Consider the following 72,089-nt stretch of genomic DNA (forward strand, 5'->3'; position numbering starts at 1 on the left):
AAACAAAGTGATGGGGGGGCATTGAAACGAGACACCCCCTTTTTGGGAAATTGAAATTTTGAAGGTGCCAATCGATTGTGCATCGTTAGTGCAGAAATGTGCACCCGGTCCCGACGTTCGTACACAAAAACACCCAGCGCTATCCAAAAAACAAAGTGGGGAAACGAGAGTCCTCCTTTTTTGAAATCTTAAGTATTTGTCATATTAATAAATATCGTTTAGGAACTAATAGGTTTAATACAATTTTACTATTACCATGTAAACGTCTAGAAATAGTAGGGCAGTAGGTTCATAATAATTTAGTATACAATTTTACAATATACAATTTTTCAAATTTCTAAAATTGAACTAACCCATTTTAGATTATGAGCGAAGCGACGAATGTATTGATTTTATAATGATGTGTGTTTTTTTATTTTTTTATTTTTGTGTCTGTCATCACCTTTTAGGATAGTAAAAATTCTTGGATTAACGGGAATTTTTACGCAAAATCTGCTTTCGAGAAAATCGATTTTGGTTTTTGGTGCAACTCTAAAACAAATTACCGTAGATACATGAAATTTTGACTGAATGTTTATATTAGCATTTTCTATACGCCGTAACATATTCCAAATATTTTGAGTTGTTTACGGACATTTTCAGTTTCCATTTTTTTTATTTTTTTTTTTATAAATATCAATAAAATTTTATTTGTTGGTTAAAAAAGCTTGAAAATTTAATAGAAGGCTCCTATAGGTTATGGTTTCAAAGGCAGATAATTTTGTGTTAGAAGTTCTTAAAAATTTTTCTTTTTAAATCTAAGATTTGAAAATGTAATACAAGATTATCCATAGGTTTGTCTACCTTTATCAAAAAAAAAATGTCTACTAGAAAGTCAAATTCAATTTTTATGAGCGTTTGAAATTCATATTTTTACAAAATTTGATATTTTTCGATCATTTTGATTTCTCATGTAATGGTAATTAAAAAACGTTTGACTGTAGATACTTGAAAATTTCACTGAATGTTTATATTAGCATTTTCTATACACGATACAATTTTAAAAATAATTTGACTCTTTTGGAGCTGTTTACGGACATTGTCAGTTTTCAATTTTTTTAGTTTTTTTTTCTATAAATATCAATAAAATTTCATTTGTTGGGCGAAAAAGCGTGAAAATTTAATGCAAGGCTCCTGATAATGTTACATTATCAGTTGAAAAATATTAAAAATCCTTAGTCACAGTTTTTATTTATAAGCATTTTCATAAAATGTTTCCTTGTTAAATCTTAGATTTGAAAATGTAATACAAGATTATCCATAAGTTTGTCTACCTTTATCAGCAAAAAAATTTCTACTGAAAAGTCAAATTAAATTTTTATGATCGTTAAAGTTCATATTTTTACAACATTTGATATTCACACGATTTCTCATGTAACGGTTTTCTTATTTTGTTGTAATTAAAAAAACGTATGACTGTAGATACCTATAGATAGTTTTTTCAAAAATTAAAATATACACCAACTTTGCATATAGCAGTTATAGCTTAACAGAAAGGTGAATATTATTGAAAAAATGCATTGGCCCTTCTGAATTTTCAAAGATGAATGCCCTTGGCCTTATACTGACTAATCATTAAACTTTCTTGCAGGGTCCAGAACAGGAACCGAAAAGAACCTTAAAAATTTAGGAACCGTTACCGTTACCGGAATCTTTATTTCCAAAAATGAAAAACAGTTACCGTACCTATAAAAGGGTTATTTCGTTTAGACTAGACTAGTTATTTAGACTAATAAAACTATAGTAATTTTGTTTGTCTGTTTCTAGGTTCAGAAAAATAAAAGTCAAATCTTTTAATGTTTTTATTATTTTGTGTTATATTTTGTCGCCGTAGAAACAGAGGGACGTATCAACCAGTTATTATTTAATATACATAAACCTCTAGTCGGTGAAAATATATAGTTATAAATAATAATACGGACATATTGTTCAACATTATAAAACTAAAAATAGTAATAAGATCCATTTTATATGACATTGTCGACATGTGTTTTACAAGATTACTCATAAGTTCGTCTACCTTTATCAAAGAAAAATGTCTAAAGTAAAACTTTTTTGAACGTTTGAAGTTTATATTCTTACAATATTGTATATTCGCTCGATTTCTCATGTAGCGATTTTGATATTTTGTTGTTACTCAAAAAGGAATAACTGTTGATACATGAAAATTTTACTGAATATATTTATTTTTATTTTCTATACACTATCAAATTTTGAAAATATTTTGACTCTTTGTGAGCTGTTTACGCACATTGTCAGTTTTCAATTTTTTAGTTTTTTTTTCTAATAATATCAATAAAATTTTTTTTGTTGGGTAAAAAAGCGTGAAAATTTAATATAAGGCTCCTGATATACCGTTATAATAGCAGTTGAAAAATTTTAAAAATACATAGCACAATTTTTTTTTATAAGCATTTAAACTTCAAATTTGACAACATTTATCAAATTTATAATTTATTAATTATTTTGTAGTTAAAAATGTACAAAATGTTTAACTTTTATGGCTAAGGATTGAAAATTTAAAACAAGGCTCCACGTAAATAGGTTATATATAAATTACTGTTTTCGCTCAGAATCGTTTTTCTTATACAATTATATCATATCATTAAATTCAAATTTAACACCATCCATTACAGTCACCCACTTGTTACCTACTATACAGCAGAGCGACATCCACTTATCCACCTTTTTTTTAATACGCATTTAGCATGGAGACAGGAATTATTTTTTTTATTATTAATCATTATAAGAAATTATATTTTTGTTGCTAATGATTAATAATTAAAAGAAAAGAAAAATTATAAAAAGAAATCAATTAATAAAATGTTCAACTTTTTATTAATTATATTTATAATTTATTTATTTATAATCTATTTAGAATAGATTATTTATTCAATTAGACTTTTTATTTCAGTTAAGATGTTTTTATTCTATTTTAATTTTACTATTCAATATCTTTTTTTTCATTGAATTTAAAATTTGTTTATTCAATGACTTTTTTTTTATTAAATTTAGTTTTTTTTGAAACTAAAATTTTTGAAACTTTCTAAACCCTTTTTTTTAAATATAATTTGTTTATTCAAGTTTGATTTAAAATCAAAAACAGGACATACAAATTGATATTTAATAAAAAAATAGGAAATTAATAAAGAAAAACCCAGGAAATCAATTGAATAAGAAAAGGATATTTATTAAAAAATAAAATATTAATGAAAAGAGCTTAGTTATATTTAAAAAAATATCTTTATTGGATAAAAAATCGAAAAAGGAAAAACGCAGCTAAATTAAAAATGTATATTTAATAAAAAAACTAATTTTTAATAAAAAAAAGGTTAGTTCAATTATAAAACCATTTTAAAAAAATGTGGATAAGTGGATGTTGCTCTGCTGTACAGTAGGTTACAAGTGGGTCACTGTTATGGATGGTGTTAAATTTGAATTCAATGATATAATAACATTGTATAAGAAAAACGATTCTGAGCGAAAACGGTCAGTCAGCCTATGATTTTACCAAGTATATTTGATGATATTATTGTGAATAAAGTAATTTATAATATATAACCTATTTACGTGGAGCCTTGTTTTAAATTTTCAATCCTTAGCCATAAAAGTTAAAAATTTATAAATTTGATAAATGTTGTCAAAATTTGAACTTTAAAAGCTTATAAAAAAAAATTGTACCAATGTATTTTTAATATTTTTCAACTGCTATTAGAACAATATATCAGGAGCCTTATATTAAATTTTCACGCTTTTTTACCCAACAAATAAAAATTTATTGATATTTATAGAAAAAAAAAATAAAAAAATTGAAAACTGACAGTGTCCGTAAACAGCTCAAAAAGAGTCAAAATATTTTCAACATTTTATGGTGTATAGAAAATGCTAATATAAACATTCCGTGAAATTTTCAAGTATCTACAGTCATTCGTTTTTTAATTACAATAAAATAAGAAAATTGTTACATGAGAAATCGAGTAAATATCAAATGTAGTAAAAATATAAATTTCAGACGCTCATAAAAATTTAATTTAAGTTTCTTCTAGACATTTTTTTTTTTGGTAAAGGTAGACAAACTTATGAGTAATCTTATATTACATTTTCAAATCTTAGATTTAAAAAGAAAAATTTTTATGAATTCTGAACTCAAAATAATTTGCTATTTTTCGTGATTTTTCCGTATTTTGTCAAAATTTGAACTTTAAATGCTTATAAATAAAAACTGTAACTAAAGATTTTTAATTTTTTTCATCTGCCTTTGAAACAATAACCTAGGAGCCTTCTATTAAATTTTCAAGCTTTTTTACTCAACAGATAAAATTTTATTGATATTTATAGAAAAATAAACTAAAAAAATTGAAAACTGACAATGGCCGTAAACAGCTCAAAAAGAGTCAAAATATTTTGTTAATTTTATGGTGTATAGAAAATGCTAATATAAACATTCAGTCAAATTTTCATGTCCCTACGGTAATTTGTTTTAGAGTTACACCAAAAACCAAAATCGATTTTCTCGAAAACAGATTTTTCGTAAAAATTCCCTTTTTTCCTTAATTTTTCTTTTGTTTTTCACGTCGCTTGTGTGTTTTTTTTTACTTTTGACCCCCCAAAGTACCAACTAGATTCACTTTCCTATCAGAAAAGTTACTTTTGAAGAAAATCCAAGCACTTTTACTGTCCCAAAAGGTGATGACAGACACAAAAATAAAAATAAAACACACATCATTGTAAAATCAATACATTCATCGCTTCGCTCAGAATCTAAAATAATAATCCAAAAGAACCTAAATAGGATATAAACATCAGTCGAATAAAAATTGTAAAATTGATAAAAATCAAATATTAATAAAAAAAATCAGTTTAATGAAAAATAATATTTTATAAAAAAATCTAAATTCAATTAAAAATGCATATTTAACTAAACACCTTTTATTAATATTAGATTTTTTATTCAGCTGCTTTTTTCTTTTTTAGATTTTTTATGCAATTAAGATATTTTTTTTTAAATTTAACCAGGCTCCTTTTATTAATATTTGATTTTTTATTAAATATCATTTTTTTATTCAAATGATTTCCTGGGGTTTTCTTTCTTAATTTTTAATTTTTATAAATTTCAATTTTTATGTATTGTTATCGATTTTTTACTAATATTTATTAGAATCTAGAAAAAGATATAAAAATCAGTCAAATAAAAAATTGTTAATTGATAAAAATAGAATATCAATAAAAAAAATCTTAATTGAAATAAAAAGTCTAGTTGAATAAATAATCTATTTATAAATATAATTAGTAAAAAGTTGAACATTTTACTAATTGTTTTCTTTTTATAATTTTTATTAATTTTAATTATTAATCATTAGCAACTAAAAAATAATTTCCTTTAATGATTAATAAAAATAATAAAAAATTATTCTTGTCGTAATGGATGGCACGTGAACGAGGTTGCACAGAAATCGTGTGGATTTCGGCGATAGTAGTGCAAATCCATGCTTAATGCGTGCTAAATGATGGAGTAGTTCAAATTTAGAAATTTGAAAAATTTTACTCTACTGGCGTTTCATTATCTCGCCACCACCGCCCGTTGATTTTTGTGATTCCGGGGACACTGATATCGTGTAAATTACAATATTAGTCATTCATGCTAATTGCATTTTTTTTTGTACGTGCTAATTATTAATGAAATAAAAATTTAAAAATTTCCAATGGTCGGTGCTGGCGCAACTCACGTAATAATATAATAATATTATGTTTTAAATATTCCATGGTAAACCTAACTGAGAATTTATCTCAGTGGTATTCTGCAGAAGGATCAGTTTTTATTTTTCAAAATTGGTGATTTTGAAGTTTTTTTGAATTATACAATAATATTTGAATAGGTACGGAAATAAAAATTTTTCGTTGAATACATAAATTAGTTTTTATATTGGTATCGCCATTCGTATAATTAGTAGAGAATATTGGTACAATAGTTGGGTTTTCTGGTTTTTTAATCCATGACAGTTTCAAAAATGTGTTCATAATTTGAATTATTCAAAAATAAATTTGGCGGGAAATTTTCTTTTGTCAATCTTTAAGATCGATACGCGATACTTTTTTAAGAACATAAATTTGATCTCGTAGATTGGCTCCGTTGTAGCTTGAAGACTTCAAGTCGATACGACTAATATTGAAGAATTTAAGATTTTTTTTTAGAAGTGTTATTTAAAAAAAACTATAAATCTAAAGTTCAATTTTTGGAACTCAGATCAGCTATGATAAAATCTCATAAAGTACCTACTTGAGCAAAAGTATTCAAATACTTTTTAATTACTTAAATACGCGTATTTTATATACTTTTCAAAACAGGTATCTGTATTTGAATACTCTTAAAAAGTATTTTTTCTAGTTAGTATTCTATTGATTGTTAAACTATCAACTTAATCTTTTAATAAATCAAGAAATAAAACAACTATACAACTCTAAAATTTATCAAATGTGTAATAGTATAATAATTGAGGTAACAGTAATTCTCGGATAATATTTTTTTTTCAATTTAATTAATTTAAATAATACAAAAGATGGATTATTTAGGACACACGTATCCTTCTCAATCACATTCTAAAATCCATTCCTACACCACAGACTCAATATTACTTGAGAGGATTGGGAACAACGCTAGACATACAACAATCGACTGCCTCATATGAAACAATTGGTTATTATCATGCTCACACATTTAGGAACCCCATTAATTCGTGCCAAATATATGATAGAGTGAAAGAAAAAGTTCACTTAGTCAATGAAAATACCAAAGTAAATTTACAAATTATATTGTACTCTAAGTAATTTTTTATATGATTTTTCTTTGTGGCATAGGCATAGAATTGTATCATGTTCTTATATTTAAATTAAATTTATTTATATTTGAACGGTATCAAAGGTTTCATGAATTATTTATGATAATAAATTTATCTTAGCTTTTATGATAGCTATATTAATAATATTGTATTATATATAGTATAGGTAGTAGTGTACTTATAAATAATATTTACAAGTAAAGTTTTTTATAAGTTAATTTTAATTTTCTAGAAATTTAATAGAAGGCTCCTAGTCTATTGTTTTAAAGTCAGATAAAAAAAATTAAAAATCCAGTCACAATTTTTTTTTTATAAGCATCTAAAGTTCAAATAATATTGACAAAATACATAAAAATGACGAAAATCCGCAAATTATTTTGAGTAAGAAAATCATGAAAAATACAAGACTCCTCATAAGTTTGTCTACCTTTATCAAAAAAAAAAAAAATGTCTACAAGAACATCAAATTAAATTTTTATGAGCGTTTGAAATTCATATTTTTCATTAACTTGACACTCACTCGATTTCTTATGTAACGATTTTCTTATATTGTTGTAATTAAAAAACGAATGACTGTATACTTGAAAATTTCACTGAATGTTTATATTATCATTTTCTATACACGACAAAAGTTTGAAAACAAAATGACTCTTTTTTAACGTTTTAAATGTCAATTAAATGTTATTTGTTGGGTAAACAAGCTTGAAAATTTAATACAAGGCTCCAGCTATATTGTTACAATGAAATTTGTAAAATATTAAAAATTCTTAGTCACAGTTTTTTTGATAAGCATTTAAAGTTAAAATACTGAAAAATCATAAATCTTTCAAGTTAAATATTCATAAAAAATTTTCTTTTTAAATTTAAGATTTGAAAATGTACTACAAGATTACTCATATGTTTGTCTACCTTTATCAAAGAAAAATGTCTATAAGCAAATAAAATAAAATTTTTTAGTACGTTTGAAGTTCATATTTTTACAACATTGGATATTCACTCGATTTCTCATGTAGCGATTTTGATATTTTGTTGTTATTCAAAAACGAATAACTGTTGATACATGAATATTTTACTGAATATTTTTATTTTTATTTTCTATACACCATCAAATTTTAAAAATATTTTGACACAGCTGTTTACGCTTATTGTCCGTTTCAATTTTTTTTAGTTTTTTTTTTTATTAATATCAATAAAATTTTATTTGTTGGATAAAAAAGCGTGAATATTTAATACAAGGCTGATGATGTATTATTACAATAGTAGCTGAAAAGTATTAAAAATACATAGAATATAATTTTTTAGTTATAAGTATTTAAAGTTCAAATTTTACAAAATTTATCAAATTTAAAATGTAATAATTATTTTGTATTTAAAAATGTATAAAATGTTCAACTTTTATAGCAAAGGATTGAAAATTTAAAACTATTTTCCACGTAAATAGGTTATTTATAAAATACTTTATTGACAATAATATCATCAAAATATATACTTGGTAAAATCATAGGCTGACTGACCGTTTTCGCTCAGAATCGTTTTTCTTATACAATGATATTATATTATTGAATTCAGATTTAACATCATCCATTACATTGGAATCACTTGTACCCACTTGTAACCAACTGTACAGTAGAGCGACATCCACTTACCCACTTTTTTTATATTAAAACTTAATTAACAGTCGGGTATCATCCTAACCTAACCTACCGTGTATTTATTATAAAAATATACAATATTGTACAAATTATATATTCAAACGCCCATAAAAAAATATTGTTACTTAACACTAAATTTAATAGTATTGTTATAAGTAGAACATTTTACTAAAATTTCTTCTCTTAGCTTTCAAAGGAAAAACTTTTATGAATTTCTAACTGAAGAATAGCTTAAAAATTTGAAAAAATTTAAAAGCTCAAAAAGCGTCAAAATAGTTTGAAAATTTAACCATAAAAGGAAAATCCGATATAAATATATGGTAAACATTTAATGAATCTACAGTTATTTGTTTTGAAAATATAAAAATCAATCAATAATTTACAGCTGAATATCAAATGTAGTAAAAATTATAAATTCAAATGCTCATAACAAATTACGTTCTGTTTAAGTACACTTTTTATTGTTTGTGAAAGGTAGGAAAACATATGCAAAATCTTCTATTAACATTATTCATTTTAGGTATGAAAAGAAAAACTTTTATGAATTTATAACTTAATAATAATTTATAACATTTAAAGAATTTCCCATGGCTATTAATAGCTGAAAAAGTTTCAAAATTCTTTGAATATATTACCATTTATGGACAATGGCCGATTTAAGATTTGGTAAAAATTTCAAGTATCTAGATTCATTTGTTATTAAGTTACAACAATATATCAGAAATTGATTGATGAAAATTCTTTAATGTCCTATGAAAATCCAATATCGAAAAAAATTACATTGATAATAAATAAGAATTATGTACTTGTTAAGTTTGTATAATACAATTATTCATCATTATAGTTTTATAACACCTGTATAGAGCTGTATTACATCAAATCCTGACTTAAAAATGATAAACATAAAGTTGATTAATTTATTATTAGTTGTACCACATTGACTACCATGGGACCCCTGGAAGTCATTATCGGTACGCTAAGCATATTTTTCCATGTCAATCCAAATTTGTATATACTATTGTATTTGAAAAACCAATGGTAAACAACAAAAAAATTTCAATGTCCACTGTGTATCTCAAAATCTCTGTGTAACCACCACTTTAAAAAGTGAATATCGAAAAATCCTTCCTTATTCTTTCTGCACATCTAAAGCATTAGAAAAACCATTATTCCAAATTTTATTTTGTTTTGTAGTTTTTGAGAAGTAGTGAGTGAGTGAGTGAGTGGTATTAAGATTTTATATACATTGATTATTATAGCGCCATGGAATAGTGAATAATATAAAAACACATTAATTTATGGTCACCGGAGATTATGTGAAGTGGTAGTAATGATCCACTATGGGTGACAATTGTCGCAAAATAATTCAATTTGAGAATTACAGATGACAGCTGGCAGTCATATGGTAGTTAATGTGTTAATAGGCTTTCAACAGTAGGCTAATGAAAAATGTAAATTATAATATTTAATAAAAGAGTGATGATACTATTTTATAGTATTTGAATTATGTTATCCCTTATAAATTACATATCAAGTTGTTGTTCAACAATATCATCAAATGAAATATCAGAGTATGTAGTGAGTTCATCTTTTTCATTTTCTCCAATGCTTTCTTGACTTATTTTACAATTTTCAATAATTTCTTGCAAATCAAACTCCATTGAATTGTTCATCATTTAACTAGCTATTGAAAATAGGAAAGTTATTATTAAAATTTAAGAATAATAAACTCATGGTTTCAGCCTAATAATTTCATGAAATGTACAAAATAGATGTATCTAAAATGCAAATCACTATATAGTGATGAAACAAATAATTTAATTTGTGAAACCTATCTAGTATGTTATATTAAATAAAATATGTATAAAGCAAAAACTTTGATGTTTAAAAAGTGTAAGCAGGTGTTTATTATTTTTTATTTATAAATACAGTGAAATCTCTATTAACAGCGAATACACTAATGAAAACATTAAAGAAAAAAATTGTGATATATTTACTCAAAATTTTAGAAATATTATATAGGTGGTATTTTAAGTTAAATATTGGAATTAGTATATAATATAGTGTATTTTAGTAATAATAAACAAATGAAAAACAATAAATAATAATATTGAAAGTCCATATTATATCTGAATATTTTTTTGGGTGTTTCTGGGTTTCAGTTTCCTAGCAGATATTATGTTTTGGCATACTCTAACACAAAATGATCAGTCATCACTGTCTGTAATATAATGAATATTAGTTCAGTAATGACCAGAGCTTGTAACTTCATTCACTAAAAAATGCCTAAATAAGCATGTATTCATGCTCAAAAAATTATCAAAATATGCATTAAAACATGCACTTAAAAGTTCAAAAAAATATGCATTTATATGCCCTAACATTTTTAAATTATGCACTCAAAATATGCATAGTGTAAAAAAATCATGAGCAAAATTTAAAATAATAAGAATAAATTCATGAATTTATAAAATTACTAATTTCGCCACAAAATTTTGCAAACGGCCCACAACTGTTTGTTTTTCTTTCGGCATTGTTTAAATTAATAAAATATCAATAATACTGTCTACGGTACATATGCCTCACACGAAAACACTAAAACGAAATTGATCGAACGAACTCATAGTATTTCTGATATGAGTAAACTCATCGGCGAGTGCAAGAAAACTATACTGTACCAATGTGCAAAATTATAAATGTGGGTTGGTGAGAAGCTGCACGCGTGTACAGGTTCGTTTTGACGACAAACTTTGTACGGTGGAGGATGATAGTGGTAGTGATTACATTGTTTCCGCGGTACTACGTAAAACGCATAAAATCTAAATAGGTATGTACTAGGACACTAGGTAGTCACACACACACTGAAAAAAAATGAATCAAAACACTATAATTTTGCTAACGGGAAAATAAATAAAAACAAGAAACTTTTCAACTATTTGTCTAAAAAATATTTATATTAAATAATATGCACTAACGACTGTACAAAATCAACTATATGCCAAATATGCCTTAACACCCAAAACATGCAAAAACATGCACTATCAAACTTCATATTATTATTACTATTGTTATGAAACGGATTTGTATCTCAGTTAGCATGTTTTCCTGTGTAGCAAAAAAAACATGCAGATGCATGAACTTACGAGCCCTGGTAATGACCTATAAAACTGATTTTTTTGGTAGATACAATATTATGATATTATGTACAATCCTTAGAATATTTGTATTATTTAATTCTTAAGTTATTTGTTATTCTTGATTAAAATGTCATTTTGTTTACATATTATTCAGGCCAGAGACGGGTAACTTGCAATAATTACCTATCATTTAAGTGTTCAATTAAATAAAATAATGAATGTGAAATTATTTTATGGATAGAAATTTTTAGTTGAATTTTATCAATTAGATCATGATTTATAAAGAAGAAATGGTGATATTAACTTGTAGATCAGATAAAAAAATAAACTTAATTTTCCATTGAATAAGATCAGATAGTTCCGAGTTATATTTTTATTTTGATGATACACGTTTAGCGCATATTACTGACACTAGCAATAACACAATGGCCAAATTTCTCAAGCTCCTTATCGCCTGAGAGTGAGCTAGTCGTTGCCAACTGCTGAACATTTGATGATAGTAACTGGACGGGCAAAAGTGGTGAGAGATGAGCATTATCGACAAAACGAAAACTTGTATCTCCTGTCCTAGAACGGATTATATAAAATTGTTGCTATTTGAAAACAGACAAATTTAGAAATTTAAATAAACAAATTATCATGATAAATGTTATGAGTTGATTCATTTAACTCACGGAACCAAATATATAATGTTACTGGACAGATGAATTTACACTTTATAAATAAAATAGATAAGAACATTTTTTTTAGATATATAACAGGCATTTATTAAGATGCTATTTTAAAATTGTTAATAAAGATGTATGTCAGGGAATACAAATGTTATTATAATAATATATATTGTTATTAAATGCATGAACAATTTTGCAAATTACCTTATTCATATCATTTTTATATGTGGTATATAACTATGTTACATGCACGTTTAGCTCCGTTACTTCATATATTCGAGTGATTCAACCTGTTTTAAAATGTAAAAGTAAGATTATTATCTAGGGCAACCGTAGGCTTTTTATTATATTTTAATTTTAAAGCTAATTATGAGAATTTTATGACGTACAAGTTTTAAAATACTTAGAACTCGCTTTTAAATTAAAATATAATAAAATATATATATTATAATTTAATAAATTTATATAACATAAAAACCCTATGTAGGTGTCCTAGATAAAATCTAACAAATTTTATAAGAGGTAAATACACTCTAATTTTTATATAAACAGGGCTAAACAGGATCTGCTAAGTGTAACATTTTCATGTAAGACATATACAATAAATGTCCATATAATTTCCTCTTAAATAAAATTAATTAGAAAGGATTATCTTCGGATTGTAATTTTCTAGACGCCTCCAACATTTCTGCAGCTGTTGTTTTAGTGTCCTTACGCATATTTCCTCCAGAATACTAGACATAAAAACATTAAAAATGTTAATTTGTAATAATTAAGTATAAATAATATTGCACTGACTGCTCTAGTGTACAAAAAGCAGGTCTATTAGTATGACCATTGATTATAAATACCTACATTATAATTAATGGTATTACCTTAGATCATATAGAATGGTTAGAGCTACATGTGTGTTGATCATATACCGAGCTGGTTCCGACATAACCATTCACCCCCCGATAAATTTCTGGGAGCAACGCATTATTGCGCCAACAAATGCTAAAAAAATAACTAATAAGTAAGGGATTATGTTAGACACAGAAATTATTAAAGGCGCTAATTCCATTGCATATTATGATCTAAGGGTTTTACAAATGTATACTATCATCCTACAAATTAATAACTGATATCCTAATAAAAACACTCATTAAGATTGTGTTAGAAATCGTTAGGTTAAATACAAAACACTTTTTTCCAGTAAACTAAATTATGTGATGTAAAAGAAATTGTAACTTAGTTATTGATAAAATAGTCTAGTAGCAAATTACTAATGAATAAGATTGAAAAACGTATAGAATACACAATTAATAAAGGAATGTTTAAGTATATACTATTGAACTATTACCAAATCATTTTTAAGCCTGTAGTTTGTTTGTAAGAAAGTTGAACGATCCTGAGGAACTCGCAGTCCACTAGCAGGCCTTACTGGAGGTAATGGGATTTTGTTTACTTCACGACTTGCTGTCATTAGCATCTAAAAAATAAAACAGTAGGTATAAACTCTTAGTTCTTATCTTTAGTTGTAATTATTTGGTACTAAAAAATGTATAACATTGAGTAAAGTTACACATTCATTTTTGAAAACCATGGTCAGTTTTTTTGTCATCATTCAACATTTTTGTTTCACGATGTTAAAATCTAATATACCTACATAATAAAATTGAAAAATTGATTATGGCAATTGGTAGTGCAATTGATTTTAGCCAAAATAATCTTACATCGCGTGGAGGAGGTCGACAAAATATTCCATCTTGTGCCAATTGTATTGCTACTTTCACATCGTCGGCATCAACACTCTTCTTTTTCGCAAAGTTTGAAAATGTCTTAGCATCGTCCAACAGTAGCGTTGTGTATCCTTACAAATAAAACAAACACTTTTTATAACAGTGAAAAGCAACACATTAGTTTCATTGCATTTATAATTACTGTGGTTTAACTCCAAGAGATGATTTAAAACTTGTGGTTCAAAATCAACAATACCTAAATCTTTCATAATCGACACAATAATTTGAGTGTCTTTGGGCATATGTTTTCCTTGTGAAGACGCCATTTTACCAAGACAGATTTCTATAAATTTTTATAAATTATAACAACAACAGAAAGCTAATCACGGATGTCTGATAAAAATATAAAAATGGCTAAAATCAATAATCACAAAAGAAATGGGCAGTTCCATATCATGGATCACGGTTACTTTCCCCATACGACACAAACACCATCTGGCAACGATGGCCACACGATCATAAATAATATTATATTATATATTATACTAGCTGATCCCACTGGTACTTCGTTGCTGGTACTTTGTTCAATTCGTTATTTAATATTCGGTGTATGGTGTATGGTGTTCAAAATTTATCTTAACTTTTCTGTTGCCCAGAATAAAAATTCACAGCAGTATATTATCAGGTAGGCAATCTACCTGCGGTAGATCGCAGACTCCTTGCTGTTTGTAGGTACCTAAGTGTATGATTTAACTCTTAAGTATCAAAATTGTACCAAGTTTGTCATTTTTACTTAATTCCCACCTACGGTGGATTAATATAATCAATTAATACAAAAGCCTCACGCAACCGTCCTAAAATCCGATGAATAAAAAGAAACAAATTTAACACTTTTTAAATTAGCCTATCTTCTTCCTACAATTCTAATCTACACACAAACGTCACAAACATTCATTTTTATCTATACTAATATATAAAATGATAGCGTTTGTTTGTATGTTCAGAATAAATTCCGAAACTACTGAACCGATTTCGAAAATTCTTTCACCAATACAAAGCCACATTCTTTGTGAGTGTCATAGGCTAATTTAAAAAGAGAAGTGATCACAATCAAAATTTTTGTTTTTATGGTTGATATGGGTTATATAATATATAGATAAAAATAATTGTATTTACGTTGTTGTTTTTGGCCATGTCGCTAGGTGTGCACTTAAGAGGCCATAACTCCGGAACCACTCATCCCACAGCGTACAAATTTCACAGAAACCATCTCCATATCAATTTTAATATGTCCTGAAATTTTTATCGAAATCGGTTTGGTGGATCTTAAGTTATAAAATGTATTCAAAATATACATTTATTTTTATATATATAGATTATATAATATATTATCTATGCACACGATTGGTAACTCAGAATTTACCAAATTTATGTATTGATTTTACAATAATATATTATAATTTATTACTACATATTTAATAATATCAGGTCAATCGTTACCGTTTTTCTTTATGACAATATAATATTTTGATTACCTATATCGTTTTCAGAATTTAACTAACAAATTATTAATGTTAATAGAGACACCAAATTTGTTTCCGATTTGAAATGAGTAGGTTATGACTTTGGAAACATCTCATTTAATAACAGACGCATTACGCATGAGCAGCACTGTTTTACACACAAACGTAAATATTTACATACCTACCAGCTCCTGCGTGCAAATTCATAAATTGTATTATATTTTGGGAATCTAATAAGTTGTGAGGTGACTTATATGTCAACAGTCGTCAGTCGTCAGTCGATAATATCGGATTCTATCGTTTCTAGAGCTGACTCTGTGATTTAATATTTTTTTAATTTTAAATTTTGAGCGGAGCGAGGAAGCTAGTGGTTTTACAATGGTGTTTATTTTTTTTTTATATACTGTATACAAAATTTTTAATAGAAGGAGTGCTTAGATTTCAACATATAGTACCCTATCTTTTAGCAAATTGGATCAAGATTGTACTTTAGAGAGATCATTTTCGATTTTATCAATAGTTATTTAATGCCACGGGAAAAACCACCGAAAAATTACGAAAAACCGCTAAAAATGGCATTTTAATTTCTAACGCTTTGTTTATTACCATAGAAACGAATTATAATAAATAATAACAATATAAAATATCCAAACTGACAAACGGTCTCCGCTCGGAATCATTTTTTTTATACAATGATAATATGATATTATATCATTGAATTCAAGTTTAATACAATCCATTATACAATGACCCTCTTGTCACCTACTGTACAGCAGAGCGACATCCACTTACCCACTTTTTTATTATTTATTATCGTCATAGAAAAGCAATTATTATTGTCGTCCATCAAGAATTCAACGAAAGACGCAACGCTCGTTAATCCGTAATAATATTTATTATTTATATATTTTTTTTAATTAATCCGATCCCCGCGTACCTGTTGCTTTCCACCACAGGTCTTATTAAGTGTCGACGATGCCGAACAACCAGTTCATGCACCCGAGAAATATTGGGCGGTTCCGGAGATACTGTTTTTCTTCACTGTTTATTTACCACCACAAAAAAACTTGGTTTCCAATTTCCTCCACATTATTTTCGACTAGACAATGTCAATTTTCCTCCAATATTTTAGTCAATGCTTTAGTATTACGTTCCATATCATAAAGATAGAGTAAGGCTAGGATCATATTTTTTGCTTATATCGATTGAGATTACATTCGGATTACTTCGGCTATCTATATCCTTGATTTAATAATGATACGCACATAATATAACATACAGACATATGCCTTATTTATACATAATATATACTTTTATATGTTATATTGTGTATCGGTTGTCACTGATTATTATGTTTACACACATTGAGTGAGCCAGGAATTTTGTATGGGGGGGAGGAGGTCTAAGTCTCACAAAAAAATACAATAAATACAAAAAATACAAATACAATATTGTATCTTTTATTTACACTTTTAATTTTTTATTACCCGAGGAGGTACGTCGACCAGTGTCTATAAAAGTGTTGGATGTGTTAATAGTTCATGTGTTTCTATCAAATTTTAATTTTTAACATGCCTGAAAAAGCGACGTTTATTGAATGGTCTCGCGGAAAACCTCGCAAAAAATTCGTGATGGTTACAAATATTTTTTTTCGCACGAGTCAAAATCTGGATTATCACATTGGTGATGTTGTTTGAATACTTGTCAAGCAGTTATAAACACAAATAAATTGAAGTAATAGTAGCCGATGAATTACACAAACATGTACATCCTAATAATTTTTCATCCTCCAAAAAAAGGGAATCGACAAAATATAGGGAATTATGCATGTAAGCAAAAAGCAATTGACGATTTATTCTCACGACCAAAAAAAGTAATACTTAAGGAATTAGGACAGAGTTCTGCCGACTGTTAAAATTTTGATGATACCGATATTCATAAAAGTCCGTCAATTTTCGCTGCCGAACCTGCCGAAAAATATTGAAGAGGTACATTTTGTTACTTTGAATGAAGTTACTTCTGAAGAACAATTTTTAGTTGTTAATGATGATGGTAAAAATGTGATAATATTTTAGGTATTATTAATTTATTTGTATCAACCATTATACCTTTTTTTTAGTGCATAGTTTATTTATATTAACTATATAATTATTTTATTTATTATTTTTTGGAGAAAAATGGACAGTGGAGGAAAAAGTTATCTCGTTTTTGGAGGTTACATCTGAAATATTTACCGTAAGCCACCTGCAATAAAGGAGCTGGCGGTAAAGTATCCAGAGTTCAATAAATACGCGTCAGTTGTAAAAAAAATCTAGGTTGTTGGTTTTTCAAAATTCTAATAATTAAAAATATTAAGAAGAAATTATGTTTTTTTCCCCCTGGTATTTGGTTTTTTTTGACGATTTGTTTTACCACAGGGTTTGAACGGCATGATCAAAGGAATCGATATAGGTATTGTTAAAAGTATAGTAAGCACTTCTGCGCATGCTAGGTGGTAAATATTTAAGTACGATTAAAACCGATAAGTGATACCTATAGGTATATGATTTTTTATTTGTTTTTTTGATTTAATTTTACATTATGGTAAATTTATTGTGGTCCTCGATTGTTTCATCAATTCGCATTATCCACATGGTAAGCATTTCGTAAATTAGGTTTTGTAGATCTATTAATACCTTAATATTTGTTTGTATTCATCAAAATAATCCGCAAAAACTGTCATCTCTACAAAACACTAATTTTTTGACAATATCAATTTTATTGTTTTATTATATAAATATTTTCGTATGGTCTAAAAGCTTGTAAATGTAACAAGGATTTTCATAAGTTCTTATAATAGTTTTTAAAAATATGAAATATCCATAAGTACAATTTTTTTTTTAATTGTTCAAAATGTTGACAAAATTCTTCGAAATATCAAAAATGGCAATCAATGTTCAAGATGTTACAAAATAATACACGTCTAAAGACACTCCTAGACTCAATACTGCCCCATGTTTTTGTACCAAATAACAATAAAACTCACAATAATGTAGGTATACCTAAATATTGCATTGGAATTATTGCTCATTATTTATGTTTTTTTAAAATAACATACATTTTTTTCGTTGCTAAAAAATATAGGTATGTTTCATAATGTTGTTATTTTTTTAATCATTTAAGCATTTTTATAATTTTATTTCATATATACCTATTATGAAGAAATACTAACAAGTGGATATTTTATTAGGTACCGATTTAAAAAATTCTTTCAAATGCAGTTGCCGCCAAAAAACCAGTCACCTGATTTACACGTAGTCTTTTTCCGCCAAAAACGTAAAAAAGGAACGATTACCGTTATCACCAAAATGTATTTTTACGAAAAGGTATATCCGCCAATTATTATTTTGGAACCATATACAAATGTAATATATTCATAGCATATGAAATTATTATTATCATTATATAATTGCGTACCTAATATCATATATTATCCATTAAATTTAAATATTTCAATATTTCAAATTATACTACATAAGTAATAATTATACAGTCTGAAAAATATAAATTTTAATGCAAGAAGTTAATAATAATACATTGGTCGAATTTAGACACAATTAAATTAGAATTTTGAAATATTATGTAATTACATATCACATATTATCCATTTAATTTAAATATTTCAAATTAGAATACATCTTATAAGTATAGGTCAATCAATAAAGTTTTAATAGAGTTTTAAAAAGATCACATAATTAAAAGAAACCATTTCGACAAAAGTGTACCTACTAATTTCATTTGAATTTTTTAGATTCTGAGCGAAGCGATGAATGTATTGATTTTACAATGATGTGTGTTTTTTTTGTGTCTGTCTTTACATTTTAGGTCAGTAAAAGTGCTTGGATTTTCTTCAACAGTAAATTTTCTGATAGGAAAGTGAATCTAGTTGGTACTTTGAAGGGTCAAAAGTAAAAATCAGTAGTTTTCAAACGCAACGTGAAAAACAAAAGAAAAATTAAGGGTAATTGGACATTTTTACGCAAAGTCTGTTTTTGAGAAAATCGATTTTGGTTTTTGGTGCAACTCTAAAACAAATGACCGTATTATTTTGAGTTGAGGATTCATAAAAAAATTTCTTTTTAAATCTAAGATTTGAAAATGTAATACAAGATTATCCATAAGTTTGTCAACCTTCATCAAAAAAAAAAATGTCTACAAGAAAGTCAAATTAAATTTTTATGAGCGTATAACTATGGAATATTATTGCATTTAATTGAATACTAAATTGTTCATATCTGGTTCCACACCGTATAATTATTGTAATAATTTGTGGAGTTCGTTTATTCGGCGCATACCTATTTCAAAAAAAATCGGACGCTGTATAGTACACTGTATAGTACACACCGTTACTGTACATCACGCAATCGGTACTTATTGTTTTTGGTTATACGAGTACGGTGTTATATTTACGAATTTACATTTACGATTATCTACGATGTTAAATATAATTATTGTTGTTAGATGAAAAACGGTGATCATTGCTCATACGTCACTGGTACACGTGAGTGGATGCCGAACTGAAGAAGAACCAAATGCAAATGAAAAATATTCATATGTCAAAATGTCCACGGTCGAAAAATGAATTAATTTTAACGTAAAATGTAAAACCGTAAAAAGAGTAGGTTTTGTGTGTTTGTGTCCCGGCGTCGTACGATGGCCGACAGGACAGGACCACCCGTGATAAAAATATATAATACCGTAATACTGCGTATTATGTCGTTATCAGTTTTCGGTAATTTAATTATTAAATATAATAATATAATAAATATATTACATTTTTGCTAACATAAACATTCAGTGAAAAAATTCATATATCTACGGTAATTTGTTTTAAAGTTATAGGTACGCCAAAAACCAAAATAATTTTTTTCGAAAACCGATTTTACGTAAAAATTACAGTTTTCCTTAATTTTTATTTGTTTTTCCCGGTGCTTTTGGAAACTACTAGGAATTTTAAGTTTTGGCCATCTCATTGCACTAACTAGATACACGTTCCCGTCGAACAAGATACTGAAGTTGAAAATCGAAGAAATATATCAACTACTTATTGTGTATACTAGGACAAATAAAAAAATAAAACTCACATCATTATTAAAATCAATACATTCATCGCTCCGCTTCGAATCTAAAATGTGGGTCGATCGATCCCTCGTAGTCGGGTTATACATATTAGGGTAATCCGAATATTTTTTCAGTGTGAAAATCGTGATAATTGTCAACACGTCTTATCGAATTGGAAATTGAAACAGTAGATTATGACAAAGAAAACGCGCTTTTCTGAGGTCCTTGAATTAACTTAACTACCTTCAACGTTTTCACTATGTTTCAACGTCATAATATAAGAGTGTAGGATTCGGGACTTTTTGCATTTTCTTGTTATTTTATGGTTGACGTTGATTATTCTAGATAAGTAAGTTAAACATTTGCTTAATGAAATGGTGAAAAAAAATACAAAGTTTGAATTTTTATATTTCGTATTATTTATATTTTTATGTACGTAAAATTTTCAGGAAAATTCATAATTAGAAAACATTCAAAAATATTTCTTAAAAAAAATTATATCTGTATATGGTTTGAGATATAGCCATTATTTCAACTACTTATCTTGTACACAGATACAAAAAATTTTAAAAACAAATCATTACGCAAATCGTAAATTTGCTAATAGATTCATTATAGGTCGTTTCACTATAATTAGTTTAATACTAACTATGTTAAATATGACCTGTTGATCGTAAATTTGCTATACAAGACGGAGACAATAAAATGCCCATGTTACGTTTCACGTCCGCTGAATTCGTGCTTATGGAGTCAGCGTTTACTAAGTTTCGGACTTCAGTAAAATTTAAATTCCCGCCACATCGGCCAGAAATACTGCATACACTAGATAACCGTTCTGACTTATCACTAAGATAGTAATAATTGTTACCAAATGAAGAACAACATAATATTATTTTATTGTTCGATGAATTTTGAATCATTCGATTATTAGGTGGGTATAGTAAAAAATTACGAGTGTGAAGTTGGGGGACCAAAGATAGGGGACTAATTCTCGGACAGTTATTGATAACTAGGGCTCGGAAGTTGATGACCTTAAAAACAATAAAAAATGACCATACAAATGACCATAAAAATAGCAAAAAATGTCCTAAAAAAATGACCTAAAAAAATTACATATATCAGTTTTATATTAATAAAAATACATTTTTTTAAATATTTTACTCTATTTTACTATAAAATGCTTACAAATTATTTAAAAATCAAAATCATTGCATTGTACAATTAGAGAGTATTTTATATTATCGAAAGTAAATGAACGACGATTATCTGTTAATAAATTTTTATATTTGGAAAAACTTCTCTCCACGTCTACTGAAGTGATTGGGGCAAATCTGAAATGGACCAAATCATCAGCACTGAAATCATCCGGAAAACAATCACTTGAAGCTTCTTCATCATTTAAAATTTTAGAAATTGTTGACATAGTTTGAAATCCAGTATTTTTGGCAAGTACCGCATTAAATTTGTTTTTTATTTCATTTCCAATTCTATTAACTGCTGCTGATTCGATTTTAATTAAAATATCTTGTACAATTTGTATTGAATCATAAAGCCTGAGTCCTGAAGTTTCTAACTTGGTAATAGAATCGGCCAGAGTTCCAAAGTTTGCGTTAATGTAAATTAAATTATGTTTTACATTATCATCGCTTATAAGATCCTGTGCTTTTTCAACTGACGTAGAATCATCTTTGTTTAGTCCCATAATAATAGTTTTCAAAATTTCAAAATGTTCACAAAAATAAGTAGCAGCTTTTAACCATGTACCCCATCTTGTCAATACCGGTTGTGGTGATAGAGGAATATTAGGTGCCATTTCCTTGAAATATTGAACACGTGATGGACATTTCAAAAATATTTTTTTGATGTTCGATATTAACTGATCTACTTTTGGGAAGTGTTTTCGAATCTCTTCCGCAACCCTATGTAATCCATGGGCCAAACAACTTACGTGTTCCATTTTAGAGTACAGGATTTTTAGACCTCTGCCAGCTTTCATCATATAGGGAGCGGCATCACTTAAGAACAACAAAATATTGTCATGCTTTATTCCTTGAGGCCATAAAATATGTAGAGATGTATCTAATAATTGGGCGATGGAGGTATGGTTAGCTCTTTCTAAAATTTCTGAATTGAGCAAAAATATTTTCCCCGGGCCTCCGACTTCCAATGTACCGACAATCACGTTAGCCACATACCGTCCTACTGAATCCGTGGTTTCGTCTATAGAAACCCATAGCTTTTGGTTTTCGCAATAACTTCTTATTTTGTTAATACAGTCTTCGTAACATTGAACAACATAGGTTTTCCTTAGCGTTGATTCGTCAGGAATACTTTTGTGCGTGTATTTTTCCAAAAATGCACGGAATAATTCATTTGATATTTTGTGTAGGGGAATATTGGCTGATAAAAGAGCTTGACATAAATCGTAATTAAAAGTAGATTTTTTTGACGACTTAGTAATAAAACTTTGACTTTCTTTTAAATGTTTGCGCTGTATACCATTTTTATGTTTTATACGGGAAATGTGTTGTTCAATAGTAAATTTTTTTTCTGAGGCCACCTTTACTTCACATACTTTACAATAAAGAACTGTGCCATCGGAAGAAAAAATATCGTCGCCGGATTCCGACACAAATGCACGCAGACGAGCACTAAATTTTCGGCATTTCGAAAATATTACGAAAAATAATAAAATGTAGGTATAATAGGTATTATTCACTTTTACACGACAACGACGCGACGACTGTAATCGGCGAGATAAAATCGGATACTAATCGAATATTAGGAAAAAATAATAAAATGTAGGTATAATATTATTCACTACAATACGACAACGACAAAATGTAATCGGCGAGATAAAATCGAATAGGTACTAATCTTAATCCGTGGTAATTCCAAGTTTTAAGTTATCGGCATAAACAAGAAACGATAAGAAGTGAATACTAGTGTGAAATCAGTAAAAATGACTAAAAATGTCGAAAAATGAGCTAAAATTGTCGAAAAATGACCTAAAAATGTCAAAAAATGACTTAAAAGTAAAGAAAGCCAAAAAATGCATAAAAATGCAAAATAAAATTTAGTTTTTCAGTTTCACATGCTAATAAAACACATTTGTAGCCAGGAGAGCATCGTCTAAAGAGTTCCAAAAAAAAATGCAAAATGCCTCAACTTCCGAGCCCTATTGATAACAGTCATTGTATGCGCGGTTGCGTTTTATTATATTCAAGGCACCCCACATTTGTATTACCGTCAACCACAAGATGGCGCCATAAAATTCATAATTCTCTATAACTGGCACCGTGTTAGTTCAAAAGTGTACACGGCTTTCGGGGACATAGTAATATGCGTCAGACCAGCCCAGGGGACCGTTTTTTTGTAGAGCCGCAGTACAGGCGGGCGTGCCGTTTATAATTTTTCCGACCGTGTTCCGGAAGGTGGCGACGCATTAAACCTACCTATATATTCGGAAAGCCAGGAAAATTCTCTATAAGACGTTCATAGTTCAAAAGTATACACGGCTTTCGGGGACATAGTAATATGCGTCAGACCAGCTCAGGGGACCGTGTTCCGGAAGGGGACCGTTTTTCGTATTTTTGGAAAATTTCCTATAAGACGTTAATTTACTTATCTTTATTATTATGAGCCACCATAAATTGGTGGCTTTCAAAAATTGATTATAGGCGAATTAAAATAGGAGTAAGTTCAATTAAGAAATTGATACTTGCTCTCATACTACCGTGAGTTGTATAAAACGTGGTCTGTTATATCTTTGAATGATTCACTTCTCGTTCGAGAGCAGTTTTTTTTTTATTATTTACATGACTCTTTAATGTTAATAGTATTGTTTTAATGATTTTAAAATATTTTATATGTATTTTGCTATTATATTATTTTTATTTTTTACACTACATTGAAAAAGTTCGTTTTAATATTATAGTATAATAACTCAGAATGTTCATCTAATGAGAGTTTCCTAATGTGAGCCATCTTGTGTTTTTAATTAGCAGTATATTTTTGGTTTTTAATAGGTAATGGTCTATAATAATAACTGAATAATCGACAGATGGCGTCCCATGGTTTCTTAATAGATTACACCATAATACTATAATATTTTCTTCAATAAATTGTATTCCTTAAAAAGGTTGGTAAGTGTATATCACTGTGCTGTACATTAGGTTACAAGTGTGTCACTGTAATGAATGGTGTGAAATTTTGAATTCAATGATATAATTAACAATAGGCAAATATACAATAGTGAATATGCAACGATAGGCTAGGCAACGTCACCAAAAGAAAATAAATTGTTATTCGAAAAAAAAAATGGAAAATATAACTTCTATAATAGATGGATAATATGAAATTGCCGTAGGTTCGTCGTCTATCCTAGTATCCTAGGTTTAAACCCGTGCCTTACCTATTACTTAAAGCGTTTTCCACCATTTCGCAGCCGCAAATTGTTTTTTCAATCGTGATTTCGTAAACAGCTTACGGACAGGGACGAACACGTGCATTTAACATACTAAACATTTTCCCTCCCCTTTTTTTTGAATTAAGTATTTCTCGGCTATGTTTCAACTTAGGGCAACTTCACCAAACGGGAGTTATTATTTTTCGTGTTTTTTGTACTTAAAAAATTACATAGTTATGTGGTTTTTGAATTTTTAGTTTTCATTTGATCTCTACAAAAGTCAAGATCCTGATATTTTGGCGTACGCCGATTCGAAAAGGATTTATGGTCAAAGTGCGTACGAACATTATTTTGCCCATAACCGGGGTAGCAATAAGTTAAAAACGCATTATGTGATTATTCGTGCATCAATATATTTCCTTATGGTATGATAAGTCCGTTTAACATTTTGAGTAATAATTATTTTGAACTTTTTTCGTCATACCTATTTACATATTTAACTTTTTACCCTTAGATCCGTGCTGTTTGTGTATTTGATTTCCAGCGTGGTAGTTTCTAATTTTAAATAAAATTAATTAATCATTGTTGGTATATAACATTTTCTAATAAAAAGTTGACCTAACCCAACCTAAAGCGTAATCGTTTGATTTGATTTATTATGTCTTTTTAGTTAAGTTTTTTGATTTTAATAATTTCTGTCATTGACATCTTTTTAAACGCATTTTATGAAATATTTTAATTTTATTTGTTTTCATAATTTTGGCCAGTTTTTATTAACGATGGAGTGCGTAAACGATTATAATAATATAATCTAAGCATGTACATTTTTGACAAACAACAGACATTTAAGATATATTTCAAATTTCAAATGACGAATAAAAACGTCAAATGGCTTATTAAACAATATCTAACAGCTCAGGTCCAACATCATTAATCATTGTAAATGTTTCTAAATGTATTTTTGTTCAATAATTCGTATATAATACGTATATGAACACTGCATTTGTGTTGGTTGACGTAATGACGTTGTGCCGTTGTAAATTATAATTAAAAATAAAAACATAAAGAAGTTATTGAAAATATATCAAATTGTTGTCCTTGTTTATTAAATTATTGTTATGAACACATTGGAGACGACAATTTTTTAAGGCATTGTTACGTTGATGACGAGTGCCGTGTCTAACATGGTCATAGTTCTGTGAGTCACAGAAGACAAGGGACTCCTCCGAAATGGCGACAAAAAAATTCAAAACCTAAACCACATTCATTTACTGGCAATCAGCACGTTACAAATGAAGTGAGCGAGAACTCCACTGAGCTAGAGTGTTTTCAATTATATTTTCCACAATTTATTGTTAAACTAAAAATTCCACCTACACCAAAGAAAGCTAACCCTTGTAGAACGTACAAAGTGTGCTCAAAAAAAAATTAAAACGGGAAAATTAGATCGTTGTAAAAAAGAAACGTCATACTATTGTCTAATTTGTGATGTGCCGCTTTGCATTGACAATTGTTTTGAAATTTACCACACGAAAAAACAATATTGGTAAAAATGTATAAATTATTATTATATTGTATCAACTTAAAAAGGTAATAAGTAATAACCTTTATTATATTATGTTTATTGTTTTTTAAATATTTTATTAGTTTTACGTATTTTTTTTTTGTAGATACCTACTGTTTGTATTTATTAAAAACTTGTTCACTTATTATTTGTCAATGTATAATTATTATGAAAGAAAAAATTTTAATTTTAAAAAGGGTGATCATTTATGTTTATTGATATTTTAATAATTAAAATTTTTGTATACGAAGAATGAAATGTGTATCTGTTATAAACATTACATACGTCGCGTGTTTACAGAAAAATAATATTACCAAAACGAAACAATGATACCATTATTTTAGTCCTTTTCTCCTACTATAAAAAAAAGTATTGTAGCTAGTATTATACTTAATACTCGTATTTATATTTATATAAAATATGACAAGATAAAATAAAATAATTATCTCGGTTAACTTTTTGTTTTGACCATTGGAACTGTCGTAATAAGTCGTATATTACAGATATCGTGTTTTAGATAATCATATTTATTTTTAGACCTATTTTTAGATCAACACTCAGAGAGTTCGATGAAAAAATAAGAACTTAATCGGATTATTCAATAGCGAGTAAAAAAATATAGAAAATATGAGAAAACAGCCCGTCCACACAACAAATAATTAGCGGGAAATGTTCGTCCGTATATATTTAACACACGTACCGCGTTAAACGCGGCATTCGTCTCCAACGTATTACCAATGTAAAAATTCTAGCGTCTATCGTATCTTAAAATCGTGGCCGTGTCCAACACGGTACTCGTCTCCAATGTGTTAAAAACCACAATATCTAAAACCTATAAGTAGTTAGTTTGATGGAAATATTATTTTAGTAATTTGGACGACGGTCGTCAATTTAGTGAAACTACCGACCGACAGTTTCAATCGCAACATCATGTATAGGCTGTATAGCTAATATAATGTATTAGCATATATGCAGAGACGAACCTAAGGTGGGTCATTGGAGGTGTTACACCCCCCCCCCCCTCCCCCACTCAGCAATATTTGATTTTTAGTCGGCAAAATGGAATTTATTTTCACCTGAATTAAACCAATTTTTTTAAGACGAGGAAAGGAAAATTAAATAAATTGTTTAAATGTTAATATTGTTTTAACTCAATATTTTCGTAAGGGGTTATGGAGCGGATTCGCAAAAGTACATCGAGGACTGAGACACGATTGAGCATAAAACACCTTTTTGCATTGCATTTTCAAGCTTAATAAAATCAGTATCACATTTATGTCACCCCTCTTCACCACCCACTCCATAATCAAAAACTCTGGGTCTATGCCACTGCAGTCTGCAAGTATTCATTGTAATAACTAACAAGTAATACATTTAGTACTGTAATTTATTTATTTAGAACGGATTATTTTTGAATAATAATAACAGTAATAATAACAGATCGCCGGGACACGGGGTCTTGCCTTGCTAGAAAGAATAATTCAATTTAAAAATATAATTAATATTATATATAATATGATATTAAAATATACAATAAGCGATGATCGACGGCCGGAAATAATTAAAAAATAGCTAGATAAACCACAAAACCAGTCAATACATGTATGGAGAATTTGTCAAAATTAAGTGCGATCGTTGGCGACTAGAAGACACTCAACTGCGGCAAGGCGGTATTAATAAACATTATATTATGCCGCCGCCGCCGCCGCCGCCTCGTAGCCGTTGAGGTTGAGCCTTGTCTGAACATCATTCATTCTGCAATTTGGTTTTGGTCACGACGCTTTTGCAGCCCTCCAATCCTATTAATTCCTATATACAACTGAACACACAAATCGTAAGTACAATGTTAAATATAATTAAAACTATTAAAACTATTTTATGAATACTTTAGTATAATAATATGATATATTTAATATTTTACGTACCTTTATACACCGATTAAATTTTAAATAAATATAATGATTTTTAAAAGAATACAATTTTACGAAATACATTTTCTAAAAATTAAAATATTTCTTTAGCATTCAATAATTTTATTTTGTAGCTTCGAGATTTCTTCAATTTATGGCAAGTGTTGTATTTTAAATTTAATTTTCCTTGGTTAATTTAAATTCAAATTTATTACATTAATTGTAAATAGGATAACTAAGTATATATATAAAAAAAAAAAACAACAGTATAATAAAGAATAATATAAACAATTTTAATTTTAATGGGAACATTTTTTTTTTATTTAAGTTTACTCAATTAATTATTGTTTTATAAGTATAAAAAGTATATAAATATTGAAATATTTTGTCTCATTTATTATTTAAACTTAATGCCTATAATTTAACTTATGTTTAGGCTCCTAGGTTATTGTTTCAAAGGCAGATGAAAAAAATTAAAAATCCTTAGTCACAGTTTTTATTTATAAGCATTTAAAGTTCAAATTTTGACAAAATACTGAAAAATCACGAAAATTAGCAAATTATTTTGAGTTCAGAATTCATAAAAATTTTTTTTTTAAATCTAAGATTTGAAAATGTAATATAAAATTACTAATAAGTTTGTCTACCTTTATCAAAAAAAATAATATCTACAAGAAAGTCAAATTAAATTTTTATGAGCGTCTGAAATTTATATTTTTACAACATTTGATATTCACTCGATTTCTCATGTAACAATTTTTTTATTTTATTGTAATTAAAAAACGAATGACTGTAGGTACTTGAAAATTTCACTGAATGATTATATTAGCATTTTCTATACACCATAAAATGTTGAAAATATTTTGACTCTTTTTGAGCCTTTTACGGACATTGTCAGTTTTACATTTTTTTAGTTTTTTTTTCTATAAATATCAATAAAATTTTATTTGTTGGAAAAAAAGCGTGAACATTTAATATAAGGCTCCTGATATATCATTCTAATAGCAGTTGAAAAATATTAAAAATACATAGGCACAATTTTTTTTTATCAAATTTATAATTTATTAATTATTTTGTAGTTAAAAATGTATAAAATGTTTAACTTTTATGGCTAAGGATTGAAAATTTAAAACAAGGCTCCACGTAAATATGTTATATATAAATTACTTTATTCTCAATAATATCATCAAATATACTTATTTCATAGGCTTCTATCATAGGCTGACTGACCGTTTTCGCTCAGAATCGTTTTTCTTATACAATGATATTATATCGTTGAATTCAAATTTAACACCATCCATTACAGTGACCCACTTGTAACCTACTGTACAGCAGAGCGACTTCCACTTAACCACCTTTTTTTTTTTTATTTTTTTTTTTGTGTCCGTCATCACCTTTTACGACAGAAAAATGCTTGGATTTTCTTCAACAGTATCTTTCTGATAGGAAAGTGAATCTAGTTTGGGGGGTTAAAAGTAAAAATTGCACAGTAGTTTACAAAAGCGCCGTTAAAAACAAAAAAAAAAATATATGAAAAACCGGGAATTTTTACGCAAAATCGGTTTTTGAGAAAAGAAATTTTAAGTTCAAATATTGACAAAATACGTAAAATTCACGAAAATGTGCAAATTATTTTAAGTTAGAAATTCATTTAAATTTTTCTATTTAAATCTAAGATTAGAAATAAAATACAACATTTCTCATAAGATTGTCTATCTTTATCCACAAAAAAAATGTCTACAAGCCAATCAAGTTAAATTTTTATGAGCGTTTACAGTTCATATTTTTACAAAATTGGATATTCACTGGATTTCTTATGTAGCGATTTTGTTATTTTGTTGTTATTCAAAAACGAATAACTCTAGATACATAACAATTTCACTGAATGTTTATATTTTCATTTCTTATACACCATAAAATGTTGAAAAAATATTGTCTCTTTTTGAGCTGTTTACGGACATAGTCAGTTTTAAATTTTTAAGTTTATTTCTTTAGTTGTCAATAAAATTTTATTTGTTGGTTAATAATGCGTGAAAGTTTAATACAAGGCTCCTAATATATTGTTACGATAGCAGTTGAAAAGTATTAAAAATATAAATGCACAATTTTTTTTATAAGTACCTATTTAAAGTCGAATTTTGACAAAACTTATCAAATTTAAAATGTAATAATTATTTTGTAGTTTAAAATGTATAAAATGTTCAATTTTTATATCTAAGGGTTGAAAATTTTAAACAACGTTCCATGTAAATAGGTTATATATAAACTACTTTATTCACAGTAATATCATCGAATATACTTCGTAATATTATAGGATGACTGACTGTTTTCGCTCAGAATCGTTTTTCTAATACAATGATATTAGGTATATTATCATTGAATTAAAATTTAACACCATCTATTTCAGTGACCCACTTGTAACCTACTGTACAGCAGAGGAACACCGCTATTGTTATAAAAATGCTTATAAATTACGTATAATATGATATAAATTATAAATTATTATATACGTATTTATTATACAAGTAAAATAAAATGTGTTTATGACTAGAATTGTTAATTAGTTGATATCATTATGACAATATTCATAAGAAAATACAAAACGATTATTTATATTTACAAAAAAAAAAAAAACAAAATTATTTAAATCAATTAAAAATCTAAATAATTTTGAACCTCTCTAATATTATACCAGTGAATCTGGCGTTTGGTGTACCAGATCGCGAGCCCTCATTGGCTGCAGTATTACGTATGTGATAACATTATACAATTATCAATATTCATTGTTTTTAATAAAATTTTATTACTGTAGGTACTCACAACACCTATTGTTATATTTAAATTAATTAAATTCAGTTACCTAAGAAATAAATAGTTATACTATTATAGTACTGCAGCAGTTCATGCATTATACTCCATAGTATAGACATCTGTAGTTCACCAAAACACATTTAATCCTGTCAAACTTACTTCTATGTATAATACAAATTTTTTTCCTGTAGATCTCATTCTATTTGTTAGGTACTTTTATTACAACTTTCAAAAATACATCAAGTGTATGACTCGTGAAAGTGAATTTTGCTGTTTTGTTCAACATTACCTAGTCACTAATTAACATCGTCAATTATTGCAATACTTTATGTAAGTATTTTTTACTTGTATTTTATATTTTATACTAAAGAAAAACAAAATGTGTATTTTTTTTATTCAAAAAATTTGTTTGTTAAAAGTACTTATAACCTGAAGTCAGAATTAATTAGTTGCGTATTAGCTAGGGTTAGGACACTGTAAATTGGGCAAATGACTATAATACTAAACTATAATAACACGAGAATAGTAAACTTTGGTAAACAAACGTATGAACTCAGTTTGGTGTGCTGACTTTAGACTTCAAACCATTGGTAAACAATAACCTGATCGGGTGATTGAATGTCACTTCTATATTGTTCTGTGCTATCAGTCTATAGCAAAACAAATCTTTGCTATTGATATATTAATATAATATTATTATACTTACACCTAATAATTTTTTCAACAACTTTATTAAAATGTAATGAATATTATTGTATTTTTAAAATATAAATAACTTATCTAATATAGGTACCTACCTAATATTATGTTTTTTATAATTATAATTATTATTTGATGACATTTGAACAAGAAATATTAGCTTTAATATATAATGTTAATAATACCAATATTGTATACAACTTAAATTTTCATAATAACAACAAATAGGTAAGGCCACTAACAATATTATGTAAATAAAACAAATACCTAACTATTTCTATACATTGGTTTTATTCTTAAGTTTATTATTTTTGGAATTAATTTTGTGTTGAATTTGTATGTTTAAAAGTTTTTTTTTAAATTCTATTTTACATTTATCAGTTTATCACATATACCCTTGGGCTTTTTACAAACTTTATCAATGATATTCATAAATTTTTTTCTCATGCCATAGTTTTAATTAAATTTACATTAGGTATGAAGGTTACTCTTTTTTTAATAGTAAAATTTACTTATTTATACATTTATAATGTTGAAAAAGTAATGATATATCATTTTTAATTTTTTAGAAACCAACAGATCTGAATGAATAAATGTTATATTCTAAATACACCCTCACTCTGTTAGACGACTACTTGAAGACTCACAATCTTGGTAAGTATATTGAAAGTGATTTTATTTGCTTGTAAAATATAAATTAGTAACATAATAATATTATTTTTGTTTAACTGAGAGTGAATCAATATTATAAGGATATAAAAAACTGTTATAGTAGCAGCTAGTCCATACCTACTTCCGAGCTGTTTTTAACAGTTTTGAGAAGAGCAACAATTCAAATCTTAATATGAGTTGGATTCTATAGTTTTACTTCTATTTTTAGATTATATATTTACACTGGCCAACTGGTCACCAATGAAAATGTACAGGTATAATTAATAATTATTTAAATTGTTATGGACTTCTATCAAAATTATTTAAATTATTTATTATTACCTTCTCAAGGTTTTGTTACCGACTACAAATCGTTTAAAGTTGGACTGTACAATATATGTGCAGAGATTCTACTAACACAAATGGATACTTCTAATTATCTTTCTATAAAATCATTTGCCAACTTACATAGTTGTACGGAGTTCTCTCAAGTTTTGAAGCATTCATCAATAAACAGTTTTTGTATGATATATAATATAGAACTTAATTCATTACATCCTGATATATACATAAATAATGATTAATATTTTCAGATAAATGGTTAAAGGTGATTAGTTCTTATCATTATCTTGTGAAATGTGTGGAGATTATTTCCTATAATGACATTGCTGTTCCATTTGTGGTGAAAGTAAGCTAACAAAAAAAGTATTATAGATGTTTAAGTACTTGTATTTTAATGTTCTATTATATATGCACAGTTGCAACTTAAAGTGGCTTTACTGGAATTGTATATTTTATAAAATAACAAAAATAAGTAGATGGGTGTAATGGGGATAATAATAGATATTACACAGATGTAGGAAAATAGACTTTACAGATATAGCTATAACAGTTAATGTTAATCATATTTTAATTTAATTAAATTTATTTTTTGTTGTAGGCCATTGAATGTGTTATTACATGGGTAAAATATGATTGGAGAAAAATGTGTTGCCAGTATAATGGAACTCGTGCGTTTGCCATTATTAGCATCAACCACCAATATATAGAAATATGAATTGCGGTAAAAAAGTCTGAAGTAAGAAAGTCCTAGGAAAAAAAGTCCGGAATATCATATTATATACATAACAATATTTAAATTAATTAGTTTAAAAAAAATTCAATGATTATTATTACGTACGAGTACTTAGTAGAATAATCTTAAAAAAAAATCAAAATAATATAGTATAAAAATATTTAAAATAATATTTTTAAAAAAAATTTCAATAATTGTTATGTTTATCTAGGCCTTGTTCTGATACAAGTATTATGACCCACTTTTTCTAAAAATTCTTCAATGATAATTGAATGATAAGCTATTCTTTGGCATAAAGTAACTAGTCAGATATGTGTTGAATTTTTTTTTTTTTTACAGGTTCTCCCATGCTGTCGATAGCTAATTTCGCTTTATCTGCCGCTACTTCCAATCTCATTTTTCGGATAAGTGTCCAAATAGTCAGATGACTGGGGCCAACTAAATAACTAAATCTGTTATTCCACGATTCGCATATATTATTCTTTCGGTGGCCACCATTCATTGTTGTTTTATGTACATTCCAAGTATTCGATGGAAAAAGTGGACTTTTTTTTTTAAATTTGAATTTAATACCAGCCCCTACTTTTCTAAGTGGTCCATTTACGTAGGTTGCGTCAAAATAATTAAAAAGATCTTCTCCTTCAGGAGAAACAATTGTTTTAAGGTAAGCCATTCCTTCGAAAACATGTTCAAGAGGAGGAAATGCAAGGCCGTCCAACATTCCACAAAAATGACTAAATTCGTCATTATTTTTATACATTTTAATTAACCCTAAATCTTGGACTTTTTTGTAAGAACTTTCTGACATTTTTTCGAGCACTTACTGAATGTTGAACTACACTAACAAAATGTCGAACTATACTGACAAAAATGACAACTGTTCAGTTACCCATGTACGATATGTGCACGATGTAGTATGTCCACCTCCTATAGATAATAAATATCTCTATCTATATTAACTAGGTATATTGGATGTATACCAGATATAGGTACGAGTAAACTCGACAAACCCGATAATTAAGATAAAAGAAATAGTATTTGATTATTACATGCAACTAAAAGTCAAGCAGTGTTCAAAGTCCAAAAAATTTGTTACTGGTACATACGAGATTATTTATTAATTCTGTCAGGTAAATAATTTAGTTACAATTTATATTTATACTAATTGGAAGTTTGATTGTGCATCACATGGTATTTTTCCTTTTACCTAATTATATGTTCTGGACTTTTTTTCCTAGGACTTATTTACCTCGGACTTTTTGGTAGTATACCAGTAAATATTGTGGTTCAAGAACCACTTCTGAAAAATAATTTTATATGTAAATGTAATTTTTATAAATATTCCTTCATTATGAATTCATATATTTTATTTATTATTATTTTTTAGTTAATAATTTTGTATTAGAAGCTTTTCAATTTCTTTTACAGAAATGAGTTCAGCATTTCGCCATTCCAAAAACGATTCGGTGTTGAGGTTTTGATGTTACTGTTTAAAAATGGGTAGCTAGTACAACTATAGAAGTGATTTGCGATGGGTATACTCAATAATTGTTTATATGAAACAAATATGTATTTAAATTTTTTATTTAAATTTGTAAAACATTTAATTTTATAGATACGAGCGTTTTCAAAACATTTGAAGTCTGGCGAACTTTATGATCCCACACATGAACTACCTAGTTGAAGAACTGTCTGTATATCACAAAGGTGTTAATATAGAAGTTTTGGAAGATGTATGTATGCTATCAGTGTTAGTGATGGATCAACATTTCTTAACAGTATTGAGGCCTGATGACTAATGATGGATTATGGTCGTTTATTGCTAATACATTTCTCGATACATACCTGGTGAATATAATTATAATAATTGTTTTTTTATTATTAATCTCTAAAAAATTAATGAATTTGAATAACAATTTTATATAGGATTAGCCAATCAGATGGTGTATTGTATGTGATTGACGGAGAGACAAAGAAATCTGAAGAATTTGTTAATGCTATAGAAGTGTACAACCGAACACCACTAATACCTGGTCCATGGATACATTGTCAAGAAGGAACATTGACTTCTGTGTGTTTAGTTGAGTAGTCATTATTGGGCCACCACATTTTATATCTTATTTGCATTAATAATAGTCTAACATATGACTAACTTATGATTAAACGTGTATTTTTTTATATCATTTTTTGTTTTTTTTTGTGAATATTCTATAAAAAGTGTTTTTTATAATTTAAATCTATTATTGCATTCAAGATAAACAAATACAGTTATATTCAGTAGGTTTTTTCATAACTGTAAACAATAGTTTTTTTCTCAAAAATACTTTGCTTTATACTTCAATACATATTCTTAAATAGTATTACATAGTAAAATGTAAAGATTCAACTACCTATTGCTTAAGGGGGAAGGGGCTTCAAACCCCATAGCTCCCCATTCTATCCACATCTGTTATTATTATATACATAACAAAATTACTATTTATAACCAACGAATAAATAATAGAATATTTATTATACACATACCTACAATTATTTGCCAACTTTTTTTTTTATTATATCCCTTAGGGGCTGGAGTGGTGCAGTGGTCACGCAGTTGACTACGACTCACATAGTCATCGGTTCGATTCATAACAAAGTGCAAAAAAATTGTGTGGTTTTACGCAACCACCAAAAATCCCCATGCTGTTGTCCGATTGCGTCATCCAGTTTCCAACTAGGTCCCACTCCACTGGGAGTGAAGACCGCACATGTCTCCTCTTGGAGAAGGGGGGTAGTATCATGTATATACTGATATATATACATAGATAAATAGATCACATGGTCTCTCTACTACCCACTTGTGATAAGCATTGACAAAGACCTTGAGGTCGTTTCAATGAACAAATACAAAAAAAAAAAAAATTATATCCCTACGAATAGTAGCAAGATTGCCATCGCTTACATAGTAGTTACATTTATATAGAATACAGTGTACAGATAAAAAATTAGATAGGTAGTAGTTGCGCTGTGCATCAATACATATAGGTACCTAAGAATTTTATAGACCTAATCTAATTTTCAAAATAATTTGATATTTTATTTTCTGAGCGGAGCAATGAATGTTTTGTTTTTACAATGATGTATTTTAGGATCAGTGATCCCCTTTATGGACAGAAAAAATGCTTCAATTTTCTTTACTTTGGGGGGGTTAAAGATCAAAAGTTCCCTATAGTTTTAAAAAGCATCAGGAAAAACTGCAAACCAAATTTTTGAAAAAATCAATTTTTTGTCTTTATTGTAACTCTAAAAAATAATAACCGAATATAGTTTGAAAATATTTTGATTCTTTTTGAGCGGCTTACGGACATTGTGAGTTATCAATTTTTTTAGTTTTTTTTTTCTATAAATATCAATAAAAATTGTTTTGTTGGGTAAAAAAGCGTGAAAATTTAATATAAGGCTCCTGATATTTCGTTCTAATAGCAGATAAAAAATATTAAAAATACATAAGCACAATTTTTTTATAATTATTTAAAGTTCAAATTTTGACAACATTTATCAAATTTATAATTTATTAATTATTTTGTAGTTAAAAATGTATAAAATGTTTAACTTTTATGGCTAAGGATTTAAAATTTAAAACAAGGCTCCGTGTTATATATAAATTACTTTATTCACAATAATATCATCAAATATACTTGGTAATATCATAGGCTGACGTTTTTTTTATACAATGATATTATATCATTGAATTCAAATTTAACACCATCCATTACAGTGACCCACTTGTAACCTACTGTACAGCAGAGCGACATCCACTTATCCACCTTTTTATAGTCTAGTTCTATGTACGAAAAATTTATATTGAGATGCATCAATGCGTCAATTACACATGTAATACACCACCTTCACAATGCCTAAAACATGTGTAAATAATTTTTTCTTTAATAATAATAATTTCTTCGCATGTTATACTATACTAATTGCCTTATTAGTTATAGTGTCAAATATTATTAGAAACGTGTGGCGCGCTGTACATACTTAATATATGACTACTTAATACGTGGGTACGTAACACTTTTAAAAATATGAACGGTCATAAAAATTTTATTTGATTAATTGCATGTAGACATTTTTTTTTTTTATAAAGAAAACAAATTTATGAGGAATTTTGTATTACATTTTCAAATCTTAGATTTAAAAAAAAAAAATTTGTATGAATACCCAACTCAAAAAAAAAATATGCTAATTTTCATTATTTTTCCGTATTTTTTTAAAATTTGAACATAAAATGATTCTAAAAAAAACTGTGACTAAGAATTTTAAATATTGTTAACATAACAACACACAATTTGTTTCACATTAATGAATTGAAAAGAGACCGTAGGATAATATTTTTGCCTAAGTTGGCGCATTTGACGGTATCTGGTACCTGTACTGTATACTGTTTAACTGGTAGCCGGTCGGTAGGTATATAATATTATTTTAACCGTGTATCACACTCCACATGTCACTGAATATTGAGTGCCTAAATAAAATATCGTTTATTGCAATTTTGTTATAAGACGAATGATAAACGTATAAATAAAAAAGTGGGCAAGTGGGTACAGCTTCACTGACTTGTTAATTAAAAAATTGTAATTATGTACCTACCTATTTTATAATTAATTAATTACCTAGCTATATCGAATACGCAAAATTAAATTTCATATATTTAATTGTGATGACTTGAAATAGATTTTATATTACCTAGCATTATCAGCATTTGAATACGGCATAGCAACATATTATATAGGTATAGGTACTATAAATATTTTATATATGATGTAAATAGAAATACCAATTTGCAAGTACTTAGGTAGGTATTTAAAAATTAGTAGGTAGGTAGGTAATAAGTGATCATCTCGAGTACCTACTTAAGTACCTTTTGCATATAAATGCATATTTTGAGTCTTTTTTGTTTTTGGGCATATTTTACACTTATATACCCAATTTTATACTTTTTGAGACATATTAGACTTAAATCAATTTTTTCCACACCTACAAGTTTATTTCAAACAACACAGTCCAAATTTTTGGATAAATATTTAAAAAATTTTTGCCATATAATCATATTGACTGTCGTCAACACACGTTTTTCCTGCAAGCGCTTGAGGATTGCCGATAAGCCAATTATATAATTTGTTGTAATTAATTTTATTAATAGATAGGTAATCGTTAACGATCTAATGTCGTACACCATCGACATCACCACCACAGTAAGTCGTTCGGATTGCGGGCTTTAATTTGATTAGGATTAAAAAAAATTGTAAAAGAATTTTTTAAATGCATATTTAATTGCATATTATAGGGGTCTTAAGTACATAAGTGCTTGCATATTTAGTGCTTTTTTTAGAGCTTCAAGCTCTGCCATAGTGAAAAGTAATAAGTGTTAATTTAGATATGACAAGAGACTGTTATGGAGGTGAAACTATAAGATAATATTTTGGCCCATTTGACCTATAGTAGGTACCTACCCATGCTGTAATAATGTGTAGCTGGTACATGGTTGGTAAATATAAAATATTATTTTAACAGCGTATCACACTCGACAAGCGACTGAATAATGTAGGTAATAGATTACTAATAAGTGATGTTCTTAAGTGCCTACCTACCTACCTACAAAGCTGGGCACCAACTAGTTGTAAAGTTAAAGTTAAGTTAGAAAGTTACTTCTTAAGTATCTTTTTAATTTAACAAGTTAGTTTTAATTCATATTAACTTTGTAACTTAACTAGTTGAATTTAATGTGTAAAAAAGTCTATTCTAACTCGTTAGAAAAAAAACTAACTAGTTATTATTATTATTTTTCTTTCATTCCAAAATTCCAAAATCTGTTCCTCAATCATGACGTTATGGCAATATGTATATATAGATTATATTGGCTCATATTATATATTATTAATTATTAGTATTTTTAATAATACACGCATAGGAACCATGGCTTTTCCGGGTAGTCTGTAGAATGTTGATGTCTACTAAATATAAATAGTATCTATACGGGTGGCTTAACCAATTAGTGTAGACACGATGCTAAATTTTCGTGGTAGTGTTAACGGTGGTTTACGTTTACCCGTTTATCTATATTACTATTTAACTATTACAGTATTACTTATATTTAAGATTTAATAACTTTATAATAATATCACTATATCATATAGATTATATTACCTATGTATTATTATTTAATATTAAAATTTTTAAGTTGTCATACTGTTATATATTTTTTTTTTATTTTGTTTCACCTTTAATGTTCTAATAACTGATAAGTGGTATACCAATTAATTGAAATATACCCATATCTCTTTCTATGTGGACAATAATTTAAAAGTCCGATAGTCTATATTTTTACATATTATGATAGTGGTATAGGTACGTGTCCAATATTTTTAATTATTACTCAAGATAATCACGAGATTCGGGTATTGGTATTTAAATTCAGAGTCATCATATTGCTATTATTATTGTTGTTTATGTCCTTTACAATAAATTGTGGTATCAATTTAAAATTTAAAAGAAAGTTTAAAACTAATAATATATGTAACTGTAATTTTCCTAGAAAAAAAGGTGCGCTCTGCTTTATACACGAAAAAATAATCGAAAAAAAAAAACTAAAAAAATTATAAAATGTCTGTATACAGCTTAAAAACGAATCATATTTTCAAAATGTTATGCTGTATAGAAAATGAAAATACAAACATTCAGTTAAATTGTCATGTATCTATATTATAGTTTACACACAATTTCAACAATAAAATATCATCAACAACACATTAATAAGGACACGCAGACTCAGGTGTATCAAAAAGTAACATAACCTACATTTATAAATCTATACTCACGATCCCAATCAATCGTAATAAATATATGCTATAATTAATAATAAAAGATAGGATAAAGAAAGTTGACATTTCAAATCCTTTTAATTATTATTTATTAAAATAGCTAACTATACCACCTCAGTTAATATATTATTATAAGGTGAAGTTTTATCAACAACAACGTACATGCTTATTTTTAATTTATTACACTATAATATTATTTTTAACGTGTTGATATTATTTTATGCAGGTAAACTAAACACTGCACACATGATCTGTAATAAGACACCAGTAGATTTCTATTTACTTTTTTTTTTTAATACGAAAAAAACAACATTAATTAAAATAATAAGTTCTAATTTTTATTGGTCAATCCAAAAGATAAATATTTACAATAGGATAATCAATTATCTACTTTACAATGTTCACTGTTCCATATATTATGCAAAAATATTTGAAATATTGGAAAATGACAAAGATTCAAATTGATCATAAAATTTAAAATATATTATATTATTGTAATAGTAAATTATAATATATAGATGCACGTCACAGAATCTTGTAGATAAATATTGTTTTTGTTTGTACATTTTTATGTCCACATACTAATTATACGAACAAAACACCCAAGCATAATATAATATATTGGTATTCAGAATTAGAATCTCGTTGTCGATGTAGTGAAACCATAACATTCCAATGTCTGCAACTTTAGCAAAACCTTCTTGATATCATGTAGCATAACCATCGGTGTTTCTCCCGGGACCATCGACCTGATGAGTCCATTTTTCTTCAACACGGCTAACTGCTTACTGTCAAACAAACGACGGATGACATTTATTAACCACTTCTGAATTATGTTAGATGAGTAGTAGGAGGATAATGATGATTAAGAGTAGAAGGAGCAGAGACACTTACGGATTTCCATAGAATATTTTCGTTTTTAAGACTTTGTTTAAGAGTTGAGCGCATTTCTCCACTGTACACGTTGGTAACACCGTCTGGACTAGATTGTCTATTGTCACCATCCAATTTGAATACAACACAAACGCTTTTGCGTTTATGCAGTATATCAATCTCCCTTGAAGTGTTGTGCATTGAATCTATGTTAAATATATATATTATTTATTTATTAAATACAGACGGGTATTAGTATTATACACATACAAAATAATTTTAAATAAAAAAATATTCAGTATTGTATATATCAAATAAGTCTAAATAGTTGTAGTTTGTGTTAATACAACTCTGAATTTAATTTAATAACATACAGACCCGTTACTTATTGCTTTATTGCAATTGATCAAATAATAAATGTTAAAACCATTGTAAGAAGTTGAAAAATATTCTACAACTATTAAGTTTAAAAAAAAAAAACTTAATTACCAAGTATAAATACTGTAGGTACACACATTTAGTTGATAGAAAAACTACACAAATTGAAATAAATTATCAGCCTAGAGAAACTAATATCTATTAATATGGACAGTTACCTTTAAATACAAAATATTTGTGCAAAACATAATCAACAAAATTGTTAAATTATTAATTTAAAGTTTAACCCATAGTGTCTTATGTTTATTAAATGGTCATTATCAACTTATTTACTTATCTTTGTTATACAAAATTGTCCGAAGTTCATGCTATTTTTTTGGATAAATGTATATTTGTTTTTAAATATAAAAGTATCAAGATTTTATATTATATAAAGGTATGAAAAATAATATTATTTTATTCTAGCCCCAAATAACTTCAGCTAATCTTAAAATATTGAACATAATTTACCTTGTATGGATGACGAGATTTGGCACGGGCCCTCATCCGTCGCGGTATTCTTGTCAATTCCCGTTCAAAAGGAAGAGAATTCTCCTGCACAGTTGGTGGAACAGGGATGGACAGTGGAGATGTTAGGTCAATGATCTCTGTGGCCGGAACAATTTCAGTTGGACCATCATTGCTCAATGCGTTGAGCTGTTGTAGCGTTGGAGGTTCAATGTTGGAGTATGAGATAGTATTACTATAAGCAAAAATAATTTTTTTTTCTATTTTTAGACATTTACAAATTTGATTATTTGTATTATTTTGATTATACTTACCCAATTACGGGTGCTGTATTACTTGCACTAACTAAAGGCAGTGATGGTACAATATTACTTGTATTATTTATCAAACTGCTGCATTGAGACATTGTTGAACCCTGAGAATAAAAAAAATATTTAAAAAACGGTTGATTTAGGATTATAGAGTATATAGCTCAGAACGTAATATTAATAGTAGTAAAAATAAAACCGACCATTGAATTCAAACACTTTATTATTACCTTACATATTAACAGCTGGAATCTTAATTTTAAAACAATGACATTTCAACTCAAATAAAATTTGTAAAGTACAACTTATTTTGTTGTACTTAATTCAAAAACGAATAACCGTAGACACATGCAATTTACACTAAATGTTTATTTTGTAATTTTCTAAATTTGATAAAATTTTGAAATATTTTAAGACGTTTTGAGCTGTTTACAATCATTTGAAATTTTCAATTGTTTTTATTTCTGTTTCTATAAATGTCAATACAGTTTTATTCGTTGTGCCAAAAAGTTAGACAATTTAATACAGGGCTCCGAACACATTGTTACAAAATCTGTTTAAAAATATTAAAAATACATAACTTTTTTTTATAAGCATTTAAAGTTGAAATGTTGACAACATTTATCAAATTGAAAATTTGTAAATTATTTTGCAGTTGAAAATTTATAAGATGTTCAATTTGCTTAACTAAGAATTGAAAATGTAAGACAAGGTTCCACGTATGTAGTTCAAACTAAAACCAAAAAATCTAAAAATTATATAAGTACAGTTATTTTTTATAGACATTTTAAATTCAAATTAGACGAAATTAGATGCTTAAACATTTTTAATTGCTTGAAACTTTTTTAGTCATATTATTACATGTTATATACACAATGATATTTTTAAATGCAATTTTGTTGGCAAAAATTAATTTAACCTACTGTAGTACTAATTTCTAATAGTAAAACTAATTACTTTAATCACAATGACATCATCAAATATTGTTAGTAATATTATAGGCTGACAGAATCGTTTTTTCGTATACGGTGATTTTATATTATAATTTTAAAATTTAACACATCCATTATACTGACTCTTTAAACATCTAATATGTACAGCAGAGCGTACTTGCCGGTTTTTTTTCTTTCAAATATTGTTTTTAAATATAGTACGTTATTAGTTTCTTATATTTCGAATATAGTTTAAAAATAGGTACACTAGGGAAACTATCCTTAAACCTGGTATTATTAATATAATATTATTACTAGGCATGAAGTAGTAGAATAGTTAGCTAGTGTGCAGGGTTGTTAATATTATTCATCACTATTCGTCACTTGCTAACGTCGAACCATACTGCCTCCTGGCATTCCTTTAGTATTTGAGATTTGTCGACTGAATTTAGTAATTAGTAAAGTAATTAAATAGTAAGTATGACTGTATGTCTGTTGTCTGTAATTCTGTATATACTATTTAGTATTTTTACTATATTAAACTATACCCATAATATGTCAAGTAGTCATCAACCCATCTTATCACCAGGCTATTAACCACCCATTAACCACCTACAAAATTTACCGCTGTAGCGATAAGTGTTCGGCACCACTAGCTATTTGAATTAACCTACAAAAATAATATTTATTTATTGAGAATACAGGCTGACATATTACAAAGAAAAAAATGGTTTGTTAAAAACCGTGAACGACACTACCACTACTGTGAACTGAAGTATAATTAAATGAAACTAATACAAGCAAAATTGAATCTAAAAAGTATTGAATTAATTTTTCTCATTTATATATTATTTTGATAGGTACAAAATATAATATAATTATTACCTTTTCATTTACAGATCCATTATTTATTAGTATATTTTAATAGTTAATGCTAATAATAATTATAACCATAAAATAAATTATACATTTGAATATATTGTGAAAACACAAGCAGCAATATTTTAAAGGAGAAAAATATAAAAGAAATTGAATATACTAAGTACATACCATTTGGTTTGCTCGCCATCCAATTTGATAGGTGTTCATTACTGACATAGTCTGTGGTATGGCTGGTCCTGGTGCCGTTAAAGTGTGAGGAATAGTGTTTTCAGCCGGTTCTATTTCAGGGGGTGCTCTGATCCAGGTATGGGTAGAAGAGTTATCTTGATCAACTAGAAGATGTGAATTATGCCTATTGCTTGGCCAATAATCCTCAAAAATCGTTTCTCTTGGAAAATTATTTTTGATATTGTCAAGAGTGGTCACTGTACAAGAGTCACTAGCAAACAAATAATCTCTGATACCCTGGACTTTACAACAGAACTTGAGATAGGCCAAGTCCCAATTTTCTATTTCTATAACATCATGTCTTAGGTTTCCTACTACGATTTCGCCTTCAAAGCAGAATAGCGGAACATATATTTTGTTATCTTTAACACAATATGGCACATAACGATCAGAGTTAATACGTATGAAACCGCATTTTTCTTTCCGACTTGAAGTAGATTTGCCCAGTAATTGTTTATAACATATTTTTATGAAGGTATAATATTCATTAACATCTTCTAAACGGACGATACGATCTTTTCCTGCTAAAAACATTCCTTTCCCGAATTTACTGTCAGCATGTTTTCGGTTAATCTCATTTAATAAGTTAGCTTCAGAATCAGTGATAAAATGACTTCTTACTGATGCATATGTATAAATATCTGCATGTAAATTATTGCTGCGTAGCAGAGTTGTAGCCATCTGTACGGATACAAACTTTAAATGTTCACCGTTAATTACTCTTATGATATAGGGTACATGGTTTCCTTCTATTAATTTCCAAGAAAATATTCCTAATTACATAAAAGAACATAAAATATAGTGTTTTTATATTAAATTTTAAAAAACACGAATTAATTCCTGTTTGCTTACCATTTATACTTTTTACATCTTCACAATCATTGTGTAATATTATTTTTTGATTGGTCTTTAGTATATTTTTTTCCAAACTTATCCCTGTAATTTAATTATAATATTATGTTTTAAGATAATTAAATAATAGTTAATACAAATAATAATAAAAAAATATTTTTTTAGTAAATAATTTATGGATTAAAAATGTAAAAATGTTGAATAATTAAAATTACAAGAACATTTTTTCTTGTTTTTTTATATATATATTTTTGCTGAAATCCATGCTAACTATAAATCAATAAATAAAATTATGCCCAAACATTATTTAGAAATTATATCATACTACATTTTTGTTACAAAAAGAGAAAAAAAAAACTATACACTTTAAATGTTCTAAGTCTTAGAATAAAATAAGTAATCAACTCTTTAGAATTCATACTTTAGGATTATAAACAGTGATTCTTATTCATCCTACATAATTATAATACTGATAATTTTTTAATATAGATATAAAATTAAGGACACTCGAAGAGAAAGTAAAAGAAAATTGTGGACAAGCTAAAATTTGTATCTATAGCCGAAACTTTTTTTTGTATCTGTATAAAGTTATTTCTATACAATAAAGCTAGATATAATATTTGCTTTATTGCATTCATTGTTAAAATAGATGTATACATTATGTCTGATTTTTTTGTATCACTATAGTAAGGTTTTACTAAAATGTAGTTACTATAATATAATACAAATCACAAATCAGAGTACTTTTCACTTTATCATTACTATTATTGTGTGAAAAGAACTTAAGTCATTGTATATTTTTTAAAAGATTAAATGTTTGTATTAAATATTGTAAGTAAAATTTAATGAGGGGAGTTATATAACCTACAATAATACTATAGCTATTTTTGACCATATTCTTTTCTTTTTTTTAATGCAATTATTAGGCCAATATGTCTTATTCATGTAACTGTCAATGTATATAAGTATATATTTAGTTATTACCTTCTCTCAGTGCAGATGGTTTGGATTCCCAACCGTCTTCTTTCGTCCATTCAGCGTTTGGTACACCATCTATTAGGCAGTCGTTTATTTTAGTGATTTCATCTTCACAATCTATTTTATTAGATGTACTATCTACAGAACAAGAGTTCTCGATAGGCATAGCATTACCGACTGTGGAACCATTCAACTGATTAACTTCTACATCATTTGAAACTTTCTCCTTGCCATTAGTATTCTCCACAACAATTGCAAGGTCTTCTGTTTCAATAGACATATTTTCAACTAATGGAATATCAACGTCATTACTAACTATTTCATTATAATATAGACTATCAATCCCCAACAAACCTTTTATTAGTGGAGATCCATATTCTCTTAACTCAGATACACCAATACCATTGTTATCTTCAATCAATATATTTGCATCGGAATTATTTATATTACTCGAAATGCAACTCAATGAATTTTCAAAATTGTTTATTTGGTCTAAAGTACCGACCGCACTCGTTGTTTCTACAACTTCTTCATTAATTGAAGATTCTGTAACATTATTAGACAATTGTACCGTATTATCCTTGCTTGTATTGAGTTCTTCATCTTTCATCACCAGTTTTTGTTTTTTAACCTCTGATTCAGTCTTTAAATCCTTTCGTTTATTTGAGATAGTATTGGTTGATGATTTATTGGTCATAACCACATCTGTCTCGTTTTTATCGATTGCCATCTGCTGTTTTAAGTTAACAGAGCGAATAGTTGTGAAGTTACAGCCTACTTGTGATTGACAACTATGACCAGTTGATGTTGTTGGTTTATATGTCATAGTATTATAGTTTTTTGTATTAGTTTGAGTGAATGGTTCTTTCATGATGGACTTCAGTGTTTCTCGTTTTTTCTCTAAATTTTCAAAAATATACATATCACCTCCAAGAAGACGTTCCATTGATATTACATCTTTCTTAAAATTATTCATGTTAAATTCATGTTTAACTATAGGCTGTCCTTTTTCTTGTTGTTTTAATAATGCTGTAAAATATATGGAAACAACATAAGAAAATATATATTGTTATGAGTACCAGGGTTTGAATGTATAAAACAGGTATTACCTATAAATGCAGGGTACAACTACTTTTTACACTGTATAAAAATATTTATATATTTTTATTATTATTGCTGCATTGAACAGAAACTATCAAGTATAATCATTAATATTGATCAGTGGTAACCATGTACATTTAATTATATATTAATTTATCAGTTTATCTTTATTAAAATGTACAGGATTATTTATAAAATATAATAATAAATAACTATTTAATTTGTTTTATTAAAAATTTAAATAAACTATAAACTCACTAAGATAGATTTTTTTGTTATAGTAATTTATTTTTCAAAGTAATATTTGGATTTGATGCGTAGCTGAAAAAGTATTTTTTAAACAATGAAGTGATTTGTTAGTTTGTTTGTTTTTTTTTAGGTACCTATTTTATTGTTGAACTGAAATAAATGTGAAGAGTAGACACTTTATCTAATAGATTAATACAGAATTAAAGATGCCAGTATAATGTATACAAAGCACATATTAAATAAAAAAAAGTTATAAACAAATTTAATGGATATTAATTAAAAATTAAAATCAATTTAGTATCTAATGGACATTGAATAATTATAAATTTCAAAGAATAAAAATGTACAAGTACGTTTTAGTTGTTATACAGTTTTATTTGTTGTGTATTTTACATGGAACGTATATAACAGTTTATGCGCATATTATCAACCCTGGCAGGTACATATTATAATAATTCAAAAATTAAGACTTACATAATCCTTTTTCAACAAATTCTATTTTGCGATCACACGAGTATAGGAATATTTGATCATTTCTGCCAACAACTACACTATTTATAAAATTAAAAATTAATGTCATAAAAATACAAAATGTATTGTAAAATGTTAACTTACTATTTGTTATCATGTTCAAATTTAACAACTGCAATATGTTCAACGTTGTTGAAATAAACTAATATTTCTTGTGGTATCTTAAGAGGATCAACAACTATACCCGGCCACCAAATACAATTGAACACTTTTACCCAAACTTCAGTACCAAATGCATAAGTGGGGGTTTCTTTAGTCTTCGGTTCACTCATTTTTGCAACGTTGGAATTTAATAATCACCTATAAAAAGTATAAAATAACAATTTATTTAACTAGTAAAATAATATTTAGTATTGAAGTTGAACAAACCACAAAGTTAAAAAAATTCAAAAAGATAAAATAATAGAAAAAGTGAAATAAAAAAGTGTTCAATTTAAGAGACCCGCTCAAATGAATATTTAGGCTAAGTACAATTTATCACCACCACCCATTGCATTGTCGTTAGTCGTAAATTATTATTAGCGCGAGTATGGTTGTATACGGGCAGGGCTGTGGAGAGGGAAACCCGGGCCCAGAGTTAATACATACTTTGAGAGTCCTACTATTTTTGACCACCTAACCGTTAGATGTTAGGAGTAGAATATTTAATAAATTCTTATTTTTACCTGATTGTTTTTTTAGTTTAAAAACCTTTCATCAATTGATGGAATTGTCTGTATTTTGACAGAGAGAAAGGATCGAATCATTATCAAAAACTTAAGCCTAACCAATTTGGCTATTGTCACCAAAAAAAAAAAAAATGTTGACCATTAGTAGTATGATATTATAAACGATAAGTAGGTATTGCTGATATTAAAGATTATTTCTAATAAATAAATAATTTAATATAAATAAATCCTTAAGTTAATGATCAATATTATAATTAACAAGGTCAGTCCCTAACCATGTTAGATATTCTCATCGCCATTCATAAAACTAATACTAGCCTTAACTCGATATTAACGTCAATACATTTCTTATAGGTAGGTAAAAATGTAAACGCTTGGTTAGTGAAGATAAGATACAGTCCAATGGCGTCTAGTCGGATTCAACTAAAAAAAAAGTTTGTACCCAAAATATTATGTAGCAAGCAAGCTTCACAAAAAATAATTTAAAATACAAATACTCTGTGAAACCTTTAATACACGGTTCTGGTCAATTAAATTGACGTGAAAAATACAGTATTTGAATACATGGTCACCGCACGTAACATTTAGCACATATCTGCCTCCCCGACGACTGTCGTTCGAATGTTGAATCCAAACGAGATAAGATTAACAATATAATATTAATGTTAGTATATAAATAAAACAATCATACCTGAGTGTTGCGTGTAAAATTAAATTAAAACAACGTTAGTGCAAAATACAAAAACAAAATTTGCATACACGTTGAACAAACGTGAGTGAATGTTAACCAAAAATTCGAGAATGTTAGACTACAGACTACAGAGTAACAGATAGTAAACAATTAAACAACCAAAACGAGTAGATCCGAAGTGGCAACGTTGTAAAAACGTTGCCAAATAACTTGGCGCGATGCTAGCGCTTATTACTAGGTGTAGCCCAAACTAGTCACGGTGTGTTTCGATTTTTGGCCGCACGGTGCGCCCCACCATTGACCACATCCATTGACTCACACAACACCTAATGTACAGCAGAACGGTACCTAATTGTCCATATTTTTTATAGGTGCTTCCAAATGTTTTTAAAAATAATTTGGATTGTACCTATATACAATTACTTACGCCGGTTGCTTAAGAAATGTATAATTTAATAGTTCACTAAAATGTAATGAATCAATCATATTTAAGGGATTATTAGCTAGCTCACTATTGATTCATTAAATGTTTAGTGATTGTTATTTGTTTACCTAATTTTATTCATTCAATTAGGCTTAGGTATATCAATAACATTTAGCAACTTACTGAAATATTTGTTTAATTATAAAAATATCATTTAAAACAAAATTTTTTTCTGTTTCGAAAGGATAAGTTTGATGTATTAAGTGTGAAGGGCGTTCATACATTGTGAGGTAATCATCTGTATTAACAATATTTTTTAAAGAGTTGACAAGACTACATGGGTCGTGATCGGCGATTTAAAAGGTATGGACTCATTGAGGGAGGGGTTAGAGATAACAGATAACTGTTCTAATAGAATACCCGTGAGTAGAATAAGGGGAATTTTATGTTGAGCGGGATTTAAATTTAAAAGTGAAATAAGATCTTGGGAGATGGCAGGTATTGATGTGCCAGAATCTAAGAGAGCATAATGGAGTTATTAAAAAGCGTTGTGGCAATTTCAGGATGGTAGTTTGGGCGAGGTGTCTGTTCAAAGTCAGGATCTAACGGATGAGTGAGTATTGATATGTTATAAAGATTACTAGGGGGGGGGGGGGACTCAGCGCATATCCTCATGTGGACTTGACATTTTTCGTCACTATAAAACGTATACTAGAGTATAGACAATGTTGTTTTGTATAGATATCAATATTTAATTTTCAACTATACCTAAAGCAAAATATTTTGACAGGTTTGGAGCTGTTTACAGACATTCAACATTTTCAATTTGATTAGTTTTTTATTCTATAAATAATATTGTCACCACCATATTTTCAGTCCTTTGGAATTTTGGGACCTGCCAAGAACCCTCACTGTCTAGAATTCAGTTATGATAATCATGTATTAAGCTGAGTCAATTTAATTTTAAATATTACCCAAGGACTGCAATATTGCAATTTAATGTTAACTTTGTGAGAACATTCCTATGATAAAAAAATGACTACATAATTAGTTATTGTAAATGGTCATTTTTAGTACCTTTGTGATAAAAAACAATTACTAGAATAAATTACGAATTTACTACCTAGTTTTCAAATGTATTCTTGCGATTGTCTATACTGTAACTCTGTAGTAATTACTTATTACAATATGATCCTTTAAAGGTATTTTGTTAATATCAAACGACAAATGTTATTGTTCTAACTATATATTTTTGTAAGGGTTGAAAGAATATTTAGTTAGGCCTTAAGCACTTTACCATATTTTCAACTTTTTTTTAGTATTTATTTTATAGAATTAGGGTATTATAACTAAATAAAAAAATATATATCAATGTTATATTTGACGAATTTTAGATTATTTCACCAATGTCATTAAAATTGTATTAAGTTGAAAATTTTAAGTTGTTTAATATTAAAAATTTTAGTTTTTTATCAATAACAAACAAAAGTTATATTATTTTCTAGGTAGCCAATGTCTAATTAAAACTTACACGTATTAAGTAAAAAACTAAATGAGTCATACAATAAAATAAAAAAATTTGATTATGTAACAGTATTTTTAAATTTTTAAGTTTCATAATTTAGTTTTAAAAATTTTCTTTAGATTTTAAAAATTGGCCAATTTGTTTTTTTTTTTAATTCCTGAACATTATTAAAATATAACAATGGCCTTTGTTGCATCAAGCCACAGCATTAATTGTGGACGGGAAGTATATTTTATTGTTAGAATTTAAAATGATGATTATTTTAAAATTAACATAATTTCTATTATGTTAGATGCCCATTTTTAAACTTGTTTTTATGATATTTAGAATAATAGAAATCTATAAATCTGTACAGAAAAAACTAAGATCTATGTTTGTGGCTACTTTTTTAATGTCAACTGGTTTTAACTGTACAGGCAAAGTAACGAAATTTTTGATACCTTGTAGAAAACAATATTTACGTAGTCAAAATAGTGAAAATAATCATGCTTCAGAAACTAGCAAACAAAAAATTGCTGAAATCAAAACAAAAAAACATAAAAAAAGATAAAAAAAAAAAGGATATTTTTACAAAAATCAATATTTGACAAAATTGGTTTTGGTTTTTGGTGTAACTCCAAATCAAAAGACCATATAAATACACATATTTTCACTGAATGTTTAAATTAGCATTTTCAAAATATTTTAACTAGTTTTCAGATATTTACGGAAATATTCAGTTTTTAATTTCATTAATAATGTATTAAATTCATCATAGTCAGAAATATTTATTCACGTAATTGTACCAACAGCAATATTAACTTAATTTTCTAAATGGTAACGACTATATTTTTTAATCTAAAGATTTTTTTCTAAAATATTGATTGTCAAATTATCAATTTCGGTTAGCTAATTTATTATCTAATTAATATTTTCCTCTAAAGTTTAGTTAATGCATTACCTAATACTTTAAATTATAATTATTACAATAATAATTAATTTAATACAGTTAATTATATTAGTAAGCAAATTATTTTGAATTAATAGTATCACAATTACGTACTTTTAAATATATATTTTAGCGTATTATAATTTAATTTGTAATTATAACTATAATATATAATATTATAATATAATACATATTATAATTTCATTTTTACCTAGATGTAAAACATTAAACTGTCTACCGTAAAATGGGTTTACTTGGGACATTTGGGTAACTTGAATACAAATTATAAAGTATTATAAATGATTTGATTTGAGCACTGGAAATGTTTAAAATTTTAATTTTAATATTTATTTTGTGCATAACATCCAGATAGCATATTATATAACTAAGAAACAGTTTACTGTTGAGCGTTTTAATTACTGACACTTTTAACCACAACTTTATATGAATATTTATTTTATGTGTTGAATTGTGTGAAGAAATAATTGGTGTGAAAATGATTGATATAGTGTATACTTGATTGTATTATGCATAATTGGTAATGTTCTGGTAATATGTTGAACTAGTTTTTGGCAAAACCAAATCGTATCCATAAATGAATATAATAATATAATTCTAATTCAGAGAGTATATTTTTAGCTATTATTCACTTATAAGTTAATACCGGCGTAACGTAGGTCACTATTAAAAGATATAACTTTTAAAATGAATATAGGTAAATATTATCTTTAAATACGTCGGTATAGTAATAACAATATTAAAAACCTTCGAACAAATAATATTTTTTTTTTGTACTTTATTAGTACAAAAACAATTGTGCATATTTATTTTTAATAATATTAAACTTTTATTGAAACAATATATCAGGAGTCTTGTACAATAACTGACAATGTACGTAAACAGCTCAAAAAGAGACAATATATTTTCAAAATTTAATGGCCTATAGGAAATGAAAATATAAACATTCAGTGAATTCTTTATGTATTGGGAGCAATTCGTTTTTGAATTACAACATAAAATATTATAAAATAGTAACTCAAAATATTTTTCACACAGAAGGGGTTTTATAGAAAATGTTGTTTTCTTCTGAATATAATTTTTTAATGTGACTGGTAAAGCCAAGAAATTAGAATACAAAATTTGTTATACATTAAGTGAATTAAATTTAGTTGTTTAAAATTTAAATAACTTTTACTTACTAATGGTTCATACAAAAAATAATATGGAAGGACAAACAGATTTTCTAATTTAGTTTCATAAACAGAGCCATAATCAATTAATTGAACCATGGTATTGTCAGTTACAAATTCATTGAAACTCATTAGTTTCCCTCTGAACCTTAATAAACACAGAACAAAATTTATAAAAGAAGACACTTGTTCTATGTTGTGTATAATATAATTAAAGTACGTTATTCCTTAATTATTTACCAACAAAATTACCATTTGCCTTCAATTTCAACAGCTACTATTTGGAATGTTTCAAATTGTGTAACTTTATCATAATATAAGCTACTCTCTAATGAAATTGATTCCATGTATTTCTTTCGCTTTTCCATTTTTTCCTTAGTTGTCACTACGTACCCATTTTTCAAATCACTTTCAAGCAAATGAACCTATTAAAATGAAATAAATATTATAATCTTTAATATTGCAAAAAAAGTATTATCACTGGTAGGTCGTAGATATGATTTTACTGATATTCAGTTCAGTTTTAGGCATGTATAATGTGGTATTTTTTTCATACTTAGTATTATTGTTTTTAGATTTATCTAATGTTTAACATAGTTATATACAGGCACGGACTGATGAAAAATGGCAGAGGATGGTAAATAATTTGATGGTAAATATGAAATGGTTAGGACTTATTTAAACAAATGTAGCAAATGATTTTGGTCACTATCTTATTTTGGTGCATTATTAAGCAGTTTATATAACTGTAGTGTGTAACTGAGTATGATAACAAAATTACTGTTTCTAAACTACCAACACCAGCCACTGGAATATGATACTCAATAAAAATAATTGAAAATAACAACAAATACGGGAACTCACTAGTTTTAGGTCTATTTAGTAGAGCCATACAGCTATTTGGAAAAAATATTAATATATTGATGAAAAAGTTTAATATATCTGTAAATATTGTATTTAATGTCTTTTATATAAGGAAATATATGAAATATGGTTCTTCAATAATAATAATTTTTTTGTTGGGTCTAACTGCATGCGTACACATTGAATTTGTTTAAATCAAAGACTGTAGGCCACCACTGTTTAACAACTATAATGAGCATGTAGGTTTACTATGAACTATTTGGAACAACCCTTATACAACGATAATAATGATGACACAAAAGTAAAAATGAATAATAAATACCTAATATTAATACCTTCCATTTCAAACATTCAAAAGTAAAAAGCACAACTATTATAATTTATGAACATACCTCGGTCCACAAGTTCAAAGGAAGAGGAATGAAAGCCATTTTTATATACGTTTATACTAATTAAAATAAAAAATAATGATATTTTTAACAAAAATAACCAGAAAGAAGTTCACAATATTCGTAAGATACGCTAAGCAATATATTTTTAAGTATAAATTATATTATATTTTAATGTATAGCCATCCCGACCGGCGTCGTTCGTGAAATTCGCAGCAGTATATTATCAGGTAGGCAATCTACCTGCAGTAGACCGTGGATCCCGTGTGGTTTGTGTGTAAGTGTATAATTTAACTTATAAAAAATGATCCACCGGAACCGTGGTTCGAATTTGAGGCATTCTGTACTAACAGGCGTATCGCTTTTATAATATGTAATAATAATTATTAAAACCAATAGCAAGCATTTACAAACAATCATTTCCAACGTTAATCTATGCTCATTGCGGAGAAGGTTTATGGCATTTTATCGATTCTCTAACTTAATAACCAAAGGAGTTATAAATTATTATAAATAATTGTCTGTTACGTAATAATAAATAATAATAATAAATCAGTATTATTATCAACGCCTATAACCCATAGCAACCATTAATAAACAACAATTTCTATCGTAAATCTCAAAATTCCTGTTTGAGAACCTACCAGCGGTGATCAATTTCCTTTTTAAATTAGTCTATGACACTCACAAAGAATGTGGCTTTCTATTGGTGAAAGAATTTTTTAAATCGGTTCAGTAGTTCCAGAGATTACCCTCAACAATGGTAACTAACAACTCATCTTTATATAATAGTATAGACTAGCTGATCCCGTGCACTTCGTTGTCATTAAATGTATCAACTCTATATGACTCAAACTTTGTTCAATTCGTTATTTAATATTCGGTGTATAGTGTTCAAAATTTATCTTAACTTTTCCGTTTCCTGGAATTCTGATACGCAGCAGTACATTATCAGGTATGTATGTATGTATGTATGTATGCCGTTTGTACGTATGATTTAACTCTAAAGTATCAAAGTTATACCAAGTTAGTCGTTTTTACTTAATATAATCAATTTATATAAAATCCTATCCTAACCTAACCGTACTAAAATCCGATGAATGAAATAAAAAACAAATTCAACCATTTGTAAATATTAACCTATCTTCTTCCCAGAGGTCTAATCTACCTACTAACTATATAAATACACAGACTATAACTATACAGACTAAACTCTGGAACTACTTATCAGATCTTATATGTATATTGACAAAAGACAATAATACAAATCAACAAATATGCCCGATTAACCAATAGCAACCAATATATTATACACAGGTGGATTTTCCTAAAATTTTCTTTTATATAAATCTTCTCCGTGAAATACTCTTTCGTTTAAAAAAAATCAAGACATTTATAATATACCTATACAAGAAGATCTGATAAGTAGTTCCAGAGTTTAGTCTGTATAGTTATAGTCTGTGTATTTATATAGTTAGATTAGGGTGGTCTAAAAAACCAATGATCATTAATGTTTACCTCCTACCACCTGAAGTTATTCTCTATAGTCTAAAAACAATTTATCTATAAATATTAATATAATATAACTATTTTTGAGTCATCCCAAGCAACTGAAAGTTTGTTTCATTTTACGGTAGGTTACGTATATACAATACCAGCGTAATGTTTTGTAATTATCTTATTTTGTGATATTATATCTTATCTTATCTCTTATTTTTCTCCACCTTTTAGATGCACCACTTTCAAATTGTCTGTTACAGTGGCGTTCTCAGAAATTTTCTATGGGTCGGGTTCTGAACATTTACTAGAATTCAATAGTGGGAGCTCTGCCCCACACCTCCCATAATTATAATATTTACAAATGTTGTGTTATTATATATTTTACCAATTTAGTAGTCAGTAACTAGTGAGCTGTATTTGATATATCATATAAATATCAAAAGTAAAATAATGCAATCAAAAAACTAAGCTTTTCAACATTCATACTTAAATAATCGTTATAAAACCATAATAATTTACCAAATATTTCAAAAGACAATATTTTGAAGTTTCAGTCCATGATCTCTATCCATTCTCTTTACGGTTTTACACTACTAACTACTTCTGTAACTGGTTAATTTATAGAATATTGTGCATCGCCAACAAGAATAAATCTTTTTCTTTTTAAAATTAATTTTTTATTAACCTGTACGTTTTTGATTTGTACAGTTGTTATACTTATTATATAAACTTATCTGTACATAGGCCCGCGGCCTGTTATCACGGCCCGCGACGTATCTTTAATATATTTATTTAAATGACTCAATTTTGAATGTAATGTGTCCCTATTAGGTAAGTTGATAGTTAAAATTTTTATTCAAAATTTCAGATAATAGATAGGTACGATACAATATTGTTATAAAGTAATATTAACAGTAACCCTTTTAACATTTCCGTCTATAATATAGTTATTTAATATTTTCTGTGAATATGCAATATAATAACTATTATTATAAATTATTATTTACTAATTAATATATTTAATATTTCTGATTTTTTTTTTTATAAAATTAATTTTTACAAAATTGAATTTATTTTAGACCTGTGGCTTAGATAAAAAATTTATTAACGTTGCAATAAAATTAATTAACTCGTAAGTTACTGAATAATATAAGAAAAAAAGTAACTCGTTAATTAACTTGGTTAAAAGTAACTTAATTTTAACTTATTAACTTGTTAATGCCCAGCCTTGCTTTTTGGACTACAAATAAAATTGTATTGATTTTTATAGAAAAAAAAACTAAAAAAGGTGGGTAATTGGATGTCGCTCTGCTGTACAGTAGGTTACATGTGGGCCACTGTCAGAGACGTAGTTAGGAATTTTACGCCCCAGGTAAGAAAAAAACGCCCCCTCCCAACCTGTGTGTAAAAAATACATGATTCACTACACTCATAGTCGGAAAGGTATATTATTAGTTATACATAAACAAATTAATTTACATCGATGCAAATATTACATAATTATTATAGTAGGTATATTTATTATTAATTCTACAAAAAACCTCAATGTAGGTTAGGTTAGCTCCTACTTTTGTATATCTATTTAAAAAGTATGATTATATAAACCAGGATAGAGTTAAAAAAAATTACATACTTACCTGCGATAAGTTGATAACCACATGCACGGTTACATCGATCGTATAAACTATATCGTATATCGTAACTATTATACCGTACCTACATACAAAAAGATAAGATAAAGTTATTATTATTTATTAGTGTATTTGCTGTGGCCTTAACGAGTGTGGTTATCGTGAAATAAATCGTCATGCCATTGCGAGCCCCGATTGTCAGATTATCATAATTCTTTTGGGTAGTGGGTACGTTATTACCGTTATAATGATACGTAACGTTGAATATAACTAGTATTTGTCACAAGTAACAATGTAATACATTTCTTAATAATAAGCTCAAGGGGGGGAGTATTTACCATATGACACCCTCCCCCCTGTAAGTAACTATCACTCATAGAAACAAAATATTAGTGCTAAAATGACATATAAACCCATGACCAAACCAAGAACCCCTTTCATACAAATATTACAAAAACCAACATTGACATATGAATAACATATGGCATTTACTCAAGCACCCAAGCAACAGAATATCACTGCTGAAATTACACGAGGGGAGAATAAAAATAGCAAAAATATATCATAGCGCAAATCAGAACAACACCTCAACAAAAATTCACTACAGCACTTACATTCATGAACCTATATAAATACTATACTAACTTACAAAGTCGTAATACCAAATATTTCATTCATCACTATACTAAACAAGTACCTATAACTTAACGACAGAAACACATCCTCCGTGCATACGCACAATGTAACAATCACTTAAAATGTTAACCCTAAAATACTGTACAAAGGGACGGTGACATACACTCGCGAACATATGACAAAACAAAACACCGTATTCGTACAAATAGTGCCAAAAAGCCAATGACAATGTGCAAAATACGACATAAATGTACGCACATGCTCACTATACGACATTCGGTCGAACCACTGCTAAAACTATGCGCAAAAAGAATAATAAGATAGCTCCCAACGTGCGAAACACCCTTATCGTATCAATATTGCAAAAAACCCAATGACAATATTCGAAAACACAACATGAATACGCGCGATTTGCATAAAAAACGCGAACAGTCAATTCTGACGTTACGTAATAACAATATTGAGAGTAGTATACATTTGTATGTTCACAGTCTTTTTTTTTTTCACCGCGGTAATTTCGCAACGTTCAAGGGAGGATGTCCCTCTTGAACACAATGATTTTACCGTGTTAAAAATCACGTTTCAATAATTTTAACCTTTCTTCATCGTCGACTGTTATATGTGGGACCTTCAAGACTATTTTGTTTATAACGACTTTACCTTCAGAAGCAATTACACCAGTTTTTAAACTTAAAGCATTTGAATCGCTATGACTTCGAGTTAATATTGATTCCAATCTAGAATTAACCAATATTCTTTTATAGTCTTCAAACAAACCTAACCAATATTTCAATGGTATGCAAGCACTAAATTCACCTTTCTCATTTTCCGATTGCGTTGCGTTTTTAATATTCCAACCAGAATTTTCATAACAATTATAGTTGTCTGGTGTACCAGATAAGTATCCTTTCAAAAAGCTAGTAATTCCAAGGACACGTGTGCTATCTACTTCTATCCCATTGATTTCCAATCGTATTTGCTCGAAGAGGTAAGAGTAACCGTTATTAGAAAGTTTCACTTTGGTAGCATCAGTAACTATCCCTTCCAAAAAAATAAAGCTTTCATGTAGATATGGATAAACATCCGTTTGCTGGATTGATATACGTATTTCATCATTATTATTAAATTATGTTGTATACGGTGTATATGAATGATATTCAATTTTCGTAATTTTAGAATCACTTTCGTACTGTGAAGTTATATCTAAAATATCACATTCAGGCATTCTGCTTTAATTGATAGCCTAGAGATTGCAAAATTTTTTTATTTTTCACCGTCAATTTTTTTTTATTTGATGTTGCTGCTAGCACATTAGTCTTATGACTAGTTAAACTGATTCGAAGTAGCGGGTTTATATTGAATTTTAATCCCATCTCAAGACCCGTAACGTTTAATATGTAACACAATTGTCAATGTCTCACCAAAATTATCAATTCGATTATGATCTTGATCAACTAGCTGAACGGTTATCGTATCAATATTTGTTTTATTCAATTTATAATATATTAAATTTGGTGGTGACTGTACTACTTTCGATCCTGACCTTTCACTCGGGAAAAACTTATAAATCGAATGACTTTGAAGATGGTTGGTGAGTGATCCTTGAGCTATATTGCACATTACTTTTATAGAATTAATTGTGTTTAAATTCACAGCTTTTTCTGATCTATGAAATTCATACTCTGGCTTATATTCTCGTTTTTCAAAACCCAATACAGGTGCTATGCTATGTAAAATTTCAAAGTGAAGTATTCCATTACATTTTATATATGATCTGAAATCGTTTGGATCAACCGAAATGTCAAATGTTAACTTAGCTTTGAATTTCTCATTATAAATATTTATTTGATCCATAACTCGTTGCTTAATATCTTTAATTTCATAACATCCCTCTTCCAGTTTAATATAACACCACACACGATCATTATTATTATGGTCAACTACTTGTATAACAAATTTATTATTATCTTTGTTGATATTCGGGAATGAATTAAATGTCACACATAACAGAGCTATTTCTGAGTCTTCGTAAAGGTTTATAGACGGAAAATAATATGGTTGTGTTCCCGGTTAAACTTAAAGTAACTGACTCGTACATTCCGAAATCTGAGATACAAATTTAATTTTTGAGACTCGTGACGTTTAATATGCAGAACAACTGTCAATGTCTCATTTAAGTTGTCGATCGGATTATTATTTTGATCAACTAACTGTACAGTCATTGAATTAATATCTGTTTTGTTTAATCTGTAATATATAAGGTTTAACGGGGATTGAATAACCTTTGTTCCTGTTCTACCGCTTGGGAAAAACTCATAATATATCGAATGACTTTGTAGCTGGTTGCTAAATGACCCATCTGCTATATTACACATTACTTTTATAGAGTTAATTGTGTTTAAATTAGCAGCTTTTCCCGACCGATGAGCTTCATATATTGGCTCATAGGTTCTTTTTTTAAATCCAAAAACAGATGCTATACTGTTTGAAATATTTAACTTTAGTCATCCATTGCATTTAATGTATGTTCTAAAATCGACATAGGTACGTGGAATTTTAGCTGTGTTTTAAATTCATTATTAAAATGAAATAACTCTTTCATAATTTTGTTGTTAATATCTTCAATTTCATAACATCCTTCTTCCAAAATAAATATAAACGTTTTAATGATAAATCTATTACTTGTTGAAGGAATAACCTCTATCTCTAACCGGTTATTAGCTGAATTTATATTTGGAAATAAATTGTATGTTTGCAAACATAACAAAGCTATTTCCAAATCCTCGTAAACGTTTAGAGATGGAATATAATTTGTAGATAATATAGTTGAATTTCCAGTAAAACTTAATGTAATAGATTCATACATTGTAAAAATTCAAGACATAAATTACCACAGTTGAATGTATTGAAGTCTTGATTGTGAGAATAGTTGTATACTATTTTAAACTGTCTGAAATAATGCTGTAATTCAATTGGTGGAGGTAAATCACCAGGTTATCACCAAGCTATCAAAATATATAACTTTGTTCTTATTTTTATAAAACGCTACCCAATGACTTCTGTCACCTGAAGATATATCTAAGTTTAATATACCACATTCAATCGTATGTGTTTTTTTAGTTAAAGTATCACGCGAAAAGACTCCACGGAAATGATTGATTTTCAACTTTTCAACATATTTTATAATATCTTGAGACGAAAGCGGTCTGTCAAGTAGCGTGAGCATCAGTTTTTTTTTTCTTAACTGATTATTGTTTGAATTCAAACCACCACCTTTTTTTCTTTTTGAATTTTGAACAGAATTATACACACTAGCACTCCCAGACATCAAACTACCAAGTGCTGACAATTCTGCAAATATAGGTATTAAGGGAATTACACCTCCTGACTGTCTCGGTGGTAAAATCAACCTTTTACCACCATTCTTTTTCTTCGAAATTATTTTTTTCTTTGCTGCTAGTATACCAATACTTTTTGTAGGACGTTTCCGTTTACCTTTACAACCCATACCTATTTTTCTTTTAGCTTTCATTGCATTTGTTACTGCGTACGCAACAAGTTTCTCTTTTCTAGGAGTATCTTTTGATAAAAATCTCTCCCAAGCACGATTTTCTAACACTTTATCAGCTTTATGCCTATCGTCTAAATTTATACTCGTTGCATACACAATATCGTGATCACGACAAGCAGCATCCAATGGATTTATTCCTTTATCACCACGATCTAGTCTCTTTTTTAATTTTGTACCAGGACCGCAATACGCTTCGAACGGTAGACTATTTATAAGAGAGTTTACAAATCCTTTTCCAGTATTGTCTGACTTACACTTGCGAGTTGAACGCATCATCGATAACTGACTATAAATTAAAAATTTCTAGAGTATTTATAAGAAAATAATATGAATTTGATTGAGCAGAAAGATAAATTAGATGTTATAAATGTAGATGTTCAGTTAGTAAAAAAACCATCAAGACACGGTTCGTTATTACCCGATACTATACGTTCTATACTAATTGGTCCCAGCGGATCAGGAAAAACAAATATAATGTATAATCTAATCACGCATGCAAACGGGTTAAGATTTGAAAATATTTATTTATACTCGAAAACCTCTAATCAGGAAAAATATGTTTTATTAAAAAAAATAATAGATGATTTACAAGGTGCTAATTTTTTCATATTTACAAACGCTGATAAGGTTATAAAACCAAACTTAACCAAGAAAAATTCTATTATAATTTTTGATGATGTGATATGATATGTGGTCCACAATCTGTAATCATAGAATACTTTAGCATTGGTAGACATTCAGGTGCTAGCTCTGTATTTTATTTAGCACAGACATATTCTAAAATATCAAAAGTAAGAGAGCTAGTAAGAGATAACACAAACTTTTTAATAATACTGAAACAAGATGATACAAATTTACGGCATATTTTAAACGATCATTCGTCTACAGATATGGATTTCTCAGAGTGTCGCTCTGATGTACAGTAGGTTACAAGTAGGTCACTATATTGGATTGTGTTATACCATTGTGTACAAAAAATGATTCTGAAAAAGCCGGTCTGTCGGCATATAATATTACTAAATATTTTTTGTAATATGATTGTGGTTTAAGTAGGTAATTTATTTTACTTTTAGTCATTGGTATAACAGTGGGTTGAATTGATTTTTTCCAAAAAAATTACATTCGAAAATGTCATTGTGTGTATGAAATATAATAATATACTCTAAAATTTCTTATGCCTACAAATAACATTTTTACTTTACAACAAAAGATTTAAAATCATTACTCTCGGTTTTAATATGTAATTTTCTCTACATTTTTACTTAAAATTTCTGTACAGAATGACTCCGCACGGTTTCTAAAATAGTCAGTACAAACCTCGATCACTACAAAAATAATAATAAAGTAAACATCAGATTGATATATAGCCATATAGGTATCTGCTTACCCAAATATAGTGGATTTCTATTATATTTTTATTAGGTATAAGGATAAGAAAATATAAATAATAAAAATAATAATTTAACATAATATAATATATATACAATAATAAGTAATAATGAGTTGACAATAGAAGAATTTTTCGCATACATCATTGTTTAAGAAAACGTAATTTTTATTAAACTATAATTATTATTGTAAAGTAATTGGATGTTTGAATTAACTATTTTTTTAATTTAACATATTTAAAAGAAAGATTTGTTTTTCTATAATTTTGAACTTACTATTATATCATTGGAGGAACAACATATTGCACTTAAATAATACACTTTTATTATTATAAATTTTATGGTTTTCATCATCTACATCTCTATTTATAATAATATGTATGATAAGTATAATGTATGACTTTATAACGAGTTATTTTAATTTCAGCCCCATTAACACAAACTAATAGTTCATTCAGACTTAGGACTGACAATTTAAACGTAGTCTAGTATCTAAGACTCTAATAAATAAAGGTCCCAAATTGGCTCACCTATTGGCACAAAACCACCATAAATAAACCCAAAATACCTGATGAAATATAACATTTCAGGTGCCGATTATTCAATTTTCCCTACATTTATATGATCCATAGATCTCATGCATTGTTTGTTGTGTTCTGGTCCATTATCGAAGGCAGATATTATGTCGTTTAATTATTTCAAGGGAAAAAGTTTTAGTTCTTTTAAGTGGCTTTTTAAACTAAAACTCTTAATGTATTCAGCACAGCCATCCAACAAATTATAAATAATATATACATCATAATAAAAATATCAAATTTAAATATAATGTAGGTAATATTAATAAAATTAATTACATGTTTTAAATAAATATTAAATTTAATAGAATATTTTGTATTTTTGGACTTTTTGTCTAACTGTTTTCAAAATGGACTTTTTGATAGATTACCTTGGTATACATAATATATAACATGTATGTATTGTATGTTTACAGACGCTCACTCGACACATTTCGAATCGTACGAATATCAGGCGAACTGCTTGGGATATTTACACAACGTATGCTGTACCTATCTGCCAAAAAAAATGAAAGCAATATATTCTGTGGTTTTTTATATAACGTTAGCAATTGCATTATATTCTTCCAATGTTTCCACGTTATGTGGAAACGATAAACAGATCGAAGATTTACAAACAGCGTTAATGACACAGGAATCTATTTACACGGTAAGGACAACACTGAGCGCAATACCTGTAACCGGTGCGGCGTTAACGTTGGTGCAAGTGATGATATCTGGCCAGTTTGCTTTGCATTTGAAAGATGTATTTGAAAAAATGGGCAGTTCATTGAATAAGGATCATATAGACTACTGACAGTGTTCAGCAATTTTGGAAGAAATCGGAACTGCATCCACAATCATCAAGTCAACTAGTCATGGATTCTCTCTCGTGTCATTGATACCGGGTTTAGATTTGGCACTTTTACCTCCGAGGTTAGGTGGATCAATAACTGCTATGTTACTTATATAAGAAAGATTAGCATTTTGGCAAAAGACCAGTGCCAATATGCTATAACAAAATATTGTAATTTACCTATAGGAGAATCAATAAATGTATATTAATGATACGATTTGATTGTAAACGATAATAATACCTATATATTCGTTTTATCATAAATTAAATATTCTAAACTATACCGTATTATGTTTGATTTAATTTATGTTAGAAGTTAGTGAATATATTTTTTGCGTGTGTATTCTTATCTAGTTAATGTACAACACTGGTTGTAGGTTGTAGGTATACAGTATTATAGTAGTCAGTACAAAACGTATATCCGCGTTATCGTTTCATATCATTATTATTTATATTTTTATATAATTATATTTATTTATTTTGATGTCCTAGTTGCATTTCTTAGTCTGAGAATAATTTGGTTTAAAAGTTTAGATAATATGTATAAAATAAGACCATATGGTGATACCACTTAGGTACTGATCAGATATTTATTATTATTTTCACGACGCGAACGTTTTGTATTCATAGGCAATATTATATTATAATAGGTCATTAGCCTTCCACGTGCGTTCCCCAATCTATGGGGTAATATATTTTTATCCCATAACCATATCGTTTTAAATGTAAGAAAATATAAATTAATATAACTACTTACAATAATTAGTAATAGATTGTATTTAAGTAGGCAACAATAATGAATACAATATATTATTTATATAGACTAATACACGTGCATGGAATATTTTATAAACTAATAGGTAATTATGATTCAATCTGTTCTGTATTTGTATATTAAAGCTGTAAAAGCCATAAGCGTAAGACCCTGGTCCAAATAGTATTTATGACTGTCCTGGTCAAACACTTTTAGAGTTTTACCACGGATAGATTTCTTAATGGATTAATCTCATGTCATTATTCTTATTTCATTTACTAAATATATTTTATTTTTAGTTCTAGTTAAGTAAGTTGAGTTGTAATATCAAATTCCTTTTTCAGCTTCGTGATTGCAGACGCTTAGTACATCTTTAGGTGGGTAAGTCAATTTTCCTTTGCTCTATATGGAAATCAAACACGTAAGATGTTCAGTTTATTCTGTAAAAGCATCATAACAGCTAGTACCTACAATGAATAACTAAGTCCGGTAGTGTAACTTGTGGTGTCTTCTACTAGTTGATTTAAATTTATCAGTCTATTACAGTAGCCTTCAAACTTTTTGAAAGTATGTTAATTTAATATTAAATAGGTAGTTAATAAAATGGTCAATGCACTAAGGCCTTCTCTCAAAATATTTATCGTTTTTATAAATAAATACTATTACTATTAATTTATGTTTTTATAAAGTACCTACCCACATCATAAAACTTACATAAAATTGTTTGAATAGAATTTGATATATTTATATGTGGGCATGTGGCTGAACATAATTTTCAAATTACTGTTGTCTGTAAGCTATTAATTATTGAAAACACTCTCCTGTACAATTAACAATTTTTAATAAAGGTACGTCCCTCTGGTACTATCAGTACTATATTACTAACAACATAGCCCACAAGAAATGTTATATAATTGTGCCCAAATCATTGTATATCTGTTTTCGAAGAAAGGCTCCCACCGAAATTGGCTGCTCTCCTAAAAGTGCAGCCCGTGGCGATTGCCCTTTTCCCTCTACCCTAAATTTGCCACTGGGTATTGGAAGTTATAACCATCATTTACGAGTTTTCGTCTAAAAGGATTCGAAATTATATGAAATATTATAACATTATGATATAATTTTTCATGACTTTGGAAGGATTTTTTATTTATATAGCAGGGGTCATCAAATGGTGGATTTATAATATATCCCGAGAGTTTTCCAAAAAGAGTACACCCATTGGTGGTCAAACTACTAACTATTTTATAAATATAAGTGGACAAGAATATTACTGATGTCTAATTAGAAGCACTAAATTACTAAAGAAGAGATACCAGGACTTTGAAGACCAAGGCCCTACATATTCAACATAGAAAGCATGGAAAATCATAAAAAGTATAAAGATATCAGACTGTATTGACCATGTATATTAAAAATATCAATACTTATTTACTGACCGACATATTATCCTCATTGTTTTTATTAAGTCTAGAAGACCGTCCTGGTGATTTAAAATTATTTACAAAAGCATTTTCAATATGTTCCTCTCTGTAAAATTCAGATTCTATGTAATCACTTTCATCATAATAAGCCTATTTTCTAGATTTTTAAATAAATGTAAAAACAAAACTAGTAAAATACAATTTTCATTAACTCACCTTATAATATTTTGTTCCATTAGTAAAATAACATTATTTCCAGTTTCAACATCATTACTTTGAGTAGCATAACTATATAAAAATAAAAATACTATTGAAGATGAAAAATTAAATTATAGTGATCAAGAAGTATTACTTAGAAGGAAATCCATTTCGATCATAAAGTTGGGGAATAGCATTATATAATAAAAATCACCTTTTTCCTAGCTTATAGTGTTCTTTTAAAAAATGAACACTACATTCATGACAACGGTCAATTCCTATTACTTTAAGCCATTCTCTATAATATCTAATATCAATGAAAACAATAAATTACTAATGTTAGATTAGGAAAATAAACACAAAGTAAAAATTATTAGGCTAAACAGGCTCAACATTATATTACAATATCCCGCACCAGGATAATGAACCATGTAAATAATATTATAAAAAAATCAGCTTGGAGCTAGTAAATTTCTAGAACCAATTGATACTCATGGCGAAGAACTACTGGACGATTGACTTTGGTGTTATTAGATATATTATCGCACACTATACACTTATGCATTTTTAAAACGTAGAGTGTTTTATATTATTGCCAAAAATAAATTAAAAATAATTAATATAAAAGTGCAACCGCCAAGACCAATTTGACAAGTTGGATATTGAAGTTAGCCTTATCAGTAGATAGTTATTTGTATTGTATGCAGTTGGAACTCAGAAAAGAGAATTCGATCAATGGACGTGGGTAGCCTCGATCACTCAGTTTTGGAATGTATACGACACACTGTATTCCTGTCTCCTATAGACCGATGATTGTGTTTCGAGGAGTAAATTTTTCGTGGTAATTAATTCCCATAGAATAGTAGAGTGATTAGGTATCGCGTGTCGTATTTCTCAAAGGTATGCTTCAAGTATAATATAATATGTCTACTGCAATCTCGCCGAGTACTGTACAAAGCACACGAACAAAACCAATAAAAACATAACTTTTTGATTTCACAGTCACAAATTTGATGAGATATTATTTGTAATATTAAAAATTAATGTTTGAAAATAACCTTTTTATTATTTAGCCAGACACAAGGTAAAAATTTAAAAAAAATAATATTCTATCCCGAAAAATACGAAAACATAAGACAACCGACTAGCGATAAGCGGAACTATATAACCACAGAATATTATGATATTATAGAAGTGACACTCTCGGGCGTCCAATGTTAATGAGTCTAGAATTGTTCATGGCCTTGAAATTGTTCGTAACTCCTTGTCTTACCGCCAAGCTTACAACATCATTCTTGTTGATAATGGTGCGACAAAAGTATTATAAAATATAAATTATAATATTAAATTCAATTTTTTTTGTTTTTTATTTTTCAATTTTGTACGATATGAATGTATAATGGATAGACGGATCACGGATAGTATATATTTTAAGATATTTATTCAATATTATTGTAAGAAGTTTTTTTTCAGATATTTTTTTTTTAGAGTATAAGTTCTTATTATTTAATATATACAATTAATTATCTACCTTCTATAAAGGTATAAGACAAGCTTGTATTAAAGCTTCATAATGTTCTATGGTTGAAGGTAGATAACCTATTATTTAATACCTAACAAGAATGTATAATTGTTATTTTTATTTTTTAATGTTATTTACAAAATACTTATTTAATTGGTCATCAAGAATCTTTTTATTTTTTTTTATAATATGTTGATATTATATACTCATCTGTTATAAAATATATTTGTTAAAACAGAAAATAGTCTAGTAGGTATTTTTTTAAAAATTTAACATAGTGCCCCAAGTTAGTTTGAGTAATAGATTAAGAAGATGTTCATAAGAAAAACATGAATGCCCCATGTTGTTGAAATTCATTAAGCTGTAAAATAAAAAAAAAACCTTTGAAAGAATAATTTGTATGGTTAAAATGCAACAAAAATCAATAAATCAAATCTTAACAAAAAAAAAAAAAATGTTACATTGAAAATAATATGTATAGATTAATTAATATTAAAGTTGTTTACAATAGAATTTAAAAACTGTCCCAAGTTTGGCCTTTGAAGGTACTCTATATTATAAATAATTATAATCCTGCATGCATTTCTGTAAATTACGTTTTACCTTTTTAGTTCAACTTGGACCACTATTATTCAACCATGGTCCAAATTATAACTAGGATAAATTTAAGTTCATTCCATTTAAACAAGACTAACCCTAATACAATTTTATCTAAAAAGTACGTCTATATCTGCTAATAATAATATTCTGGAATGGAACAATGGATCTAACAATTAAAAGACGGTTAAAGATAAGGGGTATTTTAGCATTTTTAAATATAACGGCATATATAGTGATAACAATAATGACGGAATAGGTGATGATTCCTATGACTACGTTTTCCCATACAGTTTGTTACGATAGACAACCAAATAGACCAATTTGTTTAACTATAGGCGTGATAGTAGATCAATTAATTGCTAAACGTATTTTTGCAGCTGACTATTTTGAATAATTAGATTCTTGTTTACGATGTTAAGAATACACAAATAAATATAAAAATATATACCGAGAAAAAATAACAATAATAAAACATTTAAGATTTAAGGACATTTTAACATATTTTAATATAACCACATATAGCGATGAAAGTAATGAGAATAAACTATCAATAAAAAAATATAAGTATAATAATTTTATTACGGTGAAGGTAAATACCTAGAATTAACACAAATCATGTTTATTTTAGATTTATTGAAGAATTAAAAAAAAAAATAATGAGCACCGAAATACATTTTTATAAACTTGACGGAGATAATATGGAGTCAGTATGTCTTAACTGGCATATGTTAAAAGCCAACAAAAGATTAAAAGAACGTTTTGATTTTAAGAAATTAATTAAATTAATTAGAAATATTGAATTTTTTATGAAAGAACACTGTAAAGGAAAGTTAAGGAATCGTTAAAAATAATAGATACCACAAGGGACCCAAGTTACATACTCGATTGCCCTAAATAATTCAAGATGCATATATATATATATATATATTATATATTATACATGTATTCTGATTTGCAGCAGTATATTATAAGGTAGGCAATCTAAATGCCGAAATGGCGAAATGGCAAAGAGGAGAGTTATGGCTCACCCGCAGTAGGTAGGTATAAACCACCGCAAACATTGCGTCATAAGCACGAGCGTGAAGTTGGCACCCAGACTTTATTGTATCGTTACCAAACTAGTACCATATTTTTGCAAATTATTGCAATAACTTGCACAAGAAAAAAAAATTTGCAACATAGTTTTACAACCCCCACAAAGAATTTTTCAATAGAAACCGAAAAATAAATTTTAGTTTTTCTAGGAACCGAACTGTAAAAATCATCAAGGTTCCAGTCCCTGTATTTAACCAAGAATAGAAACCACGTGAGGCTGCACGCCACATAAATCGTGGTGTGCCCTCACAGGGTTAGGTACCTGGCATGTACGATAAATATAAAATATATTTAGTCCCAGTATGCTTTTTAAAATAAACCGGAACTATGGAACTTGCGACGGCTTATGAAAGGGAGAAATAAAGGACCCACGTCTTGCGACTCCTATAAATCGTGCTTTAAAGGGGGGGGGGGACATAAGGAAATTCATATTAAGATATTGACAACGACCGACGATTTGTGCTGTGTCTTTAGTGAAATTCCGAGTCTAGTCTGCTTGGCCACCAGCGGCCCATCATGGCGGTGTTTTCATAAAAAGGAACCGGATTCAAACTGATGGCGTTCGTGGTCGGTTGGTCATGAGGTTATTTTCTGTCGATGGTCTCGGAGTTGTGAAGTATAGAAAAGTTGTCGGTTGCAAAATTAAAAACATGTAGACAGGTCGCCAGTTGCAAAGAGAGAGTAATTCGTTGAGTCGGCGACGGAGCTTCGTATTCGTCGACAAGTAGGGCAGGTCAGTGTCGGCGTTGTTGTCATTATTTTACAATAATATAATTACTACTAGTTTTTGGAGACGGGTTGTTCTGCCGGTGTTATGATGCCGGGCGCGACCGAGGCGCTGACGATATCGGCAGCCGTGGGCAACGGTGTGTGGACACTTATTACTGCAGGTTGTGGTGGTCGGGGGATATCAGTTACATAACACTGCGATCATTTACGCATTAGCGCGCGATACTATTTGTTATAAATGACTATTGTATAAGAGTAGGTACGCGCAACCGTGGATTGCTTCTAATAAAATAATGTGCCAAAAAATGCTGTGATGTTACAATATATAGGTACCTACTATATTTTTTGTGACAGCTTTTGATCGCGACGACCTGTACGATTCTATATGATTGCGTCGAGTCGATTTGAAACGAGTTTTATTTTGAACATTTATACAATCATGTAAAAATAATAATAATAATAATAATAATATTAAT

At 27.9% G+C, this 72,089-nt stretch overlaps 2 protein-coding genes and 1 long non-coding RNA gene across 3 annotated transcripts; 1 reads left to right on the forward strand and 2 right to left on the reverse strand.

Annotated features, from left to right (window-relative positions):
• Positions 1–12,611: 12,611 nt before the first annotated feature.
• Positions 12,612–14,420, reverse strand: LOC132936763 (transcription initiation factor TFIID subunit 9-like). Its single transcript, XM_061003533.1, has 4 exons — positions 14,259–14,420; positions 14,051–14,187; positions 13,678–13,806; positions 12,612–13,069 (listed from the first exon to the last, which is right to left on the reverse strand). Exons 1-4 carry the CDS (start codon positions 14,380–14,382, stop codon positions 12,974–12,976), a joined length of 486 nt encoding a protein of 161 aa, XP_060859516.1. The 5' UTR covers positions 14,383–14,420; the 3' UTR covers positions 12,612–12,973.
• Positions 14,421–31,382: 16,962 nt separating this feature from the next.
• On the forward strand, positions 31,383–35,896 carry LOC132937077 (uncharacterized). Its single transcript, XR_009663598.1, has 10 exons — positions 31,383–31,537; positions 31,583–31,702; positions 32,641–32,725; positions 32,844–32,997; positions 33,074–33,244; positions 33,316–33,410; positions 33,663–33,785; positions 35,226–35,332; positions 35,413–35,645; positions 35,724–35,896. It is a non-coding gene; the product is annotated as an uncharacterized LOC132937077 (long non-coding RNA).
• Positions 35,897–41,294: 5,398 nt separating this feature from the next.
• On the reverse strand, positions 41,295–48,751 carry LOC132937183 (uncharacterized). Its single transcript, XM_061004011.1, has 9 exons — positions 48,564–48,751; positions 48,423–48,499; positions 46,605–47,627; positions 45,621–45,704; positions 44,709–45,541; positions 42,733–42,833; positions 42,422–42,653; positions 41,555–41,739; positions 41,295–41,448 (listed from the first exon to the last, which is right to left on the reverse strand). The coding sequence occupies exons 1-9, from the start codon at positions 48,749–48,751 to the stop codon at positions 41,295–41,297; spliced, it is 2,877 nt and encodes a 958-aa protein (XP_060859994.1).
• Positions 48,752–72,089: the final 23,338 nt, after the last annotated feature.

This window comes from Metopolophium dirhodum, chromosome 1 (genome assembly GCF_019925205.1).
Source record: "Metopolophium dirhodum isolate CAU chromosome 1, ASM1992520v1, whole genome shotgun sequence".
Taxonomy (NCBI): Eukaryota; Metazoa; Arthropoda; class Insecta; order Hemiptera; family Aphididae; genus Metopolophium; species Metopolophium dirhodum.

Excerpts from the sequence above, each read along its gene's own strand:
- LOC132936763 (XM_061003533.1), bottom strand. The coding sequence starts at position 14,382 with ATGGCGTCTTCACAAGGAAAACATATGCCCAAAGACACTCAAATTATT. Across the intron at positions 14,188-14,258 it reads TCTCTTGGAGTTAAACCACA|GATACACAACGCTACTGTTG; the intron begins GTAATTATAAAT and ends TTTATTTGTAAG. Across the intron at positions 13,807-14,050 it reads GTCGACCTCCTCCACGCGAT|ATGCTAATGACAGCAAGTCG; the intron begins GTAAGATTATTT and ends TTTATTTTTTAG.
- LOC132937183 (XM_061004011.1), bottom strand. The coding sequence starts at position 48,751 with ATGAGTGAACCGAAGACTAAAGAAACCCCCACTTATGCATTTGGTACT. Across the intron at positions 47,628-48,422 it reads ATTTGTTGAAAAAGGATTAT|CATTATTAAAACAACAAGAA; the intron begins GTAAGTCTTAAT and ends TATATTTTACAG. Across the intron at positions 41,740-42,421 it reads AATCTCGTCATCCATACAAG|ATTCAATGCACAACACTTCA; the intron begins GTAAATTATGTT and ends TATTTAACATAG.